Raw genomic sequence first — 68,680 nt, 5'->3', positions numbered from 1 at the left:
AATAGGGACTGTAGGCAAAGATATGGCAGTAGATTTGGTGGGAGATGGATTTAGCACACGTTTGGGAGTATTAGCCATTGGGTAAAAGGCTTCATTAAAGACCACATGGCTAGAAGTATAAATCCTATCAGTTTTAGGATCTAGACATTTGTAGCCTTTTTGAGTTGGACAATAACCGAAGAAAACACACTGAATAATTCCTGGTTCCAACTTATGAGTAGTATAAGGTTTTAACCATGGATAGCAAGCACATCCAAAATACCTAAGCATTGAATAATCAGGAACAACACCATAAAGTTTCTCAAGAGGACTCTTAAAGTCAATGGACTTAGTTGGTAATCTATTTATCAAGTAATTTGTAGTAAGAAGAGCTTCATTCCAAAAGGAAGATGGAAGAGAAGCCTGAATAAGAAGGGTTCTTGTAATTTCAATGAGATGCCTATGTTTTGATTCTGCAACACCATTTTGTTCTGGTGTATGTGGGTTAGAAGTTTGATTGGGAATACCATGAGAGGCTAGCAGAAATTGGAGTTCTTTATGAAGAAACTCACCACCATTATCAGTTCTTATAGTATCTATTTTACATGAAAAATGATTTTCAGTTCTAGTTTTGAACTGAAGAAAGACATGTTTGAACTCAGACTTAGCAGAAAGAAGAAAGACCCAACAGTATTTACTCCAATCATCAATAAGATTCACATAGTATTTGAAACCAGAAATAGAAGGTTCGTTAGTTGGTCCCCTATACATCCATATGAAGGAGCTCAAATGGTCTAGAAGAAGTAGTTGTAGACATTGAAAAGGGACGCAGGGTCGTGCCTGAGAATCTGGGGGCCCAGTGCCTAATTTCAGTTGGGGCACCTTGTATAGTCAAACTCTATCGTTTTTCTCTTCGTTTGATAATTGTCTTGTGTAAGATACCTATGAAAAACGTCTATTTGCTTTATCTTTAGGACCTTTCTCTGCTAGCAGGTCTCTCAATTTTCCATCAATTTTTCTTCTTCTGCCTCTTCAAATTTCTAGTTTATATTTTTTGGTGCCATGTACATAACTATACAAATAAAATTGAAAAATGGAGAAGACTATTAGATCTCAAAATTGTAAAAAATACTATATTTATTTCTATAGTATAAAATTCAGTCTTTTTTGTAATCTAGAAGAAATAAATTAGAAGTTTAAATAAAGAGATTTAGATTTTATAACAAATAAGTTAGAGAGAATATGAGAAAAATAAATAAATAAAAGAATTTAATTATTTGTGAAACGTAAAATATCAAAATAGAACTTTAACTAAAATTAAAAAGAGAGAGGTACTAATATAAAAAGAAAAGGTTTGGTCTTTGGTGCATACAAATTGATAAGCGGAATTCTTATCAAATTTGAAGGTAAAGATCAGAATTTAATATTTAAAAACACTTTGATCAATTTTGACGTGTATAAAAGGATGTGAACTTTTGTGGGCCCCGTCAGTTACTCAAGTTTATCTAAGTTATTGCGTTTTCTCTCTCTAATTTATCCCTGCCCCTGTTTCTCTCTCTAACTTACCGTGCATGTGTGCTTAAGAAACGAAATCAATTGGTCACTGAAATCAATTGGTCACTGTAGGCCCCAACAATTGGGGGGCCCAGTGTGGGCGCCTTACCCGCACTGGGCCATGCACGGGCCTAGGAAAGCTTTATACTTCTTCCTAATTGACATTCTTCACATAACATAGGTTTATTACAAGAATCAGTAAAAGGTTTTTATTATTTGAATAGACTGAAATGAAGGATGCCCAAGTCTCTTGTGCCATAAAATGGATGATGCAGCAATAGTATGAAAAGCTTTAACAACAGGAGGTTGGGAAATTTGAATAGGTATTGGATAGAGACCATTTTCAACTGGTTCTTGAAAAAACATTCTCTGAGAGTGAAGATCCTTCACAAGAAATTTATCAAGGTCAAATGTGACAGAACACTGATTATCCTTTATGAATTTGTGAATGGATAGGAGATTATGTGAAGCTTGCAGAACATGTAGTATACCTTTTAGAGTAATATGATTAGGTGCTCCAGTATCAGCATACCAGGGATTTATGCCATTGATATTGGTTGAGGCCAGCATTGCTCAAAGGTTTCGAGGAGGATTTCTTCCTTGAATAGCAAAATTCGTTCTATGATAACATTCATAAGCAACATGACAAAGCTTGTTGAAAATTTGACACCTTGGAAGAGGTTTGTCTGAGAAGGAACTCATTGTGTTACCTGAGTTGTTATGATTCTTGGAGGTATAGACATTAGAATCGACTGATTAGGTCGATTTTGATGTGGATTAGAATGAGTTTGATAACGACCACCACCTCTTCCTTGATATTTCTTTTTATCATAAGTGCTTTTATTTGAGTTTGGATGACCAAAAGAGGTATTTCGACTAGAAAATGAAGCAAGAAATGCTTGGTTAATGATTCTGAGGACTGTTTGATCTTATCTGAAACAATGATTTCTTCACTGACTAGTAGATTATGAAGTTCATTAATTGTTACTCGAGGATGTCTAACTCTAATTGCTGCAGAGAAAGCATCATATTCAGATGGAAGACCTCGAAGCATAGTTATTATGATTCCATTTTTGGAAGAAGGTGATCTTGCTGCTGCTAGGTTATCAGTGATTTTCTTGATTTGACCTAGATACTCTGTAACAGTGAGATTTCCTTTTGTAATTTCTCGTAGCTTATTCTGCAGTTGAAGAACATGAGTAGTGGAGGAAGCAGTAAGTTTTCTTCAAGATTTAGCCATAAATCTCGAGAAGAAGTTATACCAACAACATACGGTATACAGAAACAGAAAGTGTTGAATTCAACCAAATTAGAAGTGACTGATCTTCTTCGATCCAGTCAATATATGATTGATTTATGTTTTCAGAAGATTGATTATTATCATCAATGAATTTTAAAGGACAAGATCTTGTTCCTTCAATTATGTCAAGAACTTTTTACTTTTTGAGAATAGGAAGAATTAGTGACCTCCAAGCAATGTAATCATCACCTTGAAGCTTAACAGGAATTGCATTTGCCATAGAATTTACTAGAAGTGAAATGATTTTAGGATATTCAATTATCTTGATCTTTAAATTTGTAAGGTTGATTCTCTGAAAAACTAAATTCTTAGTGAGAGAAAGTAGAAGATGAAGACGATGATGAAGATTAGAAGGAGATGAAAGAAAGAGAGAGAAACTAGAGAGAAAGGAGAAGGATCGCGCTTGTGAGCTAATAGCTCTGATACCATAATCGAAACATAAACTTGTATTGATTTGGTGAGATATTACAACTTATATAGAGGGGTTAGTTAGAGTTTGTTAGAGTATGCTATAGTTGGTTAGTTTGTTATGAACTAACTATTCAGTGTGACAAGCCACACTTGACCAAGATACAACACAAACAACACCCTCTTATGTTTTCTTACACCTCTTGTAAACTATGACCAATCTTTGACTTATCTTGACTATTACTCGCTCTTACATTTTTTGATTTTGAACAAGGATTAACTACTTTGTTTGAATCTTTCTTGTTTGAATGTTTCCTCTAGATTTCCAATAGAGGCTTCAAATGTAGGGCTACCATCTCATTTCGGGAGCTCGTTGGGTTCTGAACTTTAAGAGAGGCTCCTAAAGAGGGGTTCTAGCCCAAATTTAATTTGTTGTGTCAAATTTTCACTATGGAATTTTTTATTTCAAATTTTGTTCGGGTTTTCATTGTAAGATTGCCTCGAACAACTCATTAAGATAACAAAAAGGGTTAAGAGGAAAACTAAAGAAATGTTATGCATTTCATTCATTCTATTCCGAACTTCTATTAAGGTCTTAGAGAGGATATGCTCAAGTTCTCTAAGGAATTTGAAGAAGTTCCCCCCGAGGTAAACGATAGTTGGAGGCGATTTTAATTGGGACTTGGAAATCAATCACCGAATAGACAATAGAGAGGGGGAAATATTGGATGTATGGGGCATCACAAATGTTATCAGAGTTAAGAACAACTTGTTGCGGAGGATGGGAGATTGTGATAGTCCTGCACCGCTCATAAGAGTGTCTGGGGCCTTTGCTATAGGTGTACGCTCAAGCTTTAGTAAATCTTGTGGCTTCCAAGTCTGAAGCAAAGCCCCCACCAGGGTGTTGCTTCTTACTCTGATGGGTAGGGAAAATCATGCGTTTGCCAATGTTGAGGTGTCCCGGTGTATAGACTATCACACCAGGTCAGTGGTGACTAAGTGAGGACAAAGTCGTGGATGTAGGGTTCCATGGTACCGCTGTGTACTCATTGTCTTTTGAGTGGGCTCGTGTAGCCTTAGCCATAAAAAACCTTATCGGCGAAGGTAGGTCTAGGTGTCTAAAACGGTGACAATATCGGTAACGACTGAGGCTTGGGACGTCACAAATGGTGTCAGAGCCGAGGACGGCTCGTCGTCAAGAGTGAGAGGTTGTGATAATTCCACATATCTAGTGAGAGAGTCTAAAATATGGACTATAGGTGTATGCTCTTAGTAAGTGTCAGAAGCAGAAACAGTATTGACAACTGCTAGCGTCACAACTGAGCCTGCCGCTTTGTACTGGAGATGTTCAGACTTCTTGACATCACTTCCAGTTAATTTTAATATTTTTAAAATTGTAAAAGCAAGACCTCCATTAATAAACATATGGATTAGCTTAGAAACTCACTCACATAATTATATAATGGACTTAGTTTACCATTGCTTTAGAAGTAGACTGATCCACCCAAATTCATATTTGCATTAGATCAGAGAAGTATAGCTAAAATTTAACAATGTCAGGAATTTCAACAGGATACCTATCAATACAATCAAACCATGGACTATCACTATCTTTTTCAATAGCCTTATTACATCTCCAAACTGCACTATTACATTTAAACCCACTTCCGAATGCAATTTGCCAAACCCTATCACCTTTCTTCATCCTTCCTTTAGCTTCAATATAACCAAGTTCATACCATAAAGAAGATGAAGACGTATTACCAAAACGATGAAGCGTCATCCTTGAAGCTTCGACATGTTGTTCTGATAACTCAAGTTTCTTCTGTAACTCGTTTATAACAGCTTTTCCACCTGCATGGATACAAAAATGCTCGAATGCTTTCTTAAAATTAGGTATATAAGGTCCCCTTTTAGGGTTTAAGACTTTTTGAATGACAAGGGTGTACAAAAAGAGAAGTTTTTCAGATGCAGGAAGAACAAGAGGTCCTATAGTTGTTAAATTTGATCTAAGAGCTTCACTAGCTATTGTCCTCAAATTTTTCGAAAGAGAAACACCTTTGATGCCTTGGGGATCTTCTTCTTCATAAACACATTTATATGCTATATCATCTGATCCTTTATGGGTTCTAACAACATGAAGTAAATTATACTTCGAACGTGATTTTTCGATTCCACGGTTTGATAGAAGTATAGCTGCACCACCCATTCTAAATAAACAGTTTGGTAAAAGCATAGATCTCTGTTTTCCACTGTAATAACTAGGAGTTATTACCTCTAAAGTTATGACTAAAGCATAAGAATTTTGATGGACTAGCAATAAATTTCGAGCTAAATCGATCGAAATTAGACCAGCACTACAACCCATACCAGATAGATTAAAACTCTTTATATTACTCCTCATTTTGTACTTGTTTACTACCATAGCAGACATCGACGGAGTCGGCGAAAACATACCACAATTTAAAACCAATATATCAATGTCTTTCGGATGAATACCCGTCTTTTTAATAAGCAAATCCGTGACCGAAAAAATAATTGATTGAGCTTCAAGTATTGAATCTTCCATAGATGGTTTAGGTGGGATATAATGATTTGCAGGTGGTAAACAAGTTTCTTCACCGAGACCAGATCTTTCAAGAATTCTCATTTGGAAATGAACACTTTGTGGATCAGAGATATTGTTGAGTCTTGAGTGTTCCATGAATGATGAGTAAGGAACTCTACATGTAACAGATGGTTTGTAAAGAGTATAATCAACAAGGTAGATTGATTTTGGTTTGGATATGAAATACAGAGTTGTGATTATAGTTATGAGGAGTAAAGAAGAAAGAATTTGAACGTAGTTTAGGTTTAAAGATTTCAAAAGATTTAGTAATTCTTCTTGGTTTAATGGAATTAGTTTCATGAAAGATGTAGCCATTATGAGTATGAGGAGAAATGTGAGGAAGTTGTTTATAAGGAACTGAAAACCTAGTTTCATATATTTGAGATGAGCAGAATTGGAGGTAAATGAAGTCTTTTCATATAAGGATCTCCTAAACATAATCCTTACAAAAAAAACATAATAAGTGTGACATCAACCACTTAACAACCAAACCAACCAATATAAAACCAAAAAGGAGTAATCTCGATTCTCGGGGAATAGAAATAGTTTTAAATAAGAAACAAATGGTGACATAAAACACCGAAAATTCTTGGCCGTTAAAAATACAAAACGCTTAGTCTTATAAGCGACAGTCTTTTAAACTACATGGGATTTTAACCTACCCCTAATGGTTCACAAATCCAAAATCAAACAATTTGTATAATTGCATTTTTAGATTAGACATGTTTTGTGCATCTCGCGAGAAAAATTTAGTAGAAATCATTTTGTTATTACACGAAAGCTATAGCTTGTGATAACATAAAGAAAATATATTTTTGAAGGACCGAATTCCTGGGTGTTCACTGAAAATGACCGTAAGCCATTTTTAGATATTTTGGATTTGTGAACTTGGGAATATCTAGTAACGACGTTTTGTACATAGATACACTAGATGTGTTGTCCATTCATTCATAAAAATCATTTCGGAACTTTCATTTCTACTGTTCTCTTATACTTATATTTGTTTTATCGTTGTTGAAATGTTGTTTGTTGCTTCTACGGGAAATGCGAATGAGGCATTTTGGAGATTAAGTTTATGAGTGTTATAAAGTTTAAAAACCACAAGTTCTCGGATATTGAAAAAGTTATGTAAAATAACTGAAATTGCATATGTTTTTCTTATTTTCTTAATGTACTATTATTAGTGTATTACGTTTGATTTATCTAAATTTTAGCTTATATATTCTTTCTTAATGTAAACGAATCTGTAACAAGATTGTTGGTTTGTGCATCTTGCAAGAAAAATTACTTAAAAGGCTTTTTAGTAGAAATCATTTTGTTATTACACGAAAGCTATAGCTTATGATAACATAAAGAAAATATATTTTTGAAGGACCGAATCCTTGGGTGTTCACTGAAAATGACCGTAAGCCATTTTCAGATATTTTGGATTTGTGAACTTGGGTATATCAAGTAACGATGTTTTCTACACAGATACACTATATGTGTTGTCCATTCATTCATATGGTTGTTCATGTGTGGCAACATATCATTTGAAATGTTTTTTGTTTCGATCAATACGTTGTTTCAACGAAAGAAGCGTAATATATATACTAAACACAATTATTTTATCATTCATTTGTAACCTTTCCCTTGATTTTGCATCTTTAAAATTTCGTAAACTATGAAAAGAGGTCAAAATATGGCCCGATAGTTTTATGGGTCCATGGGTATACCCAAAATAATGTTCAAAAAGAGTTTAGGGTTCAATCTTCCCAAAACATGGGTTTTTAGTCCTTGTGCACTTGGGACATAATAACCCTTACTATAAGAAAAAAATACCGTCCATGTCCCGTTCACATTTCCCGCTACTTTTTTAACTGGGGTCGGACCGATTTTGAAACGGCATGTTTCAAGTGTGATTTAGGGTATTAAATAGGAATAATGGATATTTTTCAAGACAAATTTTCTCTCTCATCCTTACAGATTTGGAAACCAAATCAAAACAACCTCTTCCCGAATCAGATCAAGGATCGAATTTTTCTGGGATCAATTTAGCATGATTTGGGGGGTTATACAAAACGTATATATCACTTTCTCTCACTTAACTTTCAGATTTGGAAAGAGTATATTTTTCTGGGATCAATTTAGCGTGATTTTGGTGTTAATATACATAACGTATATATCACTTTCTGTCACTTAACTTCCAGATTTGGAAAGAGTATATTTTTCTGGGATCAATTTTTTTTTTTTTTTTTTTTTTTTGAGGGAAAAAGATCCATTAAAAACAAAGTTTACAACACTCTTAACAGAGTATTCTAATATTACCGTTAAGGACTAAAACACAAATATAACAAAAATAGGGATTATTCTTCAATTGCCAAGGAATGAGCCAACTGGTTGCAATTACGTGGAGTGAAGATGATTTGGATGTGTCGGTTATGTAGTCTCCCACGTAACTCCTCAATCTCAGCCGTTAATCTCCAAGGGACGTCCAGATCTACGTTGGATAGGATGTCTACCAAAACCCTACTATCCCCTTCCAATATAAAGTCTTCTAAACCTAAATCGTCGGCCAAATCTACTCCCAGCCGAAACCCTATTAGCTCGCTATGAAGAGGCGATTTTGGTCTGAAGATCATCTTCCTAGTTCCGACTATCTCTCCACTTGAATTTCTTGCTACCGAAGCAGCTGATGCTCTTTCCTCCTTGAACGAGCCATCGCAATTGATTTTGATTTTCCCAAGTGAAGGTGGATTCCAGTTTTCTGTTTCAGGGGTTAGAGTAAATGATGAAGAATTAGAATCGGTTAGAGTTGGAACATACCTGAGGGCTTCTTTGGTGTTCCACCAGCAGCGATGGAGATCAACTTCTTGTTGTCGAAAGTGTTTATTATTTCTCATCTTCCACCATTCCCAAATAAGATAAGTGTAAATAAACCAATTTTTCCTATTTTCCTTATCAAGCAAAAGATGTGTTAGATTTCTTATAACATCTGCTCCCATCTGTTGCAGATCCGTGATACCAGTAAGGAGTAACAGTTGATTAAATATCGGACAAGCCCCAAAAAGATGGTTTAAAGTTTCTGGATTTCCTGAGTTGCATAACAAACAGGCTTGAGGTATATTTTGAATTCTTTTACCTATGTTGCTCAGGGTAGCTATGCCGTTATGTATGATTTTCCATATGAATTGATGAATATTAGGGTTCATCTCTTTAATCTTCCAGAACTCTTTCCATGGGAATGCATGAGCCGCTTGATTCAGAATTGGAAAAGTGTTGATCTCTGTGTAGTAGGACTTGGTATTGAACTTACCATTTTCATTAGGACACCAGATGAGTTTATCCCTTCTCGTATTATTAGGGATAATAATATCTTGAATTGCCTGCACACTTTCTTGATCAAAATGTCTGGTTAGAAGTTCATAATTCCAACTATTAGTATTATTGTTAATCAAATCTGCAACCCAATAAATATTATTAGGTAACTCGTTTATGATAATTGGATTTTGTTCAACAGATTAGGTATCCAAGGGTCTGTTTTAATTTTGACACTAGATCCATCTCCTATTTGCCACATTATATTTTGTCTCATGGTTGTTTTAGTGTTAAGCACTGATTGCCAGAAAGGGGACGAAGATGAGGGACTATCCGTAGTCCAAAAGTCGTCATTTTTAAAATATTTCGACTTAAGAAGTTTAACCCAGATGGAATTAGCATTTGTTAATAATCTCCAAGTCATTTTAGCCACTAATGACTCATTGACTAATTGAAGATTACGAATGCCTAATCCTCCCTTATGCTTAGGTGAACAAATAATCTCCCACTTAATAAAGTGCATTTTGGTAATGTCATGAGGATGACCCCGCCAAAAGCTCCTTTCTGCCATGCTAAGTTTGTTTATAATATGCTTAGGAATGATTTGATAGCTGAATGGGTAAGTGCAGTATGAGGATAACACTGATTTAATAAGGACAGTTTTACCTGTTTGAGTAATGTATTTCTGCTTCAAACCTGCAAGACATTTATCAAATTTATATACTAACCATTGATGACTCATTATTCGATTACCTGGCTTGAGAATCAATGCTCCTAGGTACTTTGCCTGATCTGTCATAAGTGGAGCATGTAGTTGGGAGATGAATGAAGATTTGATATTATCCTGGACACCTTTACTAAAGAAAAGAGAAGATTTGGTGAAATTGACCTTTTGTCCTGAGAATTCTGCATAATTGTGCATCATATGTAAAATTGAATTTAGATTTTGTAAATTTGCTCTCCCAAAGATAATCAGGTCGTCAGCAAATAGCAAATGTGTAATGCTAGGGCTGGACCGATTTATCTTATAGGAGTAAACTGATTATTGATTTCATAATGAGAAATAAGGAGAGAGAGAGAGACTGAGAGGATATGATAAATAGGTAAGGGGACAAGGGACAACCTTGCCTCAGGCCTCTAGTGGCCTGGAAATCCCCTACTAATTTCCCATTCAATTTGATATTAAATCTAGTAGTAGTAACACAAGACAAAATAAGGTTCAAAAGATGGCCGGAAAAGCCAGTAGCAGTAAGGACCTTTTTCAGAAAATCCCAGTTTACTCTATCGTATGCTTTCGCCATATCCATTTTAAGAGCAAAAGCTCCATTTTTAGCCTTAGAATTACTCATGGAATGTAACAATTCTTGGGTAATAATGATATTATCCATAATCTGTCGGTTGGGGACAAAAGCATTTTGGGTCCACATTATAGATTCCTCAAGGCAAGGTCTAATTTTGTTGGCTATTAATTTAGTGATGAATTTATAGATCGAGTTGCAAAGAGAAATCGGTCTATAATCTGAGGCCAAACTCGGGTGATGACACTTAGGAATTAAAGCCAGTGTAGTGAGATTGAGAGAAGGATCGATGGAACCTGTATGGAAAGCCGATTGGATGAAATGAGTAAGTTCGTCACCTATGATGTCCCAATGTCGTTGGAAAATAAAGCACGGTAAAGCATCTGGCCCCGGGCTTTTTATCGATCCCATTTCCATCACTACATCTTTAATTTCCTCCTTTGTAGGAACCCTTGAGAAGTGGTCCTGATTATAATCTGAAATTACCTTATAAGCATTTAAAATCTCGATCGGAGGGAGTCTCACCGGCTCACCCTGAAATAAATTCTGAAAATGCCCTATAATCTCTGTTGCAATGTCTTCCTCATTTGTCACTGTTTGCCCCGAAGTGGTCTTTATCTGATGGATATGATTCTTCTGTTTTCTAATTGATGCTGCTAGGTGGAATGCTTTCGTATTTCTATCCCCGTTCTTCACCCAGTTTGAACGAGCTCTTTGTTCTGCTTTGGTACGTTGTACTTCCTCTAAATAAATAATTTGCTCCTGAATATTGCTTTCAGAAGACAGTGATGATTCCGAGGGAGTAAGGGCTTGAATATCAGATAGTCTCTTCCTAAGAATGGTTAATCTATTTTTAATTAAACCAAAAGCCCTTTTACTCCAGAATTGGATGGAGTTTTTGATAAGTTATAATTTTTCCAAGAGATTACCCGCTGTATTCTCCCATTCAGAGGTGAATATAGAATCGTAGTCCCCATGTTTAGTCCAAAAAAGTTCATACTTAGTTATAGTATTCATGATTTGACCTTGAACTTTTAATTTCAAAAGAATAGGGGCGTGATCACTATTGTATCTTGGGAGATGAAAAACACCCGATTCCGGAAATTCAAGTAACCAATTTGCGTCACAGAGTACTCTGTCGAGACGTTCTCTAGTTAAATGATGTATCGATTTACTGTTTGTCCAAGTAAATCCTGGCCCATTGTAGCCTAAATCAACCAGATTTGCATCCCTAACAAACTTCTGAAATTGTGACATGAATGGAATGTTTGAAGAACCCCCGCTCTTTTCGGATCTGTTGGTGATAGCATTGAGGTCCCCTATACAATAAAAAGGATTAACAATAGTACTGATTTTATTTAAAATACTCAACCAAAAACATGTTCTATCCTGAACCCTTGGTGGACCATAAATACATAACATATCCCAAGGGCTAGGATTATTCGAACTAATAATAGTAATATGTATATAATTCCTAGAATGAGAATTTACTGTTACATCCAGATCCGAAGACCAATGTAATAGTAAACCCCCACTACGACCTATAGACGGAACAGTAAAATGTTTAGATAGATTAAATTTACTGAAACAAGGCAAAGGACTATAATCGGTAATTCTTGTCTCAGAGAGGAAAACCAATGATGGCCGGATTGCTCCTAGGAACTGTGATAAAGTATCTCTTGTCGGGGTGTTCCCTAGGCCCTGACAATTCCAAGCTAGTGTATTCATAATTCCTTCGGCATTTGGGTTGCCGTGACCCTTCCTTCCACCTCTAATTGTGAAGATGACCGAATTGTCTTTTTGAATTGTTTTCTCACTCGAACATCTGCCAAAGGCATATCGTCATCCGTGGATTCTCTTTCATTTGTACTCCTCTGCTTTCCTGAATCATATGGTTTTTGTGATTCAGCAAATAAGTTATTCGAATACACTGCTGTTATTCCTTTAGATGTCTGGATTTTGCTTCTTTTAACCTGACATAGACTAGAAATCAAATTTCCATAATTAGCACGTATATTAGGATTTTTAGCACATACTGTTTCTACTAAATTATCCTTATCATTATCTATGTTCATCTCATTAAATTTAGGAATTAATTCCTGCCCAAAGGACCCCAATTCTTTGAGAGGGTTCCTGGTAGTAAAGGGAACTTTAAAGGTCTCCGGATATTTTGGAATCATCTCCTTAAGAATACGAGTTCTAACTGTCTCAGTCAAATTTTGTTTCAGGAGGTCTCCAAAGGCCAAAATAGTAGAGCAGAATTTTATATTATGCCCTATAAATCCACAATATATGCAGAACCTAGGGAGTTTTTCTACCCTAATTTCAATAGAGACAAGTTTAGTGTTAGAGAGTTTTAGATTCACTCTCTGGGTGAGGGCTTTATTGATACATAAATTAATCCGAACTCGACCAAAGAGACTCCATTTAATGGCGTCTTCTGGTGTTGTCGGAACGAAATCTCCTAAAGAACCTGCCAAACGGTTGACTATGGTGCTGTTCAGGTGACTAGGCGGAATTCCGTGTAATTGCACCCAAAACCAAACAAAATCAAAGGAATGATCCATTGGAGACATTTCCGGAACACATGGTTGGAGAACTATAAGTTCGTCTTGAACTATCCATGGAGAGCTGTCCGAGGCAATATCCAATTCTGTTGCCGTTTGGAATTTTATGAGAAATAAGTTGTCTTTAACTTCAGAGATAGTATATTTATTCGGTCCATGAATGATTCTTGAGAGTCTGTACATGGCCTGACCAATATCAACCTTTTTTGGACTCTGAAACCAGATAACTCCTTGTTTGATGAGATCTAACACTCCCGATTGATTGTCCCCTCCATCAACTGTAATAGGGGTGATTTCCTCTGTGGTTAATGCTTCGAATTGTTGAATGAATTGATTCTCAGTTGTATCCATGATAAGAACTTAATACAAAACAGTGATTTGATACGAATAAGAGACTAAATCTCGACTATTAAGGCCCCTTTAGAGCGACGAATGAGAAGATTTAGGATTTCTAATTGAAATCCAAATCGAGCAGTTTATTTTAGAGGCGGAGAACCGCCCGTAACTGAATGGAATTTGAAAATAACTGACTAAAGTTTAAAACTAACTGCCTACTAAAAAGGAGGAACAGCCTATTATGGTGGTTCCGATAATAACTGCCTATCTAAGGGAAATATCTCTGCCCGAGAGCTCTTTTTTTGTTAAGATCCTCCATAATCATTTTCGGGGTTAATATACATAACGTATATATCACTTTCTCTCACTTAACTTTCAGAATTGGAAAGAGTATATTTTCTGGGATCAATTTAGCATGATTTGAGGGTTAATATATATAACGTATATATCACTTTCTCTCATTTAATTTTTGTTTTTCCTTATACATGACCAAATATCCCTTACAAATTATGAAACATGTTCACAAATTATGTACTATTTACGAACATTACAACAACATTTGTTTTCGTTTTTACTCATACATAACCACACATCAAATACAAATTATGAAACAAGTTCGTAAATTATGTGTTATTTATGACGAGGAAACCATCATTTGTCATGTATACAACGTCATTTATCCAATGGTTCACATTATTTATATCAGAACGTAATATTTTTTACACAGGTACACTGTAGTATCTTCTCAACTATCTGAGTCATTCAACAAACAACAGTTACACACTTTAAATCATTCTTGACAAACTTGAAATCATGTCCTGTGTTTATACTATACTGTTGAAAGGCGAATCAAAATGCTTTAGTTTTATCTTCTTCCCTACGTTGGATGATTCTGTAAGAATTTCCATTAGTAACAGCTAAACTACAAAACAAAAATGTAAATAATTATCAACAATACGTATCATTTATGAAAAACTACAATGAAAAATGTTATCAAGTATATGCATTGTTTAATAAATTTCATCATGTGTTGGAGACAACAGAACTTTAGTTTGAATGACAAGGCTACTGTGATGTTTCAAAAAATATATGTAAAGTGCAATAAATTACATATAATTTTTGAAACATTACACACTGTTTACCTTTTATTACTGTAAAATTGTACAGAATCTTCACTAGTTCAAATGTGTAAAGCCAATAAAGTGCATATAATTGTTTGAACAATACACATTGTTTACATTCGGTTACAATAACCTTGTACGGAATCTTCTCTAGTTCAAATGTGTCATGTTCAATAAATTACACATAAATTCTTTTAAATTATACATCGTTTACATTCTGTTACAAAAAAACGTATGAAATCTTCTCTGGTTCAGAAATGGTACGGTTACCGGGATCTGATATCAATAAATATTCTAAACATCAAGATCTGTAACCTAAATCTAATGAAAAATAAAATAATACATGGATACAAACATAACATAATCGAAGATAATGAATTAGTAAACAAAGATTTAACATTAACATCATAAATCGGTTATGAAGATCTTAATCATGAATACTGATGAATATTTGAAAAGATGATACAGAGATGAAACCGATTATAATGAAAATTATAAATATCTTTACAGATGATGATGAAAACATTAAATAGAAAGATTAAACTTGTTAGTTTAACCTCAAAAGTAACTGTTGATCTTAAAAATAAAATAAACTGAATGTATGATGATGGAAATCGAAATAACCGATGTAGGTTTCAGCTGGTGTAATAGATTGGAAGAAGATTTCGAGCTTCTTCAAATCCAGATTGAGTAGAGTTTTCGGTTTTAGAGAGAGAAAAGTAATGGTTTCCGTTTTGAAGAATAAAGAAGATAATGGTTTCTGTTAGGGGTTTTTTTTAATCTGTTCAAGGTCAGTTCGACCTACTCTAGCGAAGGGTTTCCCTTCGTCAGAGCATTTAGAGAGAGAGAGAGAGAGGCAAATATAAAAAAAAATTAGAGAGAGTGAGAGAGAAGAGAGAAATTTTTTTTTAATGTTTGAAGGTCGCCGGCCGGAAAATTGGTCGGCCAACGACCTTCGCCGGAGAAGACGATGAGGTGGCAGAGAGAGGTGATGAGATGTAGGAGAGAGAGAATTGATGACTGGTTAACGGTGTTCTAACGGTAACTGAAAAAAGGGGCCATCTGAGAATTTTTCATAAAGTTAGGCGCTAGGCAGGAAGTTGGTCACAAAGTTAGGGGATATTTGGGAAATAACCCTTTCTTTTAATAGGATCGTGATTGGAAAGAGAAAGTGAGAGATAAAAATAGAAAACGGATATTTGGAGATTTTGAAGCAAAAAGAACTTTTGTTTATATAGAAGGTTAGTTTAGGTATTATGATTTAAATATGAATAGGGATTTGTGTTTTCTCTAGAGATGGTTACAAATGGACTAGATTTCAATTTTTTTAATATTTTGGTTTATAAACCCATTTTAGGATTGGAGAGGATTAAAAATGCGTTTCAGGTTAGATTTTTGGACCCTAAGCCCAAAAATTATAAAGAAAAATCTCCGGAGAATAAAAATTTTCTACAAACTTAGTCAACTAAGGTTGACCTTTTTATTTTTATTTATTGCTCTAGGGCATCTAGTTTTGAGAGTTAAAAAAATTAAACTTTTAGAAGATCCAATAAAAAGAATGTAACCGAAATAACTTTTATAAACTTAAATAAAATCTTTCGGGGGATTTAAACCCTAAACTTCTTCCAAGTGTTTCTTCTTTTCTACATCTTCTCCAAATCTTTGTTTTTTCTAATCACTAAACCCTAAAAACATTGAGAACAAACCTAATATGTTCAGAAGTGATGAAAAATATGTTTTAGGGTTCAAAATTATCTGATTTGTAGCGTTTAAAATGTATTTACCTCTCTTGGAGGGGATAAATGGATGAAGAAACTTGCTTTGAAAGTCCCGTAAAAGGTGTATTAAGAGCTTCAAGAGATTTTGTTTGATGATTTCTAGGGTTTAGAATGTTTTTCCCTCTTTATCTCTCTAACTTTGTTTTCGATTTCAGAGAAGTAAGGGTAGAAGAGTTGGAGATTTGGGGAAGATAAGTAAGAGAAGTAATAGAGAAGGAAGAAGAAAAAGTTTGGCTAGAATTTATAGAGGAGAAGAAATAGAGAAGGAAGAAGAAAAAGTTTGGCTAGAATTTATAGAGGAGATGAGATGAATGAGTTTTTCTCCATTAAAGAAGAAAGATGAGGAGAAGAAGACAGAGGGGGAATGAATTTTTTGTTACTTCAATTTTTCTTTAATGGCTAGAATTTATAGAGGAGATGAGATGAATGAGTTTTTGTCCATTAAAGAAGAAAGAAGAAGAAAAAGTTTGGCTAGAATTTATAGAGGAGATGAGATGAATGAGTTTTTCTCCATTAAAGAAGAAAGATGAGGAGAAGAAGACAGAGGGGGAATGAATTTTTTGTTACTTCAATTTTTTTTGTATACCCCATAGAAAAATATGCCCTAGAGATTTTGCAAAAAAAAAAAATGGATTCACCGGAGAATTTATTCTTCGGAGAATTTTTTATTCCCAAAGCCGCGGTCGTATTAAATTACTAATACATTCATTAGAGTTAAGTAAAATTATATATACGAACATAATAAAAATGTCATCTAATATTAAATTGGCTTGTGTAGAAACTCGTATAAACACGAATATTCATGTTAGGTAGATAAGTTCAACTCAAAGTAATTGGGTCTTAAGTGTGGAGAGGCACATGGTGTTGGGTATTTAATTGGTTTGGCAGGATCCATTTATTTTGTTTCAACATGGTGGGAGACTAATGTGAAGAGGGAAATACCTCTTGAATAATAATAGCTTGAACACAGAGAGAGAAGACAAGAAAGAGGGAGAGATATGTGAGAAGATTTCTCTGTGTATTTTATTCATTGATTTACACAATTATTTATAGGTTTACAAGGGATTTACATATAGAAGTAATTTAGGAATAATGGGAAACTTCCCTCTTCATGAATATTGGGAAACTTGAGAAACTTCCCTATTCATGAATATTACAATAATTAACAACTTTACATAATAGCAAAACTGCTATATTCTAACGCTCCCCCTCAAGTTGGATCCGAAAGGGACGTGAGGCCCAACTTGCCAATAATCGTCTTGAATGCATCAGCTCCTAGTGGTGTGAACGAGGAGCGATGACATTTGCTTTGATCTTTTCCCGAACGAAGTGACAATCAATCTCAATATGCTTTGTTCGTTCATGGAAGACTGGGTTATCGGCGATATGGAGAGCAGCTTTGTTATCACAGTGAACCGTCATGGGTGAAGAATGTGTGATGCCAAGATCTTTGAGAAGGTACTTCAGCCATTGAAGCTCACTAGTGAGATGTGCTAGCGCACGATACTCTGCTTCAGCAGAAGATTTAACAATCGTTGGTTGTTTCTTGGATTTCCAAGAGAGAGGGCTAGAACCCAACAGAGTGAAGTAACCCGTGGTAGAACGACGAGTGGAGGGGCTTCCAGCCCAGTCAGAGTCACAGTATCCAGTGATGTGTAGAGAACTGGAAGAAGAGAGTAGAAGGCCATGGCCAATGGATCCTTTGAGATAACGAAGGACCCGATGAGCAGCATCAAGGTGAGTAGTGCTGGGTTTTTGTAGAAATTGACTAAGATTATTGACCGCATAACAGATATCAGGACGTGTTACGGTGAGATAGAGAAGACGACCAATCAGCCGTCTGTAAACGGTGGGATCCGGAAGAGGATCACCATCGGAAGGACTGAGGCGAAGTTTCTGTTCCATTAGGAAAGGAGAAAGACGACATGCCGAAAGACTTGAATCTTTAATGATGTCAAGGGCATATTTGCGTTGACAAAGGAATATGCCTTTGGAGGATCGGGAGACCTCGATCCCTAAAAAATATTTAAGAGGACCCAAATCATTGAGAGAGAAAGTGGTGTGGAGAAAGGATTTAAGTTTGGAAATGGCGGATTCATCATTTCCAGTGATGACAATATCATCTACGTAAACTAGAACGTATAGATGTACGGAAGATGTGCAGAGAGAAAATAATGAATAGTCAGAGAGGGATTGAGTGAAACCCTTCTTGATAAGGACGGATGAAAATTTTGAGAACCATTGACGAGATGCCTGTTTAAGGCCATAGAGAGATTTCTGAAGGCGACAGACTTTGGACTCCCCCTGTTTGGAGAAACCGGAAGGTAATTTCATGAAGACCTCTTCATCGAGGTCGCCTTGGAGAAAGGCATTATTTACATCTAGTTGGTGGAGAGACCAACCTTTAATAGACGCGATTGATAGAAGAACGCGTACAGTAACTAACTTTGCGACGGGGGCAAAGGTGTCATGAAAATCGAGACCCTCGATTTGTGTGTATCCTTTTGCTACAAGACGAGCTTTGTAGCGTTCAATGGAACCATCGGCTTTGAATTTGATTTTGTAGACCCATTTACATCCGATGGCCCTTTTTCCAGAAGGGAGGTCTGTAATGGTCCATGTGTTATTTGATTCTAAAGCGGCAATTTCTTTAGACATTGCCTCACGCCAATGAGGTGATTTGACGGCTTGAGAAAAAGAAGTGGGTTCAACGGTTGTGATTACCGAATTGAGAAAGACTTGATGAGAACCCGAGAATTGTTCAAAATTTAGATATTGAGTAAGAGGGTAGACCACATTAGAATCCGGGTAAGAGTGACAGATGTAGTCATTGAGATGAGTGGGTGGTCGGCGGTTGCGGGATGGCCGTGAAGGATGAATTGGACCATCGGGAGGAGGCGTCCCTAGAGATGTGGGTGCGTGATCGATGGAGGAGGGAGCCGGGCTCTGGCTTTGGTCCGTGAGGTGCCCAGGAGTGCCCGAAGAGGAGTCGCTGTCGGGCTGACTCGAAGCGGAAGGGACATAGCCGAAAAGCCGTGAGAGAGTGCCTATAGGCACATCAGACGCTTGATGAGAGACTTGACGAGGAGCCGATGGTGATGTCCTCGGAAAATTAAAGGAACCATAATCGTGGATGGAGACCATCGGTCGGTAAGGAGGAGGAGAAGAGATCGGATGTTTAGACAACATCGGAAATTTATCTTCGTAAAAAAGGACATCACGAGAGGTGATTATTTTACGAGAATTCAAGTCGAAAACGCGATATCCTTTTTGATTGTGGGGATAGCCGACGAAAATACCCGGAGATGCTCGGGAATCTAACTTTGTTTTACCAAAGGACGTCTAGTAAAGCATAGACATCCAAAGACCCGAAGATGGTCAAATTTGGGAGGAGAACCCAAGAGTTTTTCACGAGGAGAAATGCCTTGTAATGTTGGTGTTGGCAATTTGTTGATGAGATATACTGCCGTTAGAACACATTCACCCCAAAAGGAAATTGGGAGATGGGCTTGAAGACGTAAGGAGCGTGCTACTTCCAGAATGTGTCGTGTTTTCTTTCGACGATGCTATTCTGTTGAGGAGTATGAGGGCAACTAGTTTGATGAATAATGCCCTTCTTACGGAACCATGATTGAAGTTCATGATTCATAAATTCCATACCATTATCAGATCGGATTGATTGAATTTTCGGAATAGGAATCGTTCCTTATCCGGATTGTAAATTGGAGATGGAAGAATCAAATTGAGTTGATATATAATTAGAAAAATTCTTGAGAAATTGAGTAGTGTCGGATTTATGTGACATTAAAAAAATCCAAGTGCAACGAGTAAAATCGTCCACTAAAGTTAAGAAATAACGACAACCAGAGTTTGAGGGGACGGAGAAAGGTCCCCATAAATCCGCATGAATTAATTCAAAGGGACGAGAAGAAGTAGAATTGCTTAACGGAAAAGATAAACGTGTAACTTTGGACAAGGGACAAATTTCGCACGGATTTTTATTGAATGAAACTGATTTCATACATGGAGTTCTTGAAATTAAAGACTTAAAAATAGAAGAAGAAGGATGTCCGAGGCGCCAATGCCAAATATCGGAAACATCTTTATTATATAGACTATTACTAGAAATTGAAAAGGAACAAATCCTAATATCCGTGCGGAGAAAGTATAGTCCTTCATGGAGATCACCAAGTCCAATCCTCGTTTTCGTCACTGGGTCTTGAAAGACACATGAACGAAAATCGAATGTTACTAAACATCGAAGAGAATTGGTGAGTTGGGAGACAGAAATTAAATTGATTTTAAATTCCGGAACATGTAAAACGTTTTTGAGAATTAAATTTGAATTGAAAACAATCGTTCCAATGTGACGTACTTGAATACGTTTACCGTCCGGTAAACGGACAAAACATTGAGGTGGAGCATCAACATAATGTGAGAAACGAGATAAAGAACTACATATATGTTTGGCGGCACCAGAATCAATAACCCAAAGAGAAGGGAGGAATTGAATACCTGTAAAGTTAATACCTACGTCGGTAGATCCTTGAGTAGGATTGGAAGTGCCGTTAGAATGGCGTTGGTGATCGAGAAGTGAAAGAAGACCTTGATATTCCTCTTGAGTTAATGAGGTGGCTAGAGGTGCTCCCGTTGGAGGATCAACCGTCTCGGTTACGGTGGCGGCAAGTGGACCGGTCGGTCGTGGTGGGCGATTTGGCCGAGCACCTGAGTTGGAACGGTTTGGATAACCGCTTAATTGATAACATGTAGCCCGGACGTGGCCATGTTGTTGACAATAGTCACAAAAGGGACGAGCTCGTTTAGGACGTTGAGCGTTTGGTTTCTCCATTCGAAAATTTCGTTAATCATTGTTATATGTTGCAAGGGTGGCGGCTTCCGGTGGATTGGAAGTAGCGGCCATGATATTTTGTTGGATTTCTTCTTGTTTGACAAGAGAATGAATCTTTAGGATTGAAGGAAAAGGATCCATTAACAAAATTTGACTTCGAATTGCCGAAAAACGATCATGAAGCCCTTGAAGAAATTCCATAGCACGTTCTTGATTAGTACGATCAAGTAACGATTTCCCTTGACCACAAATACATGGATCGATTACCATAAGGGATTGTAACTCATCTTGTAGAGTTTTGAGTTGAGTAAAATAGGAGGAGACATCATGTCCTTCTTGTTTGAAGGATGAAATTGCCCGTTTCAATTGATAAATTTTGGGGGCATTGGTTTGAAAAAACCTTTCATAAAGATTACGCCAAATATCGGCGGCACTTTCATCGTATAAAACGGAAGACCGAATATATGGAGCAATGGAATTGATAATCCAACTACTAACAAGATCATTACACCTTCCCCATGAGTGTAATTGATTTGGAGAAGTGGGTTTGGGAATAGATTCATCTACAAACCCGAATTTATCTTTTGCCCGAAGAGCCATCTTCATGGCTCTTGACCAAGAGGCATAGTTATCTCCGGTTAATAATGGGGTGATGAGAATAGTAGTTGGTGAGTCAGAGTGATGAACATCAAACACCGGATTAGGTGGAGAATGAGGAGTATAGTCTCCAGAATCGACTTCAGTAGTAGTCATGATAGAAGAAATTGATTAAAAAAAACTGAATTAGCTCTTATACCATGTGAAGAGGGAAATACCTCTTGAATAATAATAGCTTGAACACAGAGAGAGAAGACAAGAAAGAGAGAGAGATGTGAGAAGATTTCTCTGTGTATTTTATTCATTGATTTACACAAGTTTTTATAGGTTTACAAGGGATTTACATATAGAAGTAATTTAGGAATAATGGGAAACTTCCCTATTCATGAATATTACAATTATTAACAACTTTACATAATAGCAAAACTGCTATATTCTAACAACTACCACTTGTTGAGAGATGAACATCATTTATCTTTTTGTTAGAGAAATTTGTGAGTGTTTAAGATAGATTGTTTGACAACTTGTTGTAAACAGGAAGAGGAGAAGAGAATGGTCGCCAAACGCGCGTACGCACATTTAAAGGCATCCGACAATATTATTGTCGATGCCCTATATTATACTTACGAGGAGCGGCAATTACGCCAAGTTTGGGCGGCTCCAGACGTTCATCCCAAACCGACCAGATCGATATTTTTTTGTTTCTATCTTTAATCCCTTTGGCAATGCCTTCATCATCTATTCATCCATTATTTTGCTTGTTTTACTTCACCATTTTGCGTACACCATTACTAATGGAACACAAAGAAGACTCATTCATGGAAATCGATCAGTAATAGAAACAAAGAAAACAAAGAGAGGGTTGTCTTCTTCTCCTTTCATTTTTCCTTCCCAATTCTCATTTGCCCATTAATTTTTGGGTTCCTAGTCCAAAAATCTACACCTAAACACCAATTTAATCCACCCTAGTATTAATATAGGATTTTAAACCAAAATAATAATTATAATGGATATTTAGTCCAAATTGACCCATCTCTATAGAAAAAACGCACCTATATCATTTCTATTTAATTTATAATACCCATTATAACCTTTTATATAAGAAAAAATCCACTTTTGAAAATCAATCTCCAAAGTTTTCTTTCCTTTTTTTCTCAGATTTTTTCGATTTATTTCAAACTTACTATCTGTTTCGCAATATACACGTTATTTAGTATCAAATTACGTATATTTCTACAACAAAACACATTTAGTATAGTTAAAGTATGTCTAGATGTCGAAGTTACAGTGTTTTTCTGTTTATTGATTCTTGTTTTGTTTCATAAATAACGTGTTATTATTTATTGTTAAAGTTTCATACTTTATTTCATTTTTTTATGTGTCATACATAACACATTATGTATCAACAATATTTCTTCTACAAGAGAAAATGACTAAAATCCTATTTTCTAGGAAGATTGGACCTTAATCCCTTTTTGAATTTTATTTTGGGCCTAAAATCCTTGGACCCTTTTGCCGTTGAATTTTCTGGTGAAGATGGACATGTAGGGGCTCTTTACCCATTCATAAAAAATGTTTCTATAAAATGAACACTACCAACTGTGGTTTTCTAATGATTTTAGCTTCACTTTATAATGATAGGATTTAACTTGAATCATCAACAATGGTTAAACCTTATTTTTTCTTTGAAAAAACGTCGGCAACGAAAGAGAATTCAGTGAAGGAGAGAGAAAAAACACAAATTCGACATAAACTTCATATCTAACTGATGATTTCCGATCTATAATATGAATCTGTTTTAAAGCCATTTATAAATCTTGTCCTAAAGTTTCTAAACTACAAATTGTCAAATCAACAATTGATGAAACCATTCTAAAACAGATTCAACAGAAAAGAACGATTACATCAAGAGATTCACCTCGTTTCTAGATCTTGTCAAAGGGTAAACGAATTGTTCCAAACCATATCTACACCTTGTCCTAATCTCAAGAAATTCACCTTGTTCAAAATCGTTACCTCTCCGACTCCATAATCGTTATTTTACCCATTGACGATTTGATCGACCATTGTTGTCTTCTTGCTGAAGAAGATGAATTTGAGGGAGTTTAGAGAGAAAGTTTGTGACGGAAGGAAATTGATTTTCCACATGAATGGGTTGTACAGGATGCTGTACCACCTGTCAATATTATGAACAGGAATTTAAATCAAATAACCCAAACACCTGAGGGAGATGTTGAAATAACATTTGCCCCTAATAAAATCAGTAAACTAAGCTTAACTAAAAGTTCTTCTGCCAAAAGGATAGAAGACTATAAAGTCTCATATCCTAGTAGTTTATCTAGATACTCTGTATCAAATGATGAACTTAAAAAGCAGATCATCCGAGGATTAAAGATTTCTGATCAACAAATTCCACATGGAGTCTATGTTGAACAGACAACTGAACAGGAGAAAGAACAAAGGACTTCTCCGACTCAATCTGAAATGAGTTTCCATTTATAAAATTTTATGGATTATAGTCCAGGATCAATACCTAGACAGTGGCTTAATCAGGAGCTCATGATGACAAAACATGAAGCTTTCCGAAATTGGTTTTTTGAAGCCTTTAATAGTAGGACTCTTGAAAATATTAAAAATATTTATTATCAAGAGTTAGAAAGGGATCAAAAAATGACAACCTTTACTATTTGGTTTCATAATTGGTACCCTAATCAGAAAACTATCCATGTTTTAGAAGATTATACAAAAATGTGGACTAAGAGTGATGGAACTAAGATTAATTCTATTCATCCTCCACCTGAAGCCTTGACTCTTAAAAATGACAATGAAAGTAAAGCACTAGAAGCAGTTCCATATGCTATACCTAGTGAATCAGTAACTACCGTCATAAAACAGCACAATCATACCAATCTAAGTCTTCAGACTATTGGTAGTCAATTAATCAGAATTGAAGATACTATTCATAATCAATTGAGTAGTATTGAAGAAAAACTTAAAGATATACCTAAAGTTTTATCTACCAAGGTTGAATCCACTTCAAAAAATAAAGACAAAGAAATTGTTGAAGTAGATGTTAAACCTAGCCCAGAAATCAAAGACTTTAAACTGTCTGATAAACAGGATGTAGACTTTGCTAATTTAATCATTGAAAGAATGAAAAATTTAAAGATTAATATTATTAGCCAAGATTCTAGTACTGAAAACTCTGATCTTGAGTCTGGACCAGATATCAGTAAAATTCAAACCATGTTATATAAACTTGGTAATGAACCTAATACAGGTTTTAAGACCTATTATAGGAGACTTACTCCTCAAGATCTCCTCTTTGAAGAAGACTTTTATCAAAATCAGAATTCTTATAATGGTCGTTCCATTTATGAATGGAATATTGATGGTCTTTCAGAATATCAAATTTATGAAGTTGTTCATAAAATGTTAATGTATGCCAGCATTTGCAAAGCTAGTGGTAATGATGATTCGGCTGTGGCTAAATTCATTGTTACTGGTTTTGTTGGTGCCTTAAAAGGATGGTGGGATAATGTTCTCACTGTTGCCCAGCAGACTGAAATTTTCACAGCTACAAAACCTGAACCAAATACTGCACAAGTTAAACCTGATGCAGTTTATACTTTACTTCAGACTATTCTTTTGCATTTTGTGGGAAGTCATCCTCAAAGACAAGAGAAAAGTCGAGAACTTTTACAGAACCTTAGATGTCCATCTTTAACCCATTTTAGATGGTATAAAGATGTCTTTATCTGTAAAGTTATGCAACGCAATGATGCTAATTCTGAATATTGGAAGGCTAAGTTCATTGATGGACTTCCTCCTCTTTTTGCTGAAAAAGTTAGACAAAGACTAAGAGATCAAAATAATGAAAACATCATCTCTTATAGTTATCTAACTTATGGACATATAATTACTACTTGTGTTCAAACTGGATTAGAAATTTGTAATGATATGAAATTACAATACCAATTGAAAAAACAGAATTTGCATGGGAAAAAAGAAATTGGTGAATTCTGTAGTCAATTTGCATATGATATGAAAATTGATTATCCAAAATCTCATAAAAGGAATTCTAAAGATTCGAAAGAGTATTCTCGAAAATCTTATTATAAGAAAAGAAGAAAATACAAACAGAATAAAGAAATTTATTATCAGAAGCCTCGACATAAGAAAAGATTTAAAGGAAATTATATTCCTAATAAATCTGAAATAAAATCAGGACAAAAAACAAGTAATAAAACTTGTTTTAAATGCGGAAAAATAGGGCATTATGCTAATAAATGTTCTACCAAAAGAAAACTGAATGAATTAAAAATTGATGACAATCTAAAAGCTGAATTAAGCAAAGTTTTCCTGACCTCTAATAATGAAGAAGAGTCTTCATCTTCTAGTGACTCTGAGGATGTCAATGAAATTGACTTTCTATCTTCTAGCCAATCAGAAGATATATCTGAAAAGGAACCTTGTTCAGGACAATGTTCCAAAAACCAAGACTATTGGAAAGCCATTGTAGAAATGAATGGCTTGAGTATTAATGTTTTAACGGATACTCAATCAGAAATAATATCTATGATAGATAAAATAACAGACCCTCTGCTAAAAAGTAAAATATTACAATTTTGCTTAGAACAGACAAAAAACTCTCCTAGTTCCTTTGAGAAACCGAATATTACTAAACATTACAGTATGAAAGAAGTACTTCAAAGACTTGAAGGAAAACCAGAAACTTCTTTAAAACCTTCTACTTCTCAAGATTTAAGAAGTGAGGTAAATATAGTTAAATCTGAAATAAAACTCATCAGAGAAGAGTTAGATAACCAGAAGATCAGACTTATGCAATTAGAAAGTCTAGCTGAAAAAAGTCTAGCTGAAAAACATCAATCAAAAGATAAATCGATTACTATTCTAAACACAGAACCATCTAGTATTTTAGATAATAATCTTATCTTTTTAAATACTATGCAGAAAATTACCTATCAGAAATGGTATATAAGTATTAATATTGTTATCAACAAAGAATATACCATTACTAATGCAGTAGCATTGGTGGATAGTGGAGCTGACATGAACTGTATTAGAGAAGGTTTAGTTCCGACTAAATACTTCGAAAAAACCGTACAATCTCTACATTCTGCAAGTGGAGATAGAATGCCAATTAATTATAAGCTACCTGAAGCTTATATTTGTAATAAAGGAATCTGTATTCCACAAACCTTTATTTTAATCCGAAATTTATCTCAAGAAGTTATTCTGGGAACTCCATTTATTAATTTATTTTTCCCTTATGACAAGATAGATGAAACAGGATTATATGCTAGTTTTCAGAATCATAAAATACATTTTGAATTTATTACTAGCCCTGAAACCAGGACTTTAAATGAGTTAGAATATTTAATTAATTCTAAAACTGCTCATTTAAACTTCTTACAAGAAGAAATACATAATTTGAATATTTCCGAGAAATTGAACTCCCCAGAAATAAAACTAAAAATCAAAGAAATTGAAAATCAATTTCTAACCGAAGTTTGTAGCAATATTCCCAATGCTTTTTGGGAAAGGAAAAAATATATTGTATCTTTACCTTATAAACCTGAATTTGATGAAAAAACTCAGATTCCGACTAAGGCTCGTCCTAGTCAAATGAATGCTGAATATCTTGAACTTTGTAAGAAAGAAATTCAAGATTTATTAGAAAAGAAGCTTATCAGAAAAAGTTATTCACCATGGAGTTGTACCGCTTTCTATGTAAATAAAGCAGCTGAAAAGGAAAGAGGTGTTCCAAGGCTTGTAGTAAATTACAAACCTTTGAATGATGCTCTGAAATGGATTAGATATCCTATTCCAAACAAAAAAGATCTTTTAGATAGATTGCATTCTGCAAAAATATTTTCTAAATTTGATCTTAAATCTGGATACTATCAGATTCAACTAACTGAAGAAGATAGATATAAAACTGCATTTACTGTACCCTTTGGGCATTATGAATGGAATGTTATGCCATTCGGTTTAAAAAATGCCCCTTCAGAATTTCAAAATATTATGAACGATATTTTTATTCCGTATTCAAATTTTACTATTGTCTATATAGATGATATATTAGTATTTTCATCTAATATAGATCAACATTTTAGACATCTTAGAATTACAAAAGATGTTATCAGAAAAAATGGTTTAGTCATATCTGCACCTAAAATGAAACTCTTTCAAACTGAAGTTAGATTTCTAGGACAGAATATTAGTCAAGGGACAATAATCCCTATTGACAGAAGCATTGAATTTGCCTCTAAATTTCCTGATGAAATTAGAGACAAAAATCAATTGCAAAGATTTTTAGGAAGTCTTAATTATATAGCAGACTACTACCAGAATATAGCAATGGATAGTGCTATTTTATATGATAGGCTTAAAAAGAATCCATTACCTTGGGATGATCAGCATACCCAAGCAGTCCGAAAAATCAAACTTAGAGTAAAACAATTACCATGTTTAGGGTTAGCAAACCCTCAATGGTTCAAAATTGTTGAAACGGATGCCTCTGATATTGGTTATGGAGGTATTCTAAAACAGAAAAACCCTTCTACCAATAAAGAAGAATTACTTAGATTCGCATCTGGACTGTGGAAGAATGCTCAGAAAAACTATTCCACCATCAAAAAAGAAATGTTATCAATAGTCAAATGCATTTCTAAATTTCAAGATGATTTATTAAATCAATCTTTTCTACTCCGTATTGACTGTAGTGCTGCAAAAGATATTTTGCAAAAGGATGTTAAAAATTTAGTTTCTAAACAAATTTTTGCAAGATGGCAATCTGAATTATCTGCATTCGATTTTAAAATTGAATATATTAAAGGAAATCAGAACTCTCTTCCTGATTTCTTAACCAGTGAATTTTTGCAGAATAAAGATGGAACCACCTGATAAAGGAGCAGGATGATTCAGATATCCGAAGAAAGTAAATCAGAAAAAAGGGAAGTTTTCTTCTCTATCAGAATTCCCTGTAGTAGGATCATCCTCTCAGGATAAACCTAATCCGAAACTAACTGCTAAAGATATCCTAAAAAAGGAAATCATTTATGCTAAAAAGTTAGTAACTGAAAAAATTCTATCTGTATCCTTAGAAGATGTCCAGTGGAAACATGATCCATGGCACATCAAGGAACGGTACTTAGGAGTACAAAACTATCCTATCCAAGATGGCAAGCATAGATATATCTATGAAGCCATTTTGAATGAAACAGAATCTGTACAAATGGTACACCACCATTATAATCTGAAAGACAGTAAGTCTCCTATAACACATTCTAAGTGTTATATAGTAAAAGTCTTACATATAACAGAATGGGCTCTTGACCCCTCAAGACCCAGAAGCCTGAAATTGAATGGTCAAAACTATAATTATTGGGATTATGTTTTGGCATGGTCATTCATGTTCTATTATCAGAATCCGATCAGGAAACACTCCTGGTTTATCAGTATTAACCCTGAAATTGTTAAAGGAAAAGGTTTCCCTCTCTGGTTTCTGCATTGGTGGGAGAAATTCGGTCCAGAACTGAGTTTCTTACCAGATACACTGAAAGACCCTTGGCTAAAATGGTATGAGTATCATCCAAAGCTCAAGGGAAAAACTGCAGAAAAAACCCCAAAAGGGTTATCAGCACTCTGTTATATGGCAGAGTTCAAAATACCATGGATATGGAGATGGGATCTAGAATTTCACTTTGATGATCTCTTAATTCCATGTATTAGCAGAACTTTTCATTACAAATGGTGGGATGGATTTCCTATTACAGATACCCATAAACTCATTTGTCAAACTGTAATTGAGTATGAAAATGCCTATAAGGCTACTCAAAAATCCGTACCTATTTCACCTTCTGATAATATTTTCCAATTTTTATTGGATGATATTCAGAAAAAATATCCGAACCTTTCATCTATAGATCAACAGATTAAAGCTATGGAAATAATTAAAAATCAATTCCTAGCTCATCATCAGAAGCAAGATATAGAGGCTGAAATGCTAGATGACTCGTCATCTCAAGAAAATCAGTATGCTGTATTGGCTGGAGAAAGCCAAGATCCGAATGAGGATTTCGATGACTCAAAATCAGCAAAATCGGATACCTCAATGGCAGATTACTGGGATGCTATCATCGAAGTGCATTCTCAGAAGTTACTAAAATCTGCAAAAGGCAAACAAAAAGATCAGTAGTTTGCTACAGTTACTGTACAGTAAATCCGTATTTCAGTATTATTTTTCAACAGTATCAGCATCTAGAAGACACTATTCAAAAAAGTGATTGTCGGCTTAAATAGTAAAGGTCAAGACTATTTCGACAGGAAGAGTCAAGAACTATTTCGACAGGAAGAGTCAAGAACTATTCTCAACAGTAGAAGGCGGCTTACTGTGACAAATAGTAAAAGGCAAATAGTAAAAGTCAATTTTACTATTCACTATTCATCAGAAGACGACGAAGTAGACCTGGAAACCGGAACTGTTCCGGTCATCTAAAAATTTCTATAAATTCCGAATGTTGGTTCATTCTGAACCTAAGCAATTTCTTCTAAGTTTTTCCCTTTCAAGTTTTTAGTTTCTTCTCTCTTTCTCTGTCAAGCTCTGTAATAATAAGATTGTAATAAAGCTTTTGAAGATTAAGTCTGGTTTCTGCTCTCCCATCTTTGTAAGTTTTCTCTTTATCTCTTATGTTAAACGATCCTCCTTAAATTGTATTAGTAGTCAAGCAATTACTATCTATTACTATAGTCTTGCCTGGTTCACTACGCAGTATTGCGTTAGGAGTCAAGGTATTCATTACCTTATAATGAATCCTATATATTACTGATATTGTCTCAGATCCAGGGAGATAATTATATCCCTGAGTTTGAATATGCAGAGACACGGCCTCAAACAGATTTCTATCTGTCAAAGATAAGGTCAAATTCGGGTAAACATTAAAATAAACCGGTCCATGGCATAAACTAGTTTGGATTATTCCCATTAAAGATGGTAAGAAATCCAAACACCTAGCATCTCGCAAATAGGATAAGATACTGGCATTTAATCCGGCCAAAGTCAAAGGTTTGAATGCTATTTGAATGCATCCAACGTGCAGGTAGTTGTATTTAGATTTTAAATACTTTTCAATATCTTTAAGACTCAAAAGTCTAAGGGTTTTGACTTCTTGGTCAAGTCCGATTGACTGTTCAAGAGTCTTGATATTATTTTGACTAATGAAATCAAAAAATCCTTTTTTATAGATTTTATTTGATTTTATTGCGGGTATGGTCCATTGATTTAATTGTTGAGTTTGGTCAAACTCTTCAATTATGGAGTTCTTTATAGAACTTTCAGTTAAGTCTCGAGAATCCAATTTGTTCATTGAATTAAATTAGAGGAAATCATATAGACTTAGCATAAATAGCAGATTATGATTTTTAGTAATTTCCTTTAAAATTATATTCTTAAAAATATTTATATATAATCATTAAATTACACGTCTGTCAACGGTTTAAAGGGTATCAAACGATCCTCAACGCCTACCCGGCAACAACGGATCTAAACCCATACGCGACTTGGGTGACGTACCATAATTCAAGGATTATAATAAATTATTTTTAAGAACAAATTTCTAAAAGGAAATTTCTAACTATCATAATTCGGATTTAGTCTATATCTACATATTCTCCTCTAATTCGGATTTAAGCTAACATGGCTCTGATACCAATCTTAAGGAGGATCGTTTAACATAAGAGATAAAGAGAAAACTTACAAAGATGGGAGAGCAGAAACCAGACTTAATCTTCAAAAGCTTTATTACAATCTTATTATTACAGAGCTTGACAGAGAAAGAGAGAAGAAACTAAAAACTTGAAAAGGGAAAAACTTAGAAGAAATTGCTTAGGTTCAGAATGAACCAACATTCGGAATTTATAGAAATTTTTAGATGACCGGAACAGTTCCGGTTTCCAGGTCTACTTCGTCGTCTTCTGATGAATAGTGAATAGTAAAATTGACTTTTACTATTTGCCTTTTACTATTTGTCACAGTAAGCCGCCTTCTACTGTTGAGAATAGTTCTTGACTCTTCCTGTCGAAATAGTTCTTGACTCTTCCTGTCGAAATAGTCTTGACCTTTACTATTTAAGCCGACAATCACTTTTTTTGAATAGTGTCTTCTAGATGCTGATACTGTTGAAAAATAATACTGAAATACGGATTTACTGTACAGTAACTGTAGCAAACTACTGATCTTTTTGTTTGCCTTTTGCAGATTTTAGTAACTTCTGAGAATGCACTTCGATGATAGCATCCCAGTAATCTGCCATTGAGGTATCCGATTTTGCTGATTTTGAGTCATCGAAATCCTCATTCGGATCTTGGCTTTCTCCAGCCAATACAGCATACTGATTTTCTTGAGATGACGAGTCATCTAGCATTTCAGCCTCTATATCTTGCTTCTGATGATGAGCTAGGAATTGATTTTTAATTATTTCCATAGCTTTAATCTGTTGATCTATAGATGAAAGGTTCGGATATTTTTTCTGAATATCATCCAATAAAAATTGGAAAATATTATCAGAAGGTGAAATAGGTACGGATTTTTGAGTAGCCTTATAGGCATTTTCATACTCAATTACAGTTTGACAAATGAGTTTATGGGTATCTGTAATAGGAAATCCATCCCACCATTTGTAATGAAAAGTTCTGCTAATACATGGAATTAAGAGATCATCAAAGTGAAATTCTAGATCCCATCTCCATATCCATGGTATTTTGAACTCTGCCATATAACAGAGTGCTGATAACCCTTTTGGGGTTTTTTCTGCAGTTTTTCCCTTGAGCTTTGGATGATACTCATACCATTTTAGCCAAGGGTCTTTCAGTGTATCTGGTAAGAAACTCAGTTCTGGACCGAATTTCTCCCACCAATGCAGAAACCAGAGAGGGAAACCTTTTCCTTTAACAATTTCAGGGTTAATACTGATAAACCAGGAGTGTTTCCTGATCGGATTCTGATAATAGAACATGAATGACCATGCCAAAACATAATCCCAATAATTATAGTTTTGACCATTCAATTTCAGGCTTCTGGGTCTTGAGGGGTCAAGAGCCCATTCTGTTATATGTAAGACTTTTACTATATAACACTTAGAATGTGTTATAGGAGACTTACTGTCTTTCAGATTATAATGGTGGTGTACCATTTGTACAGATTCTGTTTCATTCAAAATGGCTTCATAGATATATCTATGCTTGCCATCTTGGATAGGATAGTTTTGTACTCCTAAGTACCGTTCCTTGATGTGCCATGGATCATGTTTCCACTGGACATCTTCTAAGGATACAGATAGAATTTTTTCAGTTACTAACTTTTTAGCATAAATGATTTCCTTTTTTAGGATATCTTTAGCAGTTAGTTTCGGATTAGGTTTATCCTGAGAGGATGATCCTACTACAGGGAATTCTGATAGAGAAGAAAACTTCCCTTTTTTCTGATTTACTTTCTTCGGATATCTGAATCCTCCTGCTCCTTTATCAGGTGGTTCCATCTTTATTCTGCAAAAATTCACGGGTTAAGAAATCAGGAAGAGAGTTCTGATTTCCTTTAATATATTCAATTTTAAAATCGAATGCAGATAATTCAGATTGCCATCTTGCAAAAATTTGTTTAGAAACTAAATTTTTAACATCCTTTTGCAAAATATCTTTTGCAGCACTACAGTCAATACGGAGTAGAAAAGATTGATTTAATAAATCATCTTGAAATTTAGAAATGCATTTGACTATTGATAACATTTCTTTTTTGATGGTGGAATAGTTTTTCTGAGCATTCTTCCACAGTCCAGATGCGAATCTAAGTAATTCTTCTTTATTGGTAGAAGGGTTTTTCTGTTTTAGAATACCTCCATAACCAATATCAGAGGCATCCGTTTCAACAATTTTGAACCATTGAGGGTTTGCTAACCCTAAACATGGTAATTGTTTTACTCTAAGTTTGATTTTTCGGACTGCTTGGGTATGCTGATCATCCCAAGGTAATGGATTCTTTTTAAGCCTATCATATAAAATAGCACTATCCATTGCTATATTCTGGTAGTAGTCTGCTATATAATTAAGACTTCCTAAAAATCTTTGCAATTGATTTTTGTCTCTAATTTCATCAGGAAATTTAGAGGCAAATTCAATGCTTCTGTCAATAGGGATTATTGTCCCTTGACTAATATTCTGTCCTAGAAATCTAACTTCAGTTTGAAAGAGTTTCATTTTAGGTGCAGATATGACTAAACCATTTTTTCTGATAACATCTTTTGTAATTCTAAGATGTCTAAAATGTTGATCTATATTAGATGAAAATACTAATATATCATCTATATAGACAATAGTAAAATTTGAATACGGAATAAAAATATCGTTCATAATATTTTGAAATTCTGAAGGGGCATTTTTTAAACCGAATGGCATAACATTCCATTCATAATGCCCAAAGGGTACAGTAAATGCAGTTTTATATCTATCTTCTTCAGTTAGTTGAATCTGATAGTATCCAGATTTAAGATCAAATTTAGAAAATATTTTTGCAGAATGCAATCTATCTAAAAGATCTTTTTTGTTTGGAATAGGATATCTAATCCATTTCAGAGCATCATTCAAAGGTTTGTAATTTACTACAAGCCTTGGAACACCTCTTTCCTTTTCAGCTGCTTTATTTACATAGAAAGCGGTACAACTCCATGGTGAATAACTTTTTCTGATAAGCTTCTTTTCTAATAAATCTTGAATTTCTTTCTTACAAAGTTCAAGATATTCAGCATTCATTTGACTAGGACGAGCCTTAGTCGGAATCTGAGTTTTTTCATCAAATTCAGGTTTATAAGGTAAAGATACAATATATTTTTTCCTTTCCCAAAAAGCATTGGGAATATTGCTACAAACTTCGGTTAGAAATTGATTTTCAATTTCTTTGATTTTTAGTTTTATTTCTGGGGAGTTCAATTTCTCGGAAATATTCAAATTATGTATTTCTTCTTGTAAGAAGTTTAAATGAGCAGTTTTAGAATTAATTAAATATTCTAACTCATTTAAAGTCCTGGTTTCAGGGCTAGTAATAAATTCAAAATGTATTTTATGATTCTGAAAACTAGCATATAATCCTGTTTCATCTATCTTGTCATAAGGGAAAAATAAATTAATAAATGGAGTTCCCAGAATAACTTCTTGAGATAAATTTCGGATTAAAATAAAGGTTTGTGGAATACAGATTCCTTTATTACAAATATAAGCTTCAGGTAGCTTATAATTAATTGGCATTCTATCTCCACTTGCAGAATGTAGAGATTGTACGGTTTTTTCGAAGTATTTAGTCGGAACTAAACCTTCTCTAATACAGTTCATGTCAGCTCCACTATCCACCAATGCTACTGCATTAGTAATGGTATATTCTTTGTTGATAACAATATTAATACTTATATACCATTTCTGATAGGTAATTTTCTGCATAGTATTTAAAAAGATAAGATTATTATCTAAAATACTAGATGGTTCTGTGTTTAGAATAGTAATCGATTTATCTTTTGATTGATGTTTTTCAGCTAGACTTTTTTCAGCTAGACTTTCTAATTGCATAAGTCTGATCTTCTGGTTATCTAACTCTTCTCTGATGAGTTTTATTTCAGATTTAACTATATTTACCTCACTTCTTAAATCTTGAGAAGTAGAAGGTTTTAAAGAAGTTTCTGGTTTTCCTTCAAGTCTTTGAAGTACTTCTTTCATACTGTAATGTTTAGTAATATTCGGTTTCTCAAAGGAACTAGGAGAGTTTTTTGTCTGTTCTAAGCAAAATTGTAATATTTTACTTTTTAGCAGAGGGTCTGTTATTTTATCTATCATAGATATTATTTCTGATTGAGTATCCGTTAAAACATTAATACTCAAGCCATTCATTTCTACAATGGCTTTCCAATAGTCTTGGTTTTTGGAACATTGTCCTGAACAAGGTTCCTTTTCAGATATATCTTCTGATTGGCTAGAAGATAGAAAGTCAATTTCATTGACATCCTCAGAGTCACTAGAAGATGAAGACTCTTCTTCAGTATTAGAGGTCAGGAAAACTTTGCTTAATTCAGCTTTTAGATTGTCATCAATTTTTAATTCATTCAGTTTTCTTTTGGTAGAACATTTATTAGCATAATGCCCTATTTTTCCGCATTTAAAACAAGTTTTATTACTTGTTTTTTGTCCTGATTTTATTTCAGATTTATTAGGAATATAATTTCCTTTAAATCTTTTCTTATGTCGAGGCTTCTGATAATAAATTTCTTTATTCTGTTTGTATTTTCTTCTTTTCTTATAATAAGATTTTCGAGAATACTCTTTCGAATCTCTAGAATTCCTTTTATGAGATTTTGGATAATCAATTTTCATATCATATGCAAATTGACTACAGAATTCACCAATTTCTTTTTTCCCATGCAAATTCTGTTTTTTCAATTGGTATTGTAATTTCATATCATTACAAATTTCTAATCCAGTTTGAACACAAGTAGTAATTATATGTCCATAAGTTAGATAACTATAAGAGATGATGTTTTCATTATTTTGATCTCTTAGTCTTTGTCTAACTTTTTCAGCAAAAAGAGGAGGAAGTCCATCAATGAACTTAGCCTTCCAATATTCAGAATTAGCATCATTGCGTTGCATAACTTTACAGATAAAGACATCTTTATACCATCTAAAATGGGTTAAAGATGGACATCTAAGGTTCTGTAAAAGTTCTCGACTTTTCTCTTGTCTTTGAGGATGACTTCCCACAAAATGCAAAAGAATAGTCTGAAGTAAAGTATAAACTGCATCAGGTTTAACTTGTGCAGTATTTGGTTCAGGTTTTGTAGCTGTGAAAATTTCAGTCTGCTGGGCAACAGTGAGAACATTATCCCACCATCCTTTTAAGGCACCAACAAAACCAGTAACAATGAATTTAGCCACAGCCGAATCATCATTACCACTAGCTTTGCAAATGCTGGCATACATTAACATTTTATGAACAACTTCATAAATTTGATATTCTGAAAGACCATCAATATTCCATTCATAAATGGAACGACCATTATAAGAATTCTGATTTTGATAAAAGTCTTCTTCAAAGAGGAGATCTTGAGGAGTAGGTCTTTTATAATAGGTCTTAAAACCTGTATTAGGTTCATTACCAAGTTTATATAACATGGTTTGAATTTTACTGATATCTGGTCCAGACTCAAGATCAGAGTTTTCAGTACTAGAATCTTGGCTAATAATATTAATCTTTAAATTTTTCATTCTTTCAATGATTAAATTAGCAAAGTCTACATCCTGTTTATCAGACAGTTTAAAGTCTTTGATTTCTGGGCTAGGTTTAACATCTACTTCAACAATTTCTTTGTCTTTATTTTTTGAAGTGGATTCAACCTTGGTAGATAAAACTTTAGGTATATCTTTAAGTTTTTCTTCAATACTACTCAATTGATTATGAATAGTATCTTCAATTCTGATTAATTGACTACCAATAGTCTGAAGACTTAGATTGGTATGATTGTGCTGTTTTATGACGGTAGTTACTGATTCACTAGGTATAGCATATGGAACTGCTTCTAGTGCTTTACTTTCATTGTCATTTTTAAGAGTCAAGGCTTCAGGTGGAGGATGAATAGAATTAATCTTAGTTCCATCACTCTTAGTCCACATTTTTGTATAATCTTCTAAAACATGGATAGTTTTCTGATTAGGGTACCAATTATGAAACCAAATAGTAAAGGTTGTCATTTTTTGATCCCTTTCTAACTCTTGATAATAAATATTTTTAATATTTTCAAGAGTCCTACTATTAAAGGCTGCAAAAAACCAATTTCGGAAAGCTTCATGTTTTGTCATCATGAGCTCCTGATTAAGCCACTGTCTAGGTATTGATCCTGGACTATAATCCATAAAATTTTATAAATGGAAACTCATTTCAGATTGAGTCGGAGAAGTCCTTTGTTCTTTCTCCTGTTCAGTTGTCTGTTCAACATAGACTCCATGTGGAATTTGTTGATCAGAAATCTTTAATCCTCGGATGATCTGCTCTTTAAGTTCATCATTTGATACAGAGTATCTAGATAAACTACTAGGATATGAGACTTTATAGTCTTCTATCCTTTTGGCAGAAGAACTTTTAGTTAAGCTTAGTTTACTGATTTTATTAGGGGCAAATGTTATTTCAACATCTCCCTCAGGTGTTTGGGTTATTTGATTTAAATTCCTGTTCATAATATTGACAGGTGGTACAGCATCCTGTACAACCCATTCATGTGGAAAAGCAATTTCTTCTAAGTTTTTCCCTTTTCAAGTTTTTAGTTTCTTCTCTCTTTCTCTGTCAAGCTCTGTAATAATAAGATTGTAATAAAGCTTTTGAAGATTAAGTCTGGTTTCTGCTCTCCCATCTTTGTAAGTTTTCTCTTTATCTCTTATGTAAATTACTACTTGTGTTCAAACTGGTTTAGAAATTTGTAATGATATGAAATTACAATACCAATTGAAAAAACAGAATTTGCATGGGAAAAAAGAAATTGGTGAATTCTGTAGTCAATTTGCATATGATATGAAAATTGATTATCCAAAATCTCATAAAAGGAATTCTAGAGATTCGAAAGAGTATTCTCGAAAATCTTATTATAAGAAAAGAAGAAAATACAAACAGAATAAAGAAATTTATTATCAGAAGCCTCGACATAAGAAAAGATTTAAAGGAAATTATATTCCTAATAAATCTGAAATAAAATCAGGACAAAAAACAAGTAATAAAACTTGTTTTAAATGCGGAAAAATAGGGCATTATGCTAATAAATGTTCTACCAAAAGAAAACTGAATGAATTAAAAATTGATGACAATCTAAAAGCTGAATTAAGCAAAGTTTTCCTGACCTCTAATACTGAAGAAGAGTCTTCATCTTCTAGTGACTCTGAGGATGTCAATGAAATTGACTTTCTATCTTCTAGCCAATCAGAAGATATATCTGAAAAGGAACCTTGTTCAGGACAATGTTCCAAAAACCAAGACTATTGGAAAGCCATTGTAGAAATGAATGGCTTGAGTATTAATGTTTTAACGGATACTCAATCAGAAATAATATCTATGATAGATAAAATAACAGACCCTCTGCTAAAAAGTAAAATATTACAATTTTGCTTAGAACAGACAAAAAACTCTCCTAGTTCCTTTGAGAAACCGAATATTACTAAACATTACAGTATGAAAGAAGTACTTCAAAGACTTGAAGGAAAACCAGAAACTTCTTTAAAACCTTCTACTTCTCAAGATTTAAGAAGTGAGGTAAATATAGTTAAATCTGAAATAAAACTCATCAGAGAAGAGTTAGATAACCAGAAGATCAGACTTATGCAATTAGAAAGTCTAGCTGAAAAAAGTCTAGCTGAAAAACATCAATCAAAAGATAAATCGATTACTATTCTAAACACAGAACCATCTAGTATTTTAGATAATAATCTTATCTTTTTAAATACTATGCAGAAAATTACCTATCAGAAATGGTATATAAGTATTAATATTGTTATCAACAAAGAATATACCATTACTAATGCAGTAGCATTGGTGGATAGTGGAGCTGACATGAACTGTATTAGAGAAGGTTTAGTTCCGACTAAATACTTCGAAAAAACCGTACAATCTCTACATTCTGCAAGTGGAGATAGAATGCCAATTAATTATAAGCTACCTGAAGCTTATATTTGTAATAAAGGAATCTGTATTCCACAAACCTTTATTTTAATCCGAAATTTATCTCAAGAAGTTATTCTGGGAACTCCATTTATTAATTTATTTTTCCCTTATGACAAGATAGATGAAACAGGATTATATGCTAGTTTTCAGAATCATAAAATACATTTTGAATTTATTACTAGCCCTGAAACCAGGACTTTAAATGAGTTAGAATATTTAATTAATTCTAAAACTGCTCATTTAAACTTCTTACAAGAAGAAATACATAATTTGAATATTTCCGAGAAATTGAACTCCCCAGAAATAAAACTAAAAATCAAAGAAATTGAAAATCAATTTCTAACCGAAGTTTGTAGCAATATTCCCAATGCTTTTTGGGAAAGGAAAAAATATATTGTATCTTTACCTTATAAACCTGAATTTGATGAAAAAACTCAGATTCCGACTAAGGCTCGTCCTAGTCAAATGAATGCTGAATATCTTGAACTTTGTAAGAAAGAAATTCAAGATTTATTAGAAAAGAAGCTTATCAGAAAAAGTTATTCACCATGGAGTTGTACCGCTTTCTATGTAAATAAAGCAGCTGAAAAGGAAAGAGGTGTTCCAAGGCTTGTAGTAAATTACAAACCTTTGAATGATGCTCTGAAATGGATTAGATATCCTATTCCAAACAAAAAAGATCTTTTAGATAGATTGCATTCTGCAAAAATATTTTCTAAATTTGATCTTAAATCTGGATACTATCAGATTCAACTAACTGAAGAAGATAGATATAAAACTGCATTTACTGTACCCTTTGGGCATTATGAATGGAATGTTATGCCATTCGGTTTAAAAAATGCCCCTTCAGAATTTCAAAATATTATGAACGATATTTTTATTCCGTATTCAAATTTTACTATTGTCTATATAGATGATATATTAGTATTTTCATCTAATATAGATCAACATTTTAGACATCTTAGAATTACAAAAGATGTTATCAGAAAAAATGGTTTAGTCATATCTGCACCTAAAATGAAACTCTTTCAAACTGAAGTTAGATTTCTAGGACAGAATATTAGTCAAGGGACAATAATCCCTATTGACAGAAGCATTGAATTTGCCTCTAAATTTCCTGATGAAATTAGAGACAAAAATCAATTGCAAAGATTTTTAGGAAGTCTTAATTATATAGCAGACTACTACCAGAATATAGCAATGGATAGTGCTATTTTATATGATAGGCTTAAAAAGAATCCATTACCTTGGGATGATCAGCATACCCAAGCAGTCCGAAAAATCAAACTTAGAGTAAAACAATTACCATGTTTAGGGTTAGCAAACCCTCAATGGTTCAAAATTGTTGAAACGGATGCCTCTGATATTGGTTATGGAGGTATTCTAAAACAGAAAAACCCTTCTACCAATAAAGAAGAATTACTTAGATTCGCATCTGGACTGTGGAAGAATGCTCAGAAAAACTATTCCACCATCAAAAAAGAAATGTTATCAATAGTCAAATGCATTTCTAAATTTCAAGATGATTTATTAAATCAATCTTTTCTACTCCGTATTGACTGTAGTGCTGCAAAAGATATTTTGCAAAAGGATGTTAAAAATTTAGTTTCTAAACAAATTTTTGCAAGATGGCAATCTGAATTATCTGCATTCGATTTTAAAATTGAATATATTAAAGGAAATCAGAACTCTCTTCCTGATTTCTTAACCCGTGAATTTTTGCAGAATAAAGATGGAACCACCTGATAAAGGAGCAGGAGGATTCAGATATCCGAAGAAAGTAAATCAGAAAAAAGGGAAGTTTTCTTCTCTATCAGAATTCCCTGTAGTAGGATCATCCTCTCAGGATAAACCTAATCCGAAACTAACTGCTAAAGATATCCTAAAAAAGGAAATCATTTATGCTAAAAAGTTAGTAACTGAAAAAATTCTATCTGTATCCTTAGAAGATGTCCAGTGGAAACATGATCCATGGCACATCAAGGAACGGTACTTAGGAGTACAAAACTATCCTATCCAAGATGGCAAGCATAGATATATCTATGAAGCCATTTTGAATGAAACAGAATCTGTACAAATGGTACACCACCATTATAATCTGAAAGACAGTAAGTCTCCTATAACACATTCTAAGTGTTATATAGTAAAAGTCTTACATATAACAGAATGGGCTCTTGACCCCTCAAGACCCAGAAGCCTGAAATTGAATGGTCAAAAGGGTGAGAAAGCCATTTTCTCACCCGAACATTAGAAATGGACTTTTCCGCGATAATCGTTTTTTCTTGTTAAAATCGACTTTCCTGCGAAAATTGATTTTCCCAGCCAGACTTTCCCACTTAACTAACCAACCCTCTTCCAATCCCATGACAACCGTGGTGAGACAAGTTTGTTAAACTGGCAAGCTACCAAGACGATCAGAGGTTGGCTGGAGGGAAGACGAAAATTTAAACTGGTGAATAAATAAGGTTAACCGAGATCAATAAGCAGAAAACAAAATTAAATAGCCTCAAATACACATGTCAAATTCAACCGATGAACAAGGAGTTTGCCATGGGTAACAACACCACTCTCTGAATCACCCCGCGGATAATGATTCAAGACAAGAGGTCGAAAACCTAACCCTTCTTGTTGTTGTACGTAAGCATTCATATAATAAATCCACTCTATAAATCAGTTTCTCATGTTATTTATCTTGTTTGTGTTGGTAATTGCAAAAATATCATGAAATTTTGCTACCCAATTTTAGTTGCTTTAGGATTAATGGGTATTTGGTAGTATTTCAATTGAAGGTATTTGGTTATTGCCCTAATGTACTTTTCTTCAATTTTCTCTCATTTGGATACTTGACTAGCAGGTGAACTGAAGTTCAAGAATTTGGAAGAAACCCTAAAAAATGGTTCCTTCTCCTATGTTAGTTGATGTAAAGCATGAAAATAAATTGGAAGTTGGTATAAAAGAGTCATTAAATCAAGATGAAACCCCAAATGATAGTGTTAGGTGTACGAATAATTGTGAGGGTACTGACTTTGACATGGAAGTGATGCTGGATCAACAAGCTGATGCACCTGAGGCAATTGAAAAGGATGAGGTTGAAGTGGTTGAAGGTGTGGGTAGTAGTGAAAATATGTTTGTTGAAGTTGATGATCCAAATGCAACTGAGTATTCAAGCTCGTTTGCTGATACTGTGTCGGGAAATGACGACGCTTCAAGACTTAGTGATGCTGAAGTTGACTCTGGGTTTTGTGTTGACAATGGGCTTGGTTCTAACCTTTTTGATGGATTCAACAGCTTATTACATATGAGGTACATTTTATTCGATTATATATTTGCACTTTCAACATTTACTATCAACAAAGGAAAGAACTCGTTGCTCCTTTTCCTCCTATGCTTATGCTCTTACATATTGAATAGGCTAATTACTAACATTATGAAGTTATCGAAGATTCTAAGGTTCATCAAATAAATTTTACGAATTTAGAGTAATTTAAGTTATTTAATAATCACTATGTCCAAATTACCAGGAAGAAAAAGTTGACAACCCATTGGAAGCGCTATATACAGCCTTTAATGTGGCGGTGTAGATGGGTAGAGCTGAGGGTAAAGGAATTCCGCTCCCAGGCATTGAGGTATGAGAGAGAACTTGCATCATGTTACCAACGAAAGCAATTGGAGTTAGGGCAATATGCATCAGAAGGTTGTGGGAGAACACTTCCTTTTTGCCATCTAATTCATAGAAAAAAGGTCATGAAGAGGAGGAAAAGAAAGAGAATTGAAGACTCGGTTGATATACCATCATATATGTCTTCACATAGGCTGTTCTCATATTATGGTACATCTTGCTTGCATTTTTACTTAGATATTCTTCTTCTTTGCATATATAATGAAGTCATAGACTCAAATATAGCCTTTTCTGTTAAACTTCTTGCAGAGGAAACGAAATCTATTCAAGATGCTGATGCAGATGAAGATGGAGGTAATCAAGGTAAGAATTTATTGCTTTGCCTCATCTATATTTGTCGTTGGTTTCAGATTGATAAATTATATTGATGATTAAGGACTAAGGAGTACTTATCGATATACAAGTTGGATAGTTATCATTGCACTATTCAGATATTATTTCTATTCTTTTGAACGATGGTCGATTAGTGACGAAGCTCGAGGGTCAAGAAAACGGTTTCTTACTTTAAGGTTGATCACTCAACTAGCCCATCCCAAAACGAAGTATAAAGATTTATATAATTACAGAATTCTCTACCAACGTTGCGGCAGATGGTAGTTTTCTTATGTTTTGTTCACTTTCTTGTGGAAATGATAACAAATCTTTACATGATCAAGTTAATGTCTAACCTGTTTAGCTTTTGGTACTTTATCAAGTTCTCTTATTAAAAAGAGGAAAAGCTAATCTTATAATCTACCGAATTTCTTAAGCACAACTTGAGCTTTGTAATCAGAATGCGATCGTGAAGACGAAAGTCTGAGGAAAATCGTATATATATCACTTAATTTACTAATTAAATAATACATGTTCCCTATATTTATTGTAGGTTCATAACATATATCTTCAACTTGTATTTCACAACCCTCGGCAATGGTCTATCAGTCTATCCTGTTGATACATTCTATAAAAAATTTCTTGGATCCATTTTTCTGTTTGCCGAAAGAACTTTGTACTTGATAAATCAATTATTTCGGACAAGGGTTTTTTCTGGTCAAAGTGTGCAATGTTGCATTATTATTCAAATTGGAGTCTTGACATTTATGAAATTAGTCGAGAATATATAACAATTCACTTCAAATTTGTTACTTTTGATTTCAGTTGCTATCTTTCGCTGCTTACGATGATAAATATTCTTGGGTCAGTGAATGTGGCAGATTTTAACAGCAATGACGAACTCGATTTTAAGTATGAACGGCCACAACTTCAGGGCAGAGACAGTGATAACTCCATTGAGCAGATCCTCTGGAAAATCGAATTAGCACAATCTAAAGTTCAGAAGCTAAAGGCTGATATTGAAAAACTTCCTATCGATACTGTAAGGTTTTCTTCCATTGAGGATTTGCCGAGTGACCTGCTGACGAGCTTAGCTAGAAGTCTTTCTCAAGGCTGTGGCGATGAGATGCCAAATGGAGCACATTGTAGTCCTCCTCAACATGTGCCGGAGCATGATATTGGGATTCTTATGGCAGAAAATGCAGTTTCAAGTTATGTAGAGGCGACTCCTCTTTTTGATATAACTGAAAGCAACGTTTCGCCTTTATCTGGCGAAACCCTTCAGCCAAAGGTTGGAGATTTATGCCAAGATGTAAGCTTTTCCTCTAATAGATGAGTTACCATTGATTGCTTTTAAAGAATGAGATACAAAATTTTCCCACATAGGCAAATGCCAAATTTGTTTTCTGGAGATATTTTGAGTATGGAAAAATATTTCATCGTGGTTTTTTTGGCAACTCGTTTATTACTTGTATGAAAGTTCAATCTTTCCTGAATCATTGTGAATTAATTCAGCTCTGACCTTTTCGACTCACAGTATCTTCCTATTTCTTATTGATTCCCTGAATAAAACTCCTCAGGTGCACTTGGGGTTTGACACCTTCAGGCCAGATCTATTTATTAAATGTTTGGGACTGACCACTAACTACCCCTCATTACTTTGTAGTTGCTCCTAGACCTCTAATAGGTTCATGAACCTGTAGTGTCGTCATTATCATGTCTTTGCTGGTGCTGTTAAATTTATTATGTTTGTGAACGTAAGCTTGAAACCCAAATTTTCAGTTTTTACTTGCTATAATTTTGCAAGTCCTTTCTACTTATATGTAATAATCGTTCTCGTGTATGCAGTTGGTGGACAATGTCCTAAACAACACAGCTGAGAAAGAATTGCAGAATATAGGAAAAGTCAGGATTCTTCCAAATAAGGTGAAAGAAGAACAAGTGGAGAATAAAATCGTTCCAGCTCCAGTTTCGGACCCGGAACCAGCTCCAGTCCTGGATGCAGAGCCAGCTCCAACTCAAGAACCTGAAGCCGAAAAGAAACGTGAACAACCGGCTCAAGAAGCCAGTGTAATAAAGGAGGAGACAGTTCAGAACATTTCCATTTGCTCTAAATTCCCGGGTGTTCCTAGAAAGAAAAGAAAAATTGGGAAACGGAGAGGTAGTTCATCAGTTGGTTGGAATCCTGAGCAGATTTCTGCACGGAGACCTTCAGGTGTGTAAGATGCTTGGTTACTTTTAAGTTTTTCTTTTCTTTTTCCCCGGAACTTACAATTCCTGTCCAGAATTAAATGAACTACATTGTTTTTTCCATGGGAATAGGAAAGGCTATTGTCAAGCAAGAGATGAGCTCTTCATTACTCTTCAATGACTTGAATGTACATAGTTACTGTAAAAAACCAATGTCTTCGTTTTCGCCTTTATGACCAGTTCATATTGAGAAAGTCTATGAGTATAACCAAATTTTGCTCAATGGGATTACCACCGACTACCAGTACTTGTTTTAGAAACCAACCAAGTAGATTGAACCCTTCGTCTATGATATTCTACATATATTCCATTTTGTCTTGTGAATGTTTTGCACTCTCAAGTGAGACTCCACCACCAGACCACATTACTTACCTTATATATAGAGTGTCATGTGTATCAAATAGAGTTATTTTAGAGATCTCAATTGGAGACAAAAAGAAGTTTAAAGTGTCACAACTACGGGTTTTAGAAGTTTTCTTAAGGGTTCCATTGGAGATGCTCTAAGAAACCATTCAAATAGTTCAGTTGTGAAATTGTCTCTAGTCTTCGTCGATCACCAGTTTGAACCACAACTTTGTGATATCCAGATTTAACGTTTGGCTCTTCGAATTGATACTCAATTACTTTAGGCCAGCGCTTTGGGGAAATAAGCGAGGTTTCCGGGGCAATAAGTTTTGGGTGGAAACAAAAAGAAATTGTTTCCTCCAAACACTTATTTTTTTCAGCTTCTTCCCTCTTCTTCCTCTCCCACTTTCACCACCATCTCCGGCAACCCTCAGTCGAACCACCGTTCCCGACGATTTTTTTTCCTCCTCTTCATCTCCGGCGAATGGGAGGAGCCCCTTCGCCGGAGCTCTGGTTTCCAGACGAAACCAGACAAGTCTGGTTTGAAGAACAAACCAGATCTTGTCTGGTTGTTCAAACCAGACGAGCTCTGGCGAAGGGGCTCCTCCCCTTTGCCGGAGACATTGAGAAGAAAGAGAGAGCAAGAGAAGAGAGAGAAGAAAGAGAGAAGAGAGGGAGAAGAGAGAGAAACAGAAGAGAGAGAGAGAGAAGATGATGAAGTCGCCGGCAACAACTGGCCGGCGACATTTTTTCCGACGACATTAAAGGTGTTTTTGGTTTAATTTTTTTTGTTTTCCACCGTCATCCCCGAGAACTTTTCCGCTTTCCCCAAAACAGTGGCCTTACTTTATAGTCTGTTTGTGACATAGGAAAATTCATTGGAAAAATCAATTTTTAAGTTGATTTTCCGTTGTTTGGTTGGTCACTTTAGATGTGAAAATCGATTTCTTAAGAGAAAAAAGGTGTGAAACTGATCTAAATTCTTGTACCACCTTTTAGATGGTAAAACAGATTTCTTACTTTAGAGCATCTCCAATGTAACACTAAAGAAAAACTCTAAAAATCGTAAATGCCAAGTGTGAAAAGTAGATAAACGGTCTCTTTCCTATTTGGCCATTTAGAGATACTCATTATCCAATGCAACACTCAAGAGAAACTTTATACTTAATATTTTGACTATAAAACTAATTGATTTGTCTATGTGGCACTTGGAGATCCTCAAGAAGACACTCGAAATATAGTTTTGCATTGGAGACATGTTAGAAAGAAATACTCTAAAAAAATTTATGTGACACTCTAAGTTTTAGAGTTTGAGTGTTGTTGAGATGCTCCTATTGTTCCATAAAGCTTTCTCATTCCTCTCTTGTCTTGTAAGTCACTAGTAACTCTTACACTCCTTACTTTCTCACACTCTATCTCAGAGTCTCTCTCACCCCTATGATTTATCTCTATCTCTGAATGACTCACTATCTCTCTCTAAAATTCACATAATATGTGAACTTACTATCATATGGAACCCCTAGCTCCATCTAAGAAATTTAAAAAACTAAAATGAAAACTCAGATATTGGAAACCCTAAACCCAACTTGACAATCAATTAGGTTAAAGCAAATCAGAGATGGTTCTTGATCAAATTGGTTATTTTGTTGAAGTTTGAACCAAAAAAATCTGTTGAACCATGATAAAATCGATTGAATGGGATGATCATAGTGGGTTCTTGATCAAATCGATTGTAATGTTAAACTATGTTGGAAAAGTCGGCAAGGGGGACTAATCGGCGGATGATGGGCCTAAAAAGTTTCCTAAATAGGTCTACACCCGCAAGTGCACGGGTGTCAAGTTGTAAAATTCCGGTAAGACCGGTTCGTTCCTCAGAGACTAAGTCGAATTTCAACTCTAATCTTAAAACTATTAGGTTTTCAAAAAATGGGTTGATTGATAATATTTTTTTAAATAATAGAAAGATAAACAATAATTAAAATTCAAATAATACTAAAGTTGATATTCAGATAAAGGGAACCTAGGGTTTTTCGAATCCATCCATATAATCAATTCTAACGACAATTTAATTTTGATCTAATTAGGGAGTTCTTTATATAACTCAGGTTTTAGTCCATGAATGGTCTAAAAACCCGGAAGATTTTATCGTTAAAATAATAAAAACTTTAATAAATTTATCGAGAATATAATTATTATGACTTCATCTAAAACCCTAGATAGGAAAATTAGTTTCTCATAATGATAGATGGAAGTTTAACTAAATAAATGATGGGAGAAAAGTAGAAAAAGTTTGATTTCTTACTGATTTTGCAGCCAAACAGAGCCTTAAGGAATTGATTTCCTTCTGTTTTCCCCGGAAATCTGCCAAACGCACCCTCTGGGAAAACGATTTTCTCGTCTTCCCAGAAATGAATTCTCTGAGAGAAAATTATTTTCTCGTCTTCTTGAAAGTATTTTCTTTCTGTTTCTTTCTTATTCTTTCTGTAATCTCTCTCTCTCTTTCTCTGTAATCTCCCTCTCTCTCACTAAGAAGTAGAAAACAACAAGAGAAATCAAAAAATCAAGAAAAAATCAAATTACTTTCTCAAAACCGAGTTTCTGTTTTTCTCTCTCTCTACAATAAGTCTCTTCTTAATCTCTCTGTCTCTCTCTCTAATTCTCTCTTAATTTCTTTCTCTCACTAAGAACCTTCTCTGTTTTTCTTCTTTCCTGTCTAATCTCTCTACAACCTCTCTTAATTTCTCTCTGTCACTAAAAGAAATTCAGAAAATGAAGATGAAGAAGAAAAATAGATGATGATTGTGATAGTTGCTTCCTCGTTTTTCCCTACTTCTTTCTTGTTTTAACCCGAGATCCGATGCCCCAATATGATGGAGTAGCTCCCTGTTATATAGTAGAAGAAGCTCCTCAATCCGAATCGACTCCCTCTTTCTAGAATATATTCTCCATCAATCACTCCTCCTCCTTTCCATTCCAGCCATCATCCAGCTCTCTGTTTTAAGCTGTGATGATCCTCTTCTATTTCCAGCCGAATGTTACCCTTCTTCTTGCTTCTTTCCTTTCTGATTTCTTCTTTCCTTTTTCTCATTTGGTTTCTAAAACACACTCTCTCTCTCGGTTTCTATAGAGAGAAATCCCTCTAATTAGAACAGACATACCCATAAAGCCATAACCATGAAATAGGAAAGAAATCACGAGCAAGAGAAAGTATTTGAACTGATTTGGTAATATCCCCAAATCAAAGTCCACGCTGTCGCCAATCCCGTGCCATCGCCTGGTAGTTGAAGAGTTGAAGATTCCATACAACAGGAACTACTGAGTTAACTTACCTCAGCGCCAGAAACCGTCTGATTTATGAAACACCAGATTTGAACGCGAGTTGGCAAACGGGAGTTCAGGAGTTAACGGCAACGGCTGTACTGAATCATCCGGTTGAGGTTTATTTTGCTGTAGCCCTGGTATACGAATCTCGGATGCTCAATACTTCGATTTTGCGCCACGCTATAAAACTTATCCCGCTGGCCAGAATAGTTCCCGAGGTCATCCCACTAGTCAACCATGTTGGACCCGGACTTTGACCTGTTATAGTTCACCCATTCGAACTCCGATTCGACTTCCGTCTTCGCCGTTGGGTTCGTATTGGACTCTACTTTCACATGAGCACTAATATTGACCAGAATACCCTTTTCGTTAAAATGACCAAAATGCCCCTCAAGTATGTCTTTATCATGGTGTTTTCGCATCGAACTCCGTAAATGAGACCTGAGAAAGAAAATCAGACAAATCATCAGAGTAACCGCTCGAAATAGACTAACTAACCCGAGTTAAGAGATTCAAATGAGACATTTTCATGTCTCATCAGCGGACTTGGGACTAGGCATAGTCGCTACTAGTCGTATTTACACGGGACTAGTCGTAGAATATAAATATATAATTATATATAGGTATAAATAAGTATTTGGTCTTAATGAAGTATAAACACTAAAAATTCATCCCTAAGAAGCACACATATAATTATCAACAAGTTCTACAACATTAATGAAGTATAAAACACTAACAACTAACATTTATTTGAGTTTATAGAGAAAAAGAGTAGACTATGGGTTCTAAAAAAGTAAAAAGAAATAGTAAAAAAAGATTGAGAAGATAGAGGAACTTGGAATCTTGTTTGGAGAGCAAGAAAACTTCAAAATTACTTCAATCTGGTTATAATGATATTTGGAGGGGAGAGGAAGGGTGAAAAGCCGAATGAGCAAATCCTAAACCACCTTTGTCGATTTGAGCAAAAGAAAAAAAGGCTCAGCTAAATAATCCCGACCGGTCCGACTAGTCGACTTGGTCCTAGTCGGACCAAGTCGGGGATTTACTCGGAATTCCACGGGACTAGGGTTTTGGCTCCTAGTCGAGTCGGCAAGATGGGGACTGAGGAGTAGTCGGGGTGTACTCGGGGATTAATCCCGACTTTTTCTTCATAGATGTTAAAGCTTGAATTAAGAATTTGTTGAACCATAAACAAATGGGTCGTATGGAATGATCAGTGATTGATCAAATCGATTGTATGGGATGATCAATACGTTATTCTAGTTTAAATCTAGGGTTTTCTTCTCTGGTTTCTATTTTTTTAACCGAAGGAGAAATCAGAACAACTCGAGTGGAAATTCAGACCGCCCCTTTGCGAACACAAATCAATGGTAAAGGAGGTTTTGTTCTACTCGTAAATCACTTCTTCTGCTTTTCAGATTTGTTGAGAATTGGGTTTTTACCTTTCAATGAAGCCGGTCAAGCAAACTTGGGATCATATACCTCATCTCTCCATATTCACGGCTATGAATCTCTTTCCTCTAGATTGGTGAAGAGACCTTAAATATCTAAAGGCACCCTTGAAAAGTTTAGTAATTATATAAGTTTACTAGCCAACAATCCTTGGTTAGAGCGATAGGAGGTTTAGTCTTCCACCTTGTAGGTCATGGGTCAAGACACACTGACAAAAAAAAAGTTATATGCTTTTTAAGGCATCTCAAAATTTCTTGCTACCAACGAAGACTTCGATTCATCTTTAACTTCTTCTAAGCTAGGTTCGTTTTTTATTTTTTATTTTTTGATTTAGCAGTATTCATATCTGAAAAAGAAAAGCCAAAGTCACTTCTTTAGATATTCAAGATGCATATATAGGAAAGGTGAAATAAAACAAAAGCAGGCGAAATTTAATTGACACTTGACAACGAGGATTTTTAGGTTTTTTCTTGAGCGTCTCATTAGATATGCTTTAAGTGGCAAAATAGATACATTGTAAATTTTTGAGGGGTTGGGCAAAAGGTCTGTTTGTTTCTCCCAAACAAGAAGCAGGCCCACTGCCCACAAAGAATGAGGGGCAGGTCCACTAGTCACACCATTGGAGGAAATTACAACAATAACCAAATTTTTATTCTTATTTACATAGATTGCCACCCGAAATTACAGAAATGCCATTAATAAATCTCGTGTTTCACGTTTCTCTCTCTACACTATGTCCTCCACTTTCTCTCTACATTAATGACGTCCTCTCCATCTCTCTCTCTCTCACAAATCTAAACTAATTTTTTTCTCTTTCTACAAATATTTTCTCTTCCTCTTCAAATACTTTATATCTTTGTGATTTTTTTTCTTTTGTTTTAAGTATAGTTTTTTCTTAAAATCTGAAAGTTCTTTTCTTTTTTGGAAATATGTAATAGATATTACTTCTAAATTTTTTTCTGGTTTAGTAACAATTACGTTTTGATAACAAACTGTACAAAGAGAAATTTTTTTCATTCTTGGTAGTTTTTCATTAGTTTGTTTTCATATAGAGTGGTGATTAAATGAGCTCAAGCTCATGGAGAGAAGTATGAGCTTGAGCTCGTGGCCGTTGGATTTGTCAAGATCTTCCCATGGCAAAATATATCCCCTTATTTTCTCCTTAATTAAAGGATTCTCTAAAAACTAGAAAACTTAACCCATCCGTATCACTTTAATTACAAGTCTGCCACAGACAAAACTTCCATCCCCAGCAGTTGTTATTTCTGCAAATCCTTGTCTCTCTGTAACTTTCACTTTCTTTCTTCTTCAAGTCATCAACGGGGTTGATGTATCAATCGATGAAGAACAAGTAAATAAAAGTTGATTGATTTATCGATTCAATAAATAATATGAAGAAAGAAAGAATAACCATTACAAAATCATAAGATACCATTAGTGAAAGTTAGTTTGGGGTTCTCTCTCTAAATTTCATATTCTTTCTTAATATTCATCAATGGAGGATCTCTACAGTCTCCACCTTAGTATGAATTACTCATCTTCCTAAGTATCAAAATTTTGAAGCGTCAAGAACTCCAGAATCTGATCAATTAAAAAAAGAATTCAATAAGAAAAAAACAAGAGCAAGATTTCTAGAAGTAGTAATGAAGTGCCTCAATTTTGCGACAATGGGTGTGGGTTTTACTTTATCTATTTCAGTAAAGGTCTTCAAAATTAAGGGTTTTTAATTGGGGATTTTAATAGTTTTATGTAGCTGAATAAACAATCAATATGATCTGTCTTATATAAAGGTTTTGGTTTGGGGATGTAAAATTTTCTTGTTTTAGCCATGTAACTCAAATCAATAATGAAATCATCTTCTGTTTTTTTTTTGTGCCTACTCTTAATCTTATTATTTGCAGAAAGTTTGAGTATTAAATCATTTACAAACTTAGTTCAAAGAAGTGTACTTTTGGGTGACTTCGGGAGAGAGAAGTTTTACAGAGAGAAAGTAAGTGACAGAGAAAGGGAAGACGATGAAGACAAAGGAAAGACGATGGCAACATTGTAATTAAATATACAAAGCATGGTTTATTATTTATTACTTTACATATTTATTAGGATTACAGCTGTACATATTTTGACCTAGATGATCTAATAAAATCTAACGGTCCTTGAGCTCAAGCTCATAGTTCAACCTATGAGCTTGAGCTCATTGAATCAGGGCTCTTTCATTCATATATTTTTGGTAGTTTCCCATTGATTTGATTCCATCTCTATATTTTTTTAAAATATATTTTCTCTCTCCAATCTTAACTTCTTTCCTTCTTTCAAACATTTTATCCTTATATGATGGAGAGTTTATAGGACATTCCTTCCAAAACGTAAATTACTTTCAAAGAAAATTTATGGGACATTTTTCTTTGTACTGTACATTTTTTTTATTTACTGGACACTTTTGTACCAGGAATTGTCTTTTGTACCGGGAATTTTCTTGTTTAGCGGGAATTATTTTATGTAATGACATCTGGTTATGTACTAGACACTTTGTATTGGGATTTTTCTTGTGTACTAGGAATTTTTTTCCTGTACTAGGCATATGGTTATGTACGAGAAACTTTTGTTCTGGGAATATTTTTGTGCTCCAGGAATTGTTTTATGTACCACTCATTTAGTTATGTATTAGACACTTTTTGTACTAGAAATTTTCTTGTGTACCGGAAATTATTTTATGTACTGGGCATAGTATAACTTTTTATGTACTCTGCCTTCTTAACATGAACCAGGAATTTTTAAATGTACAAGACATTTGTGAATGTACTAGACATGTTCGAATGTACGGGACATTTGGTTATGTACTAGACACTAGAAAAATATTCGAAGGAAACTTTAAGATGTTAGATACCGGGAATTTTCTTGTATACCGAAAATTTTCTTGTCCACCGGGAAACTTTAAGGATAGTTTTTTCTTAAAATCTAAAAGTTCTTTTCTTTTTTGGAAATATGTAATAGATATTACTTCTAAATTTTTTTTCTGGTTTAGTAACAATTACGTCTTGATAACAAACTGTACAAAGAGAATTTTTTCTCATTCTTGGTAGGTTTTCATTAGTTTGTTTCCATATATTTTTTGGTAGTTTCCCATTGATTTGATTCTATCTCTATATTTTTTTTTAAATATATTTTCTCTCTCTAATCTTAACTTCTTTCCTTCTCTCAAACATTTTCTCCTTATATGATGGAGCGTTTATAAGGCATTCCTTCCAAAACGTAAATTACTTTCAAAGGAAATTTATGGGACATTTTTCTTTGTACTGTACATTAAATTTTCACTGAATCTGATTTTTATGTACTGGGCATAATATAACTTTTTATGTACTCTGCCTTCTTAACATGAACCAGGAATTTTTAAATGTACAGGACATTTGTGAATGTACGGGACATGTTCGAAAGTACGGGATATTTGGTTATGTACTAGACACTAGAAAAATAAAATAGTCAAAGCAGATCAAGTTAAGGATAACTCCAGATCTGATTTCTTCACTATTAAATATTTATCAAATCTTCATTCTTCACTATAAGCTATGTTTCTAAACCTAAATTTGAAATTTCGCTAAAACCCATGAATCTCTGTTCAAGAAAAATATTTCACGTTGCAACCTTCACAAAATAAGGAAAAAGATAGAAATATAAGACGAATGAAACTAAAAAAAGTACAGTGAACTTCCACATAACAACGAATCGCGGGAACGGATTGCGAACGGTAAAATGTGACGGGAACTGAGGAATTTACACTACATTCCAACACGTAAACGTATATCTATGACGTTAAATATAACAAAAATTGGGACAATATCTAAGAGAACCTGGAGATGTTCAGTGCACCATTCTATGCACTCAACATTTTAATATTCCCAGAACAAATATGTGAAGTAAAAAAGCAAATATAGTTAAAGCAGATCAAGTTAAGGATAACTCCAGATCTGATTTCTTCACCATTAAATGTAAATCAAATCTTCATTGTTCACTATATTCACTAGAAGCTTTGTTTCTGAACCCAAAGATGAATTTCTCCCAAACCCATGAATCCCTGTTCAAGAAAATGATTTATTCCTCATTAAATTTTCACTGAATCTGACTTTTCCAAAAAAATTCACCGTCAGATTTTTTTCAATATTTCTTCACCATTAAGCTTTCACCAAAACCTGTCCAAAAAATCAAATTATTCCAGAAACAATAACCTTAGGTCTGATTTCTTCACCGTTAATTTTTTCTTTCAAAAACATCATTCTTCACTATATCCATGTAGAAAAGAGAGCCAACATTTTGTATTTTAAACCCTAAATCCAGATTTGTTGCTTCCAGATCTCTGCTGGATTTAGGGTTTCTACCGAGATAGGAAAGATCCAAAAAAAAGTGTGTAGAAATGTTTTAGAGAGAGAGATGTATAAATTTCGAGAGAGAGAAAAAGAGATTTTTAGAGAGAGAGAGAGAGATGTTTTAAAGAAAATTAGAGCTGTATAAATTTTTTGGAGAAAGAGAGATGTAAAGAAGATAAAGATAAAAAGGGTATTAGGGGTATTAAACTAGTTAGGCACAATTCCCTGCTGTACCTTTATCTCGGGCCCACCAAAACCATTAATATTTGGACCTAAACCTTATATCCGGATAACCCTGGATCTTACCCACATAAGCACCCCTTTTTTTGGTCCTCTCCCTCAAAAATCCTAAATTTTTTTGTCTCAAATTGAAATATCTAAAATAACTCTATTTAATATGTATATTACTCTTAAATTTAATAAGACAAAAATAGTTAAAAAAAAAAAAGTTTTTTATTAGTTGAATTTTAAAGGTCAATGAACTTGTAACTAAAGAAATTCAAAATAAGATGCGACCATTGCTTCCAACATGAAATTAATAAGCTAGAAAATATGATCTCGATCATAACGACATTCCCACAAGTGCATAAGGAACAAGATCAGAATAACAAAAAAGTACAAGACAAATGGGCACCTCCAATTACGCCTTTTGTCAAGATAAACGTAGATGCATCATTTGTAGATATACATCATATAACAGGAATCAGTTTAGTCATCCATGACAATGAATCTAAACTAGTGGAAGCGGCAACTTCCACAACTAGAAGCAGAAACTCAGAGGAAGGTGAGGCAATTGCAATACTTAAAGGAATGCAATGGGCAGAATCTCATGAATATAAACAAATCATAATTGAAAGCGACAACATCAATATTATAAAATTTCTTCAGAAAGGAAAGAACAATATCCAATGGCAATCTCAAGTGCATCTGAACAAAATCCTAGAAATAAAAAACAGATTGGAAACAGTCAAATTCTCTCACACAAGCAGGAAATTCAATGGAGTGGCAGATAAGCTGGCTAAATGGGCTCGAGCGAAAAATAGATCGAAAGTTTGGAAACACGTTCCCTATTTTCTTTGTAAAATGTATTGTAATAGTACTCTCATTTCCTATTAATATAATATTTCCTTTCAACAAAAAAAAAAAAAAACTAAAGAAATTCACATAGACACTCTAATTCTAGATTGACTCTCTTGAGAGTTTCTATAATAAATGTTCTCACATCATTATGGAGTGTCGAATAGAGAGTTTCATTCGCGATTTTTTCAATATTCATTTAAAAAATTCTGAATGACATTTTAAATTTTAGAGTTCACTGTCCCATTAAAGCTAGTCTCATCGTACTAATATTTGCCCCACTTGCTAAAGAATGAAATAAAATGTGTCGTAAAAGAAAATGAATTTGTTCATATATTACCCACCTACAGTAAAGTTGGTAAGTGCATCTACTCCGTAATACGGAAGTCTATGAAAGTGCAATCCAAAAATATTAAACTTAGTTATAAATGAAGTAATATCTTTCGGTTTTTAGGACATTAATTTCGTCGGATTTTAGACCAGTAATATTTCAGCAGCTTATCATAGCGTATGGATGTATCCCATGTAATAACCATTTTACCCCATAATTAGAAAAAAAAACATTGTAGTCAATATTAAAGAAATAAAAGAAAAAAGAAGAACAGATCGGGCTGGAACTTGAAGAAGAACAAATCCATTTAGAACAAAACCAGTTCCAGAAGCCATCACCACCGGTCTCTCTCTCTCTCCCTTTCTCTCTCTCTTTCTCTCTCTAGAGTCGAAATCAGTCCGAGGTCCGAGGGTACAATTTTAATAATAATCTCTTCCTGGGTTTTATCTTTGAGTGGAAACAACGTCATGTTCACATCTTCATATTTTGACTTGAAACTCTAGGGTTTTTTTCTCAGATCTCAGAATCTTCATCAACACTCTAGGCTAAGAAAGTAAGAAAGAAGACATTCTTCAGGTTACGATCTCCTTACGTTTTGTTTTTTAGTAATATTGTTTGAATCATTCGCACATAACATTACCTTTTCGTTCTAAATTTAGGGTTTTCTTTTGTATAGAAACAATGGCTATGATCGACGAGCCGCTGTATCCGATTGCAATTTTGATTGATGAACTGAAAAATGAAGACATTCAGCTTCGATTAAACTCAATTCGTAGACTATCAACGATTGCTCGTGCACTTGGCGAGGAAAGAACTAGAAAAGAACTGATTCCATTTCTTAGCGAGAATAATGACGATGATGATGAAGTTTTACTTGCCATGGCGGAAGAATTGGGGGTTTTTATTCCTTATGTTGGTGGAGTGGATTATGCTCATTTTCTTTTACCACCATTGGAAACCCTATGCACTGTTGAAGAAACCTGTGTTAGGGATAAAGCTGTAGAGTCATTATGTCGAATTGGGGCTCAAATGAAGGAGAGTGATCTAGTTGATTCGTTTGTTCCACTTGTAAAAGTAAGTTCCTTTTTTGGTTTCATTTTCCCATTATGTGCATTTTGACTCACATTATGATTTCCACCGTGTTAATCCATGATATTTGAATAGCGAGATGATAAACTAAAATAGTCTGTATGTAGATCCCTTCTTCAGGGAAGTTGGTAGTGGGAGGTCTCGAGAGGCCACGGGACTAATCATTATCCTGCCTCCGATCTGATCATTTAAAAAAGCTGTGTCATGTGAAAAAAAGTCATGTTTCTCTTCCCTCATCAGATGTTCTTTTAATCGATGCAACTTGTGAGACGGGTTACAGTAGTATGATTGTGTAGGGGAAATACAAAAGTGGTACTGGTAATGGGATAAATTTTAGTTTGTTCAGGAAGCCTCAGTCAGGCAGTTGGTATAGACCATAAGGCATTGAACCTCCCCAACCCTGAAATACAGCATCATTCTTGCGAAATGAATGAAGTACTCGGCCAGTTTTGTTGTTTTCTTTTTCTGTTAAAATCACTAACATTTCGGTCTTGCCTTTTGCATAACAATGTGATTGACCACTGACTACCAGATGAACCACTGCTCTAACACGTGGAGTTTACCATTTTAAGTTTTATGCTAGGTAGAATGAGTAGGTTTGCGAGGTCCCAGTTTTGAGACTAGGGGTCGCTCGTAGCCTGAGGGGTTCAATTTCGAGATTATGATGCGTTGTCTACTTTTCGTTTTTTCCCAGTTCAAAGATATTGAATCAATATGCTCTATCATTAACATTACTATACTCAGTGCTATTTGTCTTGACTTCTTCTAATTTCTTGCCTCAGAGACTAGCAGCTGGTGAGTGGTTCACGGCTAGGGTTTCATCATGTGGACTGTTTCACATTGCTTACCCGAGCGCCCCTGATGCTTTGAAGGCAGAGTTAAGGACAATATACAGCCAGTTGTGTCAAGATGACATGCCAATGGTAAGGAGATCTGCTGCATCGAACTTGGGAAAGTTTGCTGCTACTGTCGAATCCGCCCATCTGAAGACTGAAATTATGTCAATCTTTGATGATCTGACACAGGATGGTATGTTAATTCCTCTACATTACGTACGGAACTAACTAATTAACGAAATTTGGTTTACAACTTGAAGTGTTCTCCATTGTTGCACAGTTTGATAGTTTCACATGTTCTTTGTTCCTTTTCACACAAGTTTGGAACAAAGTTGTTAACTAATTCATAATTTGTTTCATTTGAAACCTACTATCTAAGTAGCCTTTGTGCTACTTTTGTGTATGTGATCTTTTAATTGGCCACGCAGCTTCTAATTGGGATGTATATTAAAACCTCTATTTTCAGACCAAGATTCTGTTCGGTTATTGGCTGTTGAGGGTTGTGCAGCACTTGGAAAGTTGTTAGAACCCCAGGACTGTGTAGCACATATTCTCCCAGTGATTGTTAATTTCTCTCAGGTAAAACTGATAAGTATTTATCTTTTGGGCCGCCACTTCTGTTGGTATCAGTTGAATCTTACTGTAATTCTCTCATTGTTTACTTGTGTTGATAGAAAGCATGTATTCCTTTCTTTTTTCTGCTGGGCAGTATGCATGTATTTCTGTCTACTCTCGTAAAAAACCACATCGTTTAATGAAGCATAACCCTCGGAATATTGCTTGTATATCAGATTGAGACCTACAGAAAAAAACGGCACCTTATTAGTAAATATAGTTTTAGATACCATATCCCTGTGCTGATGTTTATAATCATGTACAATAATGCAAAGCAGATTTATAACATTTCTTTGCGATCATTATACTCTGAGGAACCACCTTGTGAAGTTCTCAAAACCAGATTTTGGATTTTACTTGTATTATCGGTATTGCCAGCGTAACATCTGCTTTATATTCTTTAACAGGATAAATCTTGGCGTGTTCGTTACATGGTTGCAAACCAACTATATGAGCTTTGCGAAGCTGTGGGGCCCGAGCCTACTAGGTATATAGCTTCCGTGACACTTATATGTGAAATGAATAGTGTATTAGTGATGAATAGAGAGTGATCAAGGCAGGATTCATAAAAGCAGTCAATGAATTTTGTTAACGTTTTTCATACTCAAACCATCATCAGGATTTTGACGAAGACGCACTATTAATTCTTGTTTCTCATCTTTATTATCTGTATGCCTTTGTAGTAATGCAGAAATATATTGGTTTACAATAGCTGCCTATCTTCTTTTGAAGTTCTCGTATTATTTTTTGATTGGAATTTATTGTGATATTGTTTTAAGGGTGGACCTGGTTCCTGCATATGTTCGCCTTCTTCGAGATAACGAGGCTGAAGTACGAATAGCAGCTGCAGGAAAAGTAACCAAATTTAGCCGAATCTTGAATCCGCAACTTGCGATTCAGCACATTCTCCCTTGTGTAAAGGTACATATACTTCATGAGGTTTCAGGTTTTACAGTGTTCAGTACTTAGCTACTTGCTGGCTGCTGCTAGTGAAAAATGTCAGACATCTTGTGGGTTGTGTTCTTTTACATTTGTGGGGTGATCCATAACAACAGCTATTTCTTTTTACAGGAATTGTCTACAGATTCATCCCAGCATGTCCGCTCGGCTCTGGCTTCAGTTATCATGGGAATGGCACCAGTCTTGGGAAAGGTATGACATGCAGTCTCATTTAATTAATAAAAAGAAGAAACCCGTTGTCATTGAGCACTTGCTGTATATTCTTTTATCTTGAATCATTTTTCTTGATGTTGATTTTTGGAAATTTACCTCCCCTAGCTTGAGCATTTAGTTAAGCTTTAATTTTATTTACTGTGAAAAATTTAGTCTTTCATCATCTTGCTTTTGCTCCCCGTGATGCAGAGTCTAATTGGTGTTTGTGTTAATTCAGGATGCTACGATTGAGCAACTTCTACCTATTTTTCTTTCATTGCTAAAAGATGAATTCCCTGATGTCCGGCTTAATATTATTAGCAAGCTTGACCAAGTTAACCAGGTATGTGTTTTGAAACGAGAAAGCAATTAAAATACAGTTTTGATTACTCTAGCATGTAGCTGCTGAGTTTGTTTTGCACTTTGTCTGCTTTTTGGCTCACACTGATCGAATCTATGGTATTCGTTCTGTCTATTAATGCATTAATATTCCTTCAGTCTCTATGTTATCATAACTTGGCTATGTTGAAATGGTTTTTGTTTTAAGAGCAAAAAACTTTTTGCCGTAATTGAATGGCTTTTAGAGGTGTATCTTGGTCTTCTTCACTCTGATAAGAAACAAAGAAGCCTTAGTTTCAAATTATACTCCTGCATTTTGCTTTTGTACGAGAAGTTTTAACTGTTAAGTTTTGTCACGATTCTGTTTTTTCTTTGCTCAGTTATGTCACAATTATCCTTGTAAAGATTCAGATTTTTTTTTTTTTGAAACGTTTGAATTAATATATGGGGAAAAGAATTACGAAGTGAAAAGGGAACAACAACAAAGCAACGACACCTATATAGGACAATTTTATTTTATGATATCCTCCCAATTGGATAGGAAATCACAATATGACAAGTTCCTATACTTCCCTATATTTCTAGACCAATGAAAGGGAACAACAAGACCAAGATTCAGAATTTATGAACCTTCAATGCGAGTTCTTAGGAAAAGAAAACAAATTAATCTTCTTGTGCAGTTACAGGACAACCTAAATTGGTTCTTAAGCTTGTTTTTTAGGTGCTCTAAGTAAGCACATGAAATAGCTAAAAATTCACCATTAGAAGTTAGATTTTGTTCAGGTAACTACTATAAGCAGCTACATGCCAACTAGATTTTATCAGGAAGCCTTCTGTACTATCACACTTTGATGCTATCTTAAATCATCACGAAGATTCAATAAAGAAGATTTGGAACTGATTTGTTGGTAAATCTAACTAATTTTTCTGTTCCATGATTAAATTTTTATATAACTCATCCTTGCAGGTGATTGGAATTGATCTGTTGTCCCAATCTCTGTTACCTGCCATTGTTGAGCTGGCTGAAGATAGACATTGGAGGGTTAGGCTTGCAATAATAGAGTACATACCCTTATTGGCAAGTCAGTTGGGTGTTGGATTTTTTGATGATAAGCTTGGTGCTCTCTGCATGCAGTGGTTGGAAGATAAGGTTGGTCAAGTTACTTTTTTTAGCTGATAAACTGGATATACATAACATACTTAAGGTGTACCATTCTAGATTGTTCAATTTCCTGCTCTAACTCTCAAATAAATGCATCATTACAATTACATACTGTTCACTTGCTTCTTAAGTTGATTGTTTTTTGTTCATTTTTGCCAATTCTTTCTCTTATCGTTTCTTCTCTCGGATCTGTTTCTGATTGTCGGTAAATAGTGGTAGTAACATAATTGTCATTATATTTATTCACATATACATAGGTGACAGTTTTAGTTGATTGTTATCCACAAGGTAGTTTTTGTTCTAAAGGTTCACACGTTGTTGTAGATTCAATCATTCAAGTATCTTTTTGTCATCTGTTCTATTTATTAAGTTTACGCCTAGATATAGTATTTATTAACACAGGAAAGAGCTGAAACTTCTGCTGGTTCACTATTTCTTCAGATACGAGTCTTTGATCTGCGATCCGGATGCATTTTCGTGCAGAATGAACAAAAAAACTACTAGCTTTATGACTTTAGGTTCTTGTTATCGCCAGCTCACATTTCATAGCAATTGCGCTGGGGCCAATGAAACCATATTTTGTAAATCTATCATATGTTACATGTAAAAGTCACTTTATAGCTATAGTTTATAAAATTACATTTTCCTTTTCAAACGAAAACTTATTGTTTATCTGTTTGTAGTTTGATATGCTTATATATCCTGCTTTTCTCGGTATACGTATTCAGGTTTACTCTATTCGTGACGCGGCTGCTAATAATGTAAAACGTCTCGCAGAAGAATTCGGCCCTGAGTGGGCAATGCAGCACATCATTCCACAGGTTTGTTCTTAGTTCTTATTAGTCTTCACAATAACTTGTTACTAGTTTGTCATTATCCTCTTTTTGGTACAAAATCACATTTCTTTTGAAATTTGTAGGGTTGGTTGCACCCAATAAATGGTTCCCCATTATTAAGATGTAATGTGTAGACGTGCTTGACGATTCACTATTATCTGAAAATACTGATGATTATGCGGCATTGTAGCTATTCATTTGATCTACAGTTCCTTAGCTACATCAATGATTAATTGTTTAAACGGTTCGTGGATGAGAGTGGCCGTAGTTACTTAACTGGCTATGTCTTATAACCAGGTGCTGGATATGATCAATAACCCACACTATCTGTATCGGATGACTATCTTACATGCAATTTCTCTACTTGCCCCTGTCATGGGCTCAGAAATCACGTGTTCAAAACTACTACCAATTGTCATAAATGCATCAAAGGATAGGTAAGTCCCTTACTCTCAGATGAATATAGAATTCGTGCTCATTTCATTATGCCTGGATAAAATCGTTACCGATTTGAATGGTACCTTAAGAATCTTCTGATTGTGTTACAATATATGTAGGGTACCCAATATCAAGTTCAATGTGGCAAAGGTTTTGCAATCGCTGATTCCAATAGTTGATCAGTCTGTAAGTAAACATAGCTCGTGAATTTTTAGTATGTTAAATGCGATTAACCAAGAAACTTGGGTTGTTTATGGTTTGCTTGATAACGTAGGTCGTGGAAGAGACAATTCGTCCCTGTTTGGTTGAACTTAGCGAGGACCCAGACGTTGATGTCAGATATTTTGCCAACCAAGCGTTACAGGCAAGTGAGCAAATCATGATGAGCTAGACAAACAAACTTCAACTCTCCCCCATGACCAAAAATTACCTAGAGACTTCGTAGATAGGTTGCTGAAATATCTGCACTTGTTTTTACCGCTTTTTGTTACCTCCATTTTCTCTTTCTATATGTTATCATGTTTGATGATTTTACTGGTTTCATGTTTGTCCGGTATATCGGACTTGTAGTTATCGTAATTTGGAACTAATGTTGTACTAAATTTCAAATATAATGTCACATATCTTAGATGCTTTATTCCCTGCTTCATTCTACCGAACTCTTGAGATTAATTCAGTGTTAGTGATTACCTGGAATCCCTCTTGGGCCATATTTTATGTTAGTTTGTGTAATTAGGTTTTGGTTTTCTGTTCCAACTTTAAAACAGATTTGTGATTTTAGAGAGGTTATTGAATTCCTCCGAGTTTTATCTTCCAATCAATGGATTGTTATTAAAGCATTAGAAAGACCTATGGTAAGAAAGTCCACTTCGGCTCCATTTATATGCAACTTGATCAGGGAAGATAAAAAACAAACAAGTAGACAGTTTAGAAATTTCATTTCCCATTGACTACAGTTCTGTCATCATCTGATATAGGAATACAGTTCCTCTCAAGCTAGTAGGAATGGAGGCAAAACCCCTAAATAGCTCATAAAAAACCCCAATGGTAACAAGGGTTTAAAGAGAAGGCCTAGATCGGTGGTCGAAAAAGAAGATGCGGAAAATGGGGTGCTGAGATTAGAGATCCAATTGGAGGTGTTAAGGAGTTTGGTTGGGTACTTTTGAAACTGAAGAAGAAGCATCAGAAGCCTATGAAAGAGCTTCAAAGAAATTCTGAGTTTTAGAGAGAAAATATCAATTCTAATGAGAAGAACAAGAACATCCCGGATAGTTACTGTAAGCTGGACCAGTGCTAAACAACAAGTGTTACACTGTATTAGAGCCTTTGTGGGTAGTTAGAATTTGTACATAGGTTAGTCCACTCTTGTGACACAGTTATTACTACTTTTGGTTGTTATAAGTTAGTTAAGTGTTCGTTAGAGAGTAAGAAAGTTTGTTATACTTTGTTAATGAGAATCAGTTTCACTATGGTATTAGAGCTTAATCACGCTCTCCTCTGAAAACTTCTCTCTCTAAATCTCTTTCTTCACGTCTTCTTCTGTTTTCTTTCTAGGATTGATCTCTAATATAGATCATCCTAAATTTTTTTCGTTAGCTAGTACTTCTATGGGAAATGTGATTCCAATCAAGCTTCAAAGTGGTAATTATCTGGCTTGGAGATCACTGTTTTTGTCGATTCTCAAGAAACACAAAGTATTAGATCTAATTGATGGATCGCGTCCTCAACCAGAACAATTCTTAGATGATAAGAAAAAGGAGATTAATCCAACTTATATCGATTGGCTCGAAGAAGATCAAACTTTGTTAATTTAGATTAATTCAACTTTATTAGATTCTGTGATTCCTTATGTCGGTGGAAATAGTTATTCCCAAGAGTTGTGACAAAATCTTGAAGACTCCTTTGCTTCAGCTTCAACTTCTCATATTTTTCAGCTTCAAGAAAATCTCCGTGATCTGAAAAAGGACAATGTGAAGATGCCTGAATTCCTCACAAAAGTAAAGAAAATCTCAGACGCTCTTGTTACTGCAGGAAGTCCAGCTTCTAGTGCTGAACTAGTGGTAAACATCTTGAGAGCTCTACCTTCTGAATATGATTCCTTTTCAGCTGCAATTAGGTTGAGAAAGGCTCATGTTTCAGTAACTGAACTTCAAAATTTACTCATTAGTGAAGAAATCACCATTTCAGAAAGACAGAAGAGGTCTGTTCTTAGGTGTCGTTTGGCAACACTAGAATAAGTTACTTTTTTACCTATTTAAGTAGAAAAGTGAAAAAGTTAGTTTGGTACGCAAAAATTATCGACATCATTTAAGTTAAAATTTGACTTTCTTTTAAAGTTAAAATTTTTAACTTTTGACTTCGAAGTAAAGTAACTATTTTTTGAGACATGCACGAATTTTACTTGACGATTTTTTTTTGTCCATCTCCGCTCCACTACCACAACTAAATTTCTACCATACCATTCTACCCCCACCACCCTACCTCAACTACCACCACCGCACCTTAACCACCACCTTCGTACCACGACCACCATACACCACCACACCTCGACAATGATCACCTCGGAGCTCCTCCACCACCACCACTATACCTTCACCACCACCACCACCAGCGTACCACCACCGCTACCACCACCACCACCAGCATACCACCGTCATCACGATACCTTCACCACCACTACCATACCTCCATCATTACCACCTACATATCTTATCCACCACCATCACCATACTACCACCACCATAACTCAGTCATTATCACTCACATACCTTATCCACCACCACCACGTATTTCCACCATCACTGTATTTCCACCATCACCGCCACCGTACTTCCACCACCACCATACTTCCACCACTATCGCCACCATCATACCTCCACCACAACCACTACCGCTGCCGCCATCATACCTCTACCACCAGCACCATCAAACCTCAACCATTACCACACCCCATAACCATACCTTCATGGCACCACCACTACCGCCAATATCACCACTATTTCGTATACAAGAGTCATCGTGGAAATCATAAATAAATTCAATTAAAATGAAGTATCTCTATGAGAAAGAAAAATAAAATTATCAATAGTAAATTGAGTTACCAAACTAACTTTTTGACTTCTTTTACTTATAAGTAACATTTTTGCCAAATTTACTTTCGAAACTTTTTTTCTTTTTTAAAGCAAAAGAACTTCTACAACAAGCAAAAGTACTTCTACTTTTGGTTGCCAAACGACACCTTAATATTAATCAGGCATTATTAACAAATCCTCAAAGAAGGAGATGTCCGTCGACCAAAGATGCAATGCGATCAATATCTCGGATAGGTCAATTGATGAAAAAGATCATCAAGTCCGGGCGATTTAGGGGTTACGATCGTCAAATTACGAAGTAATTCGCGTCTAACTTCGACCGGATCCTACATCGAGCACATAAGAATGTCTATTTGATCGTATGATATGACTAGTGGGATGAGACATATAATCATGGCAGAGTCCCAAAAACATGTCTCATAGGCCTAAAAGAAGTTTAGGCAAAGATAACACAAGAAGGGATTTTGGGCCGGGGGTAAAAAGTGTAGTTTTTGGGCTCGGATTGGGGCCGGATTTGGCTGGAAAATTCCCCCAATGGGGCCGGTCAGATCTGCCCTTTTGGGCATGGTTTGGACTGCCACATGTTAGGGAAATAGGAAAATAGAAACTAGTTTCTATTTTCGACTATTTCCTTAATCTTATTCAAAAGAGACTTTTATGAAACTCCTAATTAGGGTGGGACTCTAACTTAGGATTCTATATAAGGTCTCTTAGGGACTTGAATAAGATGTGGAATTTCTCAAGAAGCTTTCTTACTCTACAACATGAAGTAGAGAGAGAAAGCGAGCTAATTCCTAAGCTGTCTAACTAGTCATAAAAAAGGTGTTCTTCATATCAAACCACCATTAGAGTTCTAGCTAGCTACAAGGTGGGAGATCAATTTGATCATTTCGGCGTCTTGAGTATAGGAGCAACACGTGGGGCTTTTGGTCTTCGCATTCGATTGGAAAAGTTCGAGGGAAAACAGAAGTACATCGACGCTTCTAACCTATCCAATTTGGAGTGTCCAAAATGATAAAATTGAAGAGTACAAATCAAACTTTGTCCTCCGCTAAACACTATGTCTAGACACAGCTTCCGACACATAACCGAAATTCGTCTAAAGTCTAAAAGTTCCATGTATAAGGATTACAAGGCATAAATTAGCAAATCTGGCGCAATAACTTCGAAAAGAAATTTGGGCTTCACACAACCAGTCAAGAGAACAAAGTGTTTGTTGCTCATGATGGTATCCTCCTAATAATTAGTTTAAAAGAATAACTAATTGTGTAGGATAAGTTAGAGGAAGAGTCGAATGCCTCGACCAATAGCAACAAAACTGTTATAGGACAGTGGGAGGAAAAGGACTAAGTACCTATCTCCCAAGACGAATGGAGATTCGTTAGAGAAATCTCAAATAGTTGAAAGTTGCTCAAAACGTGAATATCTCAAGGAGTTGAGAGTATTCCGAATTGTTGTTCTTAAGCCCTGAAGTTTTTAATGTTTATCTAAAAAGATCAAAAGATTGAAATCTTACTGATAAAAGATAAAGAATATAGACCTGCACAGAGACGGAAACTAACTCAACTATTGGCTAGGAGTCAATAAATTATGGAATCCTTTCTCATCAAGATCCCAAACTTGATAATCTTGTCAATGGAGCGAAACTATTAGACGAAATTAGTTTTCAAGGAAGAAAACTAAGAAGGAATGGAAATATTGGAATTTTCCCAAACTAGACGAAAAGGTTAAGATCGTGGATTCATACCAAGAGACTATGAACGAGATTTTACATCAGACTATGTTTAAGTCCATAACTAACACAAGGAAGTCAAAACTGTAATGGTCACCGACTTTTAGTGGTTAGTAAACAAGCATGCTTCGGAAGATCCATTAAGAGCTGAAGCAAGCAAGAGTTGGAATCTTTGATTGGAAAGAGGAAATCAAAGTCGTTTGATTCCTAGAGAATGAAGAAAATATTGAATCTCAGGATTTCAAGAAGGTTAGTGGGAGTAAGGCTTTTCAGATGATGGTGTGCAGTGTACGCACCAGAATTGATAACAACATAGAGATGTTGGAATCAGTTAAGGAAGGACCACTAAGAATGAAATACTTTGGGCATCACTGGTCTATGGATATAGATCAAAAGATGATAGGACTAAGATAAGAAAATTTGAGATTCTTAAATGTCCAAATGCGAAAGACTGTAAAAGAGATATTCGACCCAAAATCATGGCTGCACATAACTCGACAAGACTCAGAGTCGGGGGACCCTGATGAGCAAGCACGCATGAGGAAGATTGTTATGCTAGAGGCATAAGATCGGTCATGTGGGACATGATTTAGCATTTATCAAAGGCATCTTAAATACTGGAGTAATGAGAGATGTAAACATCCGAACTCAAATAAAACAATTTGAAACCACAACTAACATCCTAAAAGGCTTGTAAAATTGCTAGGATGAGTTAGAGTGGAGAAAGTTGAACATGTTAATGCGAACTTCTAGACATGGAAGAAAAGTAGGCAGAAAGTGTTTCTAGCCGGAAACTGTTGCAGACTCTACG

At 34.9% G+C, this 68,680-nt stretch overlaps 2 protein-coding genes, 1 non-coding gene and 1 pseudogene across 19 annotated transcripts; 3 read left to right on the top strand and 1 right to left on the bottom strand.

The window, feature by feature from the left end:
• Nucleotides 1–4,655: 4,655 nt before the first annotated feature.
• Nucleotides 4,656–6,235, bottom strand: LOC147566273 (3-ketoacyl-CoA synthase 5 pseudogene; annotated as a pseudogene). Its single transcript, XR_015230419.1, has one exon. The product of XR_015230419.1 is annotated as a 3-ketoacyl-CoA synthase 5 pseudogene (transcript).
• A 17,068-nt stretch (nt 6,236–23,303) lies between these two features.
• LOC147566272 (uncharacterized) lies at nt 23,304–45,888 on the top strand. 13 transcript variants are annotated; one of them, XM_086652753.1, is made up of 7 exons: nt 23,304–23,846; nt 41,647–42,059; nt 42,308–42,756; nt 42,975–43,282; nt 43,382–43,435; nt 44,314–44,756; nt 45,293–45,888. In XM_086652753.1, exons 3-7 carry the CDS (start codon nt 42,347–42,349, stop codon nt 45,665–45,667), a joined length of 1,590 nt encoding a protein of 529 aa, XP_086508879.1. In that variant the 5' UTR covers nt 23,304–23,846; nt 41,647–42,059; nt 42,308–42,346; the 3' UTR covers nt 45,668–45,888. The 13 variants fall into 13 exon arrangements, with proteins under 13 accessions (XP_086508879.1, XP_086508890.1, XP_086508881.1 ...); XM_086652764.1 differs by having other exon boundaries at nt 23,352–23,846; nt 41,647–42,007; nt 44,326–44,756; XM_086652755.1 differs by having other exon boundaries at nt 23,501–23,846; nt 41,647–42,086.
• A 4,812-nt stretch (nt 45,889–50,700) lies between these two features.
• On the top strand, nt 50,701–50,839 carry LOC147566271 (small nucleolar RNA snoR77). Its single transcript, XR_015231678.1, has one exon. It is a non-coding gene; the product is annotated as a small nucleolar RNA snoR77 (small nucleolar RNA).
• A 5,735-nt stretch (nt 50,840–56,574) lies between these two features.
• Nucleotides 56,575–63,682, top strand: LOC147566270 (uncharacterized). 4 transcript variants are annotated; one of them, XM_086652749.1, is made up of 13 exons: nt 56,575–57,154; nt 57,255–57,652; nt 58,450–58,696; nt 58,970–59,082; nt 59,526–59,605; nt 59,898–60,039; nt 60,190–60,270; nt 60,509–60,613; nt 61,577–61,759; nt 62,500–62,592; nt 62,905–63,044; nt 63,165–63,231; nt 63,320–63,682. In XM_086652749.1, the coding sequence occupies exons 2-13, from the start codon at nt 57,260–57,262 to the stop codon at nt 63,434–63,436; spliced, it is 1,761 nt and encodes a 586-aa protein (XP_086508875.1). In that variant the 5' UTR covers nt 56,575–57,154; nt 57,255–57,259; the 3' UTR covers nt 63,437–63,682. The 4 variants fall into 4 exon arrangements, with proteins under 4 accessions (XP_086508875.1, XP_086508878.1, XP_086508876.1 ...); XM_086652752.1 differs by having other exon boundaries at nt 56,751–57,131; nt 57,238–57,652; XM_086652750.1 differs by having other exon boundaries at nt 56,756–57,131.
• The last annotated feature ends 4,998 nt before the right edge of the window (nt 63,683–68,680 follow it).

Source organism: Eschscholzia californica, unplaced genomic scaffold (genome assembly GCF_041429995.1).
Source record: "Eschscholzia californica isolate CP2 unplaced genomic scaffold, dmEscCali1.0.p SCAF_1, whole genome shotgun sequence".
Taxonomy (NCBI): Eukaryota; Viridiplantae; Streptophyta; class Magnoliopsida; order Ranunculales; family Papaveraceae; genus Eschscholzia; species Eschscholzia californica.
This window is presented reverse-complemented; position numbering and strand designations above follow the sequence as displayed.

Excerpts from the sequence above, each read along its gene's own strand:
- LOC147566272 (XM_086652753.1), top strand. The coding sequence starts at position 42,347 with ATGGTTCCTTCTCCTATGTTAGTTGATGTAAAGCATGAAAATAAATTG. Across the intron at positions 43,283-43,381 it reads TAGGCTGTTCTCATATTATG|AGGAAACGAAATCTATTCAA; the intron begins GTACATCTTGCT and ends AACTTCTTGCAG. Across the intron at positions 43,436-44,313 it reads TGAAGATGGAGGTAATCAAG|TGAATGTGGCAGATTTTAAC; the intron begins GTAAGAATTTAT and ends TTCTTGGGTCAG.
- LOC147566270 (XM_086652749.1), top strand. The coding sequence starts at position 57,260 with ATGGCTATGATCGACGAGCCGCTGTATCCGATTGCAATTTTGATTGAT. Across the intron at positions 60,040-60,189 it reads ACATTCTCCCTTGTGTAAAG|GAATTGTCTACAGATTCATC; the intron begins GTACATATACTT and ends TTCTTTTTACAG. Across the intron at positions 63,045-63,164 it reads ATAAATGCATCAAAGGATAG|GGTACCCAATATCAAGTTCA; the intron begins GTAAGTCCCTTA and ends CAATATATGTAG.